The following is a 72,089-nucleotide window of genomic DNA, read 5'->3' on the forward strand; positions in this document are numbered from 1 at the left end:
ATAGAGATGTTATATGAGTACATTCAGTAACATTGAAGTACCTCAACAGTATTAAGTACCTATCCCAAATAAGCTTTAATTCCTGCTCTTGTATAACATCACTGCATTGCCATGGTCAAATCAGTAAGAATAACTGTTCAGTCTACAAAGGATGGTCAAAAAAGAAAACACTTTAAAATATGTATACACACACACATCTGGGTGTTTGTGTTGATGGCAAGTTGAATAGGAGTCAACAGTGTGCCCTGGCAGCCAAAAGGGCCAACCGTGTCCTGCAGTACACATTGCTAGAGTGTGTCCAGATGAGGAAGACCAAGATGGTGAAGGTTCTCAAGGGTTAGGCTTACGAGGGGTGGCTCCAATAACTTGGTTTGTTCAGCTTAGAGAACAGAATAATCCCTGCGAGGAGCAGGGATTTGGACTCAATGATCCTTATGGGTGCCTTCCGATATGCAATATATTCTATCACTTTATATATACAAGCCTAATGTTGAAAAAGTTTCATATAAATGAGTGGCAAAACTAATATTGAGTCTAGCCCCAACAGAAAACTCCATGACAGTAAATCTGTTTGAGATACACAGTAAAAGCAACAACAGACATTAAAGTTTTCTTGTGAAGAGAGATTAAATGTAACAACTAGATTGAAGAAAAAGGTATTTAAAGACAAAATGAAATAATGAATTAAAAAAAAAAGAGACAATGAGTTTAAGCATTCAGGTGGATCTGTCATAATATGAGAAGAAAGCAACATTCTCTGAAACTGAAATTGATAACTTGAGAATTCATTACCACGACATAGCAGAGAAACCAGTTTAGTGAGATTCAGAATAAACTAGGTGCTGATATAGTTAACAAAACCAACTCTATTACGTTAAAGAAGATAAAAAACAGTCTATAAACTCCTGTCCTAAAGGGTTAAAGGTTAGGAATGTCAAGGTTTTAGAAGCAGCTCCTACTTGGTTATTTTCATAATTACACATTACAGAGATCCTAATGCCATTTCTCTGAAAGTACGGCAATGGTGACACTAGGGCTAGTTGCAAAGGCTAAGGGATTAGAGAGCCAAGCCGAGAAGATGAGCAGAAGGAAGATGCAGGAGTTGGAAGGCAGCTGGGCAATGGGTAGAAGCATTGTGGTGTTCTCTGAATACTCAAGCATCTCCACTATCACTTTGATAATGCTATCGAAGGTACCAGAGTAAACGCAAAACAAGATTCACAAAGTGTATCACTCTCTTTTTTTAATTTCATCTTTTTTTGGTTGTAACAAAAGATGGTTATGGCAACTCTTCCAAGGAATTTGTGAATACAAAGAAAATTTGAAAAGCTACATTATTGCTATGTGAATTTGTACATAGACACAGCGGAATTATTTAATTTTAAACAAACGCAGAAGTTTTCAGTCTTGATCATCCATAAGCCCGCTCACATAAAATTTGTCCTTTTTCCAGCAAGAGACTCTCCCATAAGCTACTTAACTCAGGATGTCATGGATGCAAAAGCTTTCTAGAAGTCAAGGGAAGACTGGCCAAATTAATGGAAACCTCATCTACTAATAAACACGGAGTCAGAAGATCGCCAGAGCCTGGAATAGCCAGTAGGAAGCATTACCGTTTGCTGTACTGTCTTTTTCCAGTCCTATTGCTCCTCTCTACGTGTCCACTTTTGGACAAAAACTGAAGAGAGCAGAGGGAACACAGCTGGACCCAGCAGGGCTGTCTTAAAGAACATTTGCCTTACAGAACATTTTAGTTTTCTGTCAGATGCAGATAGAACAAGGAAACCAATGATATGACATGATCACAGAGTGAAATAAATGCCTTTGAAAAAAGTTGCAAGCCTTACATTGCAATACCCTCTACGGTGTCTTGATAAATTCTTTACTCTTTCCTTCAGATAGCACAGTAGGATACATTACGATACAAGGGGATGAAATATGATCAAGTAGGTTCCAGGTACAACAACGTTCTTGTCAGTTCCTAGATGTCCCATTCCAACCTTTCAGGTCCATTTGGTGACCTTTTTGCCTTCTTTTCCTCTTAATGTTTTCTATTCAAGCTCACAAGACTCTCTCTGGTGACTGTCTAAATTTCTGCCTTTATACCTATGGCAGCAGAAGAGTACATTGACTCACTTTATTCTTCCAGTCCTGCCCTTCAGCAAGGATGTGCCTTCATTTGTCAGCATTTTGCTTAGTAGCCCAACCAATTGTGACATTCCAGCAGAAAAGACAAGTTCCCATTTCCTCCTTTCTAGATTTTGTTTTACTTCTTGAACACTGAATAGCCCAGGCATATCATGTTCAGGTTCAACCCCAAATAGCAAGATATTTTTTTCATAAGCTAAGTGTTTTCAGGTCAGCTATAAAACAGAAGCAGACCACACTGAACAGGCCTTCTCTAATTTGAAGCAGCTCAGTTTTTCAGAGTTTCTTAGATGTTATAGTAAAAGAAAAGGAATTACTATACCTCCTTCCCAGTCAGGGCAGAAGTGTTTAAAGAACATCTTTACAACTTTACACATCAAGCTTAGCATAGAACTTCCACTACAAAGTAGTCTTTTATTATATTTTGTTTGTCAAAAACCATCAGTTTGTTGGGTCCCCTGTGAAGATCAAGTCACTGAGAAGAATGTCAGGGACTACATTTTGCCATAACGTTTTCAAAATTTATATGAAAAATCTGAAACATGGAAGCTGTTTCATTACGAATTCTGCTACAAGTAGACATACTGTAATATTACAGGGTAGAAATACTTCCATTTATACTAAAAAAGAAGGATATAAGATTTTAAAGTTGTAATATGGAGGCAAAAAGATAATATGGGTAATTTCTAGAGCTCTTGCAATTTCCAGGGCCAGTAGGTAAAAATGTTAATTATATTAAAGGTACTTGATTTATGTGGGTAATTTTCCAGAATAAACTCACTAATACATCTAAGACTTCCCCCTCCCCCCCATATTTTCTGACATTAGGTGCATCAATTGATTTGAGACAGTACAAAGATTTCATGATCGTTATCCCAAACTCATTTATATTGCTGTTGCCAATATATAAAGATGAATGTAAAGAAAAAAACTATAACTCATTGAGTGCATTTATGTGCAGTGTTCATCTCCCAAAGAGTTATCATAGATACTGCACAATCCCAATACTCAACATACCCAACACTGCTAAAATTATGGAGATTACATGTAGTCACCACCCTTGTCCTCATGCTATTCCCAAGTGCACCATGAAGGACAGAAGTAAACTAGGTTTTATATAAGTTTCTTCCTTACTCAAGTTGATTAAAAAGAATGGATTTCAATTACAAGAGCAGAAAATACTTTCAAGTATTGACTCCTTCAATTTTTAAACTGGAAGGATCTTTCATTTTGGTGCCTTCTTTGTTGACAGTTTAAGTTATCAAATAAAAAGTTAAGTCCAAGCAATGACATCACATATGCAAAGCAAGTTCAGGGAAAAAACACACAAGTATTTCAGAAGACATTAAAATACATTTAGGCTGTAATACTAAAATTCTTAACAGCAGGCACCTACTAAGAAATAATCGCCTCAGTGGTTAATGGTCCAAGATGCAACTAAGGGCCATTAACTCCTCCCAGCTGGTCATTAATTGGCAAAAGAACAAGGATCCAACTGTGATTAAGAATCATTCACTTAGCTCTTTAGATACCAAGTCTCCTTCTTCACACCCAAACATTAAACACAAGGAATTTAGCTTTTCTTTTACTTCAATTAAAGAAAGAAGAATCACCATCCGCAAAGAACCATCATCATTAAGCTGTCAACATTTGGAGCTCACCAAAACAAACTTTCTGCCTGATAGATCCGTGGCATATGTGCCTGCTCCAGAATATCCAACCAGGAACTATCAAAGAGGATTAAAGAGGAGGGAAAAAAAATTTCTAATGGTTAGGTTCAGATCATTTAGTAAAGAAAAATGGATAGACTGCATACAGACCGTCTCCCACTGAATTGTAAGACATGTTTTCTCCAGGAGATCAGGGGAAAAAAAACATCAAATTTTACCAGAGCCTTAATATATAATCACTTATATATCCCTTATTATAGGATCTTAGGCTTGAAAGGACTTCTGGAGGTCACCTAGTCCAAATTCCTATTCCAAAACCTAGTTCAAAACCTAGACTGATTTGCTAACAGCCTTGGCCAGTCAAGTTTTTAAAAACTTCAAGGGTTCACAGCCTCTCAAAACTAGCTGTTCAGAGTCATTGCCTTCTCTCATTATAAAGCTTTTTTTATTCCTGAGAATATGCATTTTAGTTGCCCCCTTATAGAACAGAAAAGCCACTTCCGTCCACTTTTATTCCTGTTTCAGCAGAAGTTTTTAAAATATAAATGAACAGTCATGAGTTAAATAAGAATAAGCAATGTTAAATGATATATGGACAAGTTTACATCTCAACTCGGTCAGATACAGCACTAACGCTCACCGGACTTCCCTCCCTCCACGACAGGGGGGCATCATTCCACTCGTGTAATGAGCAGACACTAACTCCATCAAATACAACCAGAAGGTCTTCCCTTCATCCCCACCACTCACCCCTCCACCCCACATTTTTTTGTCCCTGCAACAGACACTTCCTTTTGCCAGCATAACCTTTTGGTCAGGAAATCAAGCCAGGGAAGTGACCAGGTTAAAACTATTCATTCAAGACAGAGGTAAACTTTTGGGGAATGTGACGATTGAAGCTTAAAGTAACTGCAAAACTGCAGCTCTGCCCTATATGTCTTTCAATATTGGACTGAACCTCCTTGCACACAAAAGGTGCTTTAACCTTATCCATGGCCTTTCAGTACTATTGCAGTATAATAAAGATAATATTGTATCATGTTTTAAAAGTAGAATCAAGATTTACTTTATATATAACAATGACCACCATCCTTCTAAATATTCTCATTACTTCCAGGCACTGACTGGGAGGAGATACTAGGCTACATTTCTGAAATTTTGGTCATCCTCTGCACGATAAATTAAAAGTTTCAGTTTGATTTTGAACAGGGGTAGACCTAAAGTTAGGATAACCACTGAAAAGAGATTCTTATATACCATTTGCAAACCAATTTGTTCGGTTTTGCAGTTATGATCAAATGATTTTGAAGAACAGTAACCTTGTTGTTTGCACATATATTCTCCTTTTCTGCCTTCTGAGATATATCTGTTTACTTCAGTGTCCATATCAAGTTTATGGTAATGTATACTGCCAATGTCTTAGACCCAAAATAACCGAGGAAAAGATGTTTCATTTCCAAAATGCATCAACAGTGTTGCCAATGAAATTCTGACTCCTGACTGCTTACGTTAGTGATAATGTAGGAAGTGGGATGAACACAGCTTGAATTTCAGAAAAATCACTGGCTATACTGTGTGGGCTGTTAGAAAAATCTTGCTTTGACTTATTAACTGAGCATATCTGATCTGGAAGCTTCACCAGAAAATAAATATGAGGCACCAAGATGTCATTTTCACAGAAATATTTTTGAAACCATGGTTTACATGCTTGTTTTAGAGACATGTTGTTGTTTCTTCTCTTTGTTGTTTTATTTTATGTACTGTATTTTCTCCTAAAAGTAAAGTTGTTTCCCTATTCATGAAATACGAAGAGAAAAAAAAGAAAGAAAGAAAGTCTGCAGCAGATAGAGTATATTCATCCTTTCCTGTTCAGCATACTCCCCTATGTATGGAACCATTCAGTATTTGCTGCACAGAGAAACCGGAGATACCAGGACTGTAGACATATAAGATGCTCCATATGCATTAAGCCACATGGCTCGTGTTAGCACGGTGCTGAGCCTGAGCTACAATGTGTTTTCTTTCAGCAGAGCTTATTAACTTGAGTTTAGCATTACATTAATTAAAGTCATATGTCTTTTGGTCAAATCAGAACAGGAGCAGAACTAGTTTCCAGCTGTTTGCAACACACCATGACAATGTGTTCATTAAACCCTTTGTTAGAACAATTAGCTGGAAAGTAGAAGGCATGTATTCCAGCTCCAATTAGCACAGAAATATAATTAGCTGAAGTTATGAGACTTACCCAAAGGTGTGTCTTAAGCATACCTTAAGCATAGGGAGAAGCTTGCAAACAGAAACAGAGGTGCCTCAAGACTTCATGAATTTCCTGAGATAGACAGCAACCTCTTAAGGTTTTCAAGAATCTAAAATTTGGACTTCTGTCCCAAACACAAATTTCTTCCTGCAGGTCCTACCTCTGGCTCAGTGTTAACAGCCTTGCGCATACATTGCTCTCCTCTCAGAGTGAATGTGTGTGGCTGCTCACATGTACTGAGTGCCTTTCTGAAATGGGCAAGGGTTTTTCTGAATTACAGCAACAATTAAAGCCATTATGGCAACAAAAAAACTGCTTTCATGTTTTTATTGTTTTCTCTACAATAAAAAGGAAGTGAATACCTCCATCAGTGAACCTTCCTGTAGATGTGATATGTACAACTGGATGAAAGCATGAAAATTAAAACAGATCCATCACTGTGACCCAAGACAAAGACAGACCCATGGCTGCCCCCAGTGATGCTGAAAGCCCAGATTATATTTCCACAAGTATAGCATGAGATGAGTGGGTGAGTGGCACTGAAGAATGAAGGAAGTAATCCCCAAACAAAAACCACATATCTATTCTCTAACTTTGTCTTGTGGCATGGAAGCACAGTGTTATCTACTGTAAAATGCAGATACTATGAACTGGTCTGCATTTAAAGGTATAAAATTATCCCTCATGGGATGGCTTAAATCACCCATGAATTAAGATAGCCATTAATGAACTTGGTTAGGAGAGACATATTACAACCAAGACCACATTCTAGCTCGTTTCTCTAATCTAGTTCTGCAATCATGTTGTTTCCAACACCATAGTACCTAGAGGTTGTTGTAGCCATTTACTAGCCTGATTACATTTGCGGTATCCTGAAGATAAAATCAGGAGATTATAAAAGATATGAGGGAAGAACGAAGCAAGGGGCAAAAAACTCAACCTATGCACATAAAGGATGGAGTGGCTTACTGTTTTGAGCATGACAGGAACAGCTACAGATTTGTATTTTCTTGTCACCTTAAGGCCTATTATTTTGACCTCAGCAATCTTTGTAATGGGATACAACTCTGAAAACAAAAAGGTATAGTAACCTACAAAAGATGTTTGTAGCCTGTCACCAGCAGTCTTATTCTAACTTTTAGCATATATTTCCAGTGCTCAAAGTCACATTTTTTAAGAGCTACAATTTAGGAAAAGATAAGTTTTCTATCTGTTGTCCCAAGACCAGAAATAGGCTAACTAGGTACCTGGCATTCTGAAAGATTTACTATTTTCTCTAAAATTAATTTCAATATTATGTAAAAAATACAGTATAACATAGGGCTTGTGCTTGTAAAATTTCTATACCGACGGACCCTTAAATAATTCAACATCCCAGTTTCCACTGCTAATGCAGCAAACCAAACCTTTTCAATCACTGCCAAACATGCAGTGTCAGTGTGTGATGCCGTCCACAGCTTCTCAAGAGCTATCTGCACCCCCTACACACACTGTGCCCAGGAGAGGCTCACCTTCTTGCTCTGTGTGTGGGCACAAGTACTGCACGAAGCATCTGTCAAGATTTTTGGCACTGGGTCATTGCTGAACTGTACACAGTAACAATAATATTTTAATTTGTCGAGGAAACAAAGGCAGAAAATATTTCTAACGTGCTGCAGCTGACATGGCACATTTCAGATTTGACTCCTTTTTAGTCTGTGAAAAAAATCAAACCTAACCTTGTAAGAAGCTCGATAGGAATAGGGCACTCCATGAGAACTATCAGGAAAAGTTACACTCAAAAATCTGAGGCTAATACTGTAGAAGGGAAAGGGCATTTTGCACAGGTACATAATTCTTAAAAAAACAGGCTCTGAAACAGGGTTGAATTGGAAGTGTTAAAAATAGTCATCACCATCATCCCTTTCCCTCTGCAGAGAAACAATAAGATTTAATGGTTGCTGGTGTATTTCTCTGCACCAGATGCTGACAGTTACAGTTCTACTTTTATTTTAATTTTCTGCTACCAATATGCTGATCTCAGCAAATGAATTTGCTGCTTAAAGAAATAACCTCCCATTAGGATCATAATTTTAAAAGGGCAGAAACTGCTTATACTTGTGTTGTTAAATCACGTAGTCACTACAGTGTAGTTAATAAAATAATTTAGAAGCATATGGGATGGAGGGAAAGAAAGGGGCCTCAGTGCCCCATTTTATCTATGTGAATTACTCTTCCTCTCCTAACATCCTTTCTAAAAAGAAATTGCTCATTCAAGGACAACTAGACGTGGCTCCCTGTGAAAGCAACAAATGAACACTTAAAATGCCAGATAGGAGGATCATAGGTGTCTTTGCTTTTTAATGCAAATTGAAGTTTAGGATCCCCTAAGGATGTCTACATTGAAGACTTCTATTCACTTAAAGTTGCCTTATGAAGTGTAAAAGCTTAAATGTTGGACAAATTAGTCCATGCAGAAGCTTCTACCTTTAGTATTTAAAATGGAGCTCAGGTACCTTTAAATTTTACTGCAGCTGGACATATAGATAGCCCCTTCAGGTCTCTCATTAAGTGGCCTTATTTTTCAGAATGCTGAGGACACAAAACTTTCAGCAGAGCTTCCCCTGGACACTCTGAAGAGTCTCCACAATGAAACACACAGCTCCTTCTAGCAATGCTCATGTTAAAATAGGTAATACGCTGGCCTACTAATAATGTTCTCTTACCACCTACAAGTGATGTTATGGTGTATGCTAAAAGGACATTATTCTTCAGGCAAATAACAATAAACCTAACCAGCACATCTTTCTAATGGTTGTGCTTCATGCAGTGATCATAGCAGCTGCTTGTCAGGGACTAGAAGCTTGTCTCAATGTTGTTGGCAGGCAAGTTTCTCTACCAAAGCCTGATCACTACCCCAGCTGAGTGGAACTGTTTAATCACCAAGGTCAACCTGACGGGAATGTGCGCCCCGTTATCTCGGAGTACTCATCCTCCGCACATACGCCCGGGCCCAAGGCCAACTGGCAACATATGGTGGGGCTTGGACCCTCTAGAACTTTCAGGCACCCTCTAGTGACAGTACTGGGCATGTGCCCCGCCACCGAGTATGCCAAACAGTTACTGACTATGCAGTAGGACAACCCTATAAAGGGGAAAACTAGACAGGGAGTGTTCTGGAACTTCCACACACACACACTGGACTCAGTGATATATCGGACCACCCAGACCACAGGGACCGCAGTCTGTATCTATTTCTGGCCAAATAAAGTGACTTGACACTTGACTCCATCTTGAGTCTTAATTCTGTTTCCAAGAATGTAAAAGGAAGCTAATCATGATAACACACTGGAGTTAATCAGAAGTTAAGCCCGGCCACCCCCAACCTCCCAGAAATATCTGAGGCTGGTTGGAAAGCAAGGGGGTTTAACCTCTGCCAAACTGTTAACCCAACACTGGATCGTGACACTGCTTATTATGCAAGTTTTACAGAAATTTTTGTTAAAAGTCCCCATGATGTTCCAATAAGCTTCATGTTTGTTATTTTAATTAAAAGGGGGAGGGAAAAAAGGCAAAGTTTATTTCTCAGTTAATGCATGCAGTCTCCAGCAACAGCCATCTTAGCTGCTACGAGCAGTATTGCACACAAAAATAAAGAAAAAAAAAAAACCAAACCAGAAAAAAACCACCATGAAACTGTGCATAGCAAAGAAAACAAAGGAATTCAAAGCTCGGTCAGGTAAGTGGAACTGTTACTTAACAACATCGTGCATTCCACACATCTGTATCATCCGAAACGCATCCATTACAGCAATTCACTTAAAACAGCACAATTCCGAATTGATATACAAAAGCTTTAAAAATACTTTCAATCAGATATGTCTGTCACACAGCATGCATACCATACAAGTTCAAAGGGTAAAAAATAAAATCAAAGTACTTAGCATCTACTACTGATTGGCTGAATTCTTGCCGATCTTACCTGCTTAGTCTTCTGCTACTTGACAGTTGCACTCTGAAGTTTTTATACACGGCATGTTTGGATGGCATTTTTTTTTCTCCAGCACACCATTTAACACTAAGTTGTCTGAGTATAATGTAGGAAACTCCAGAAAACATGTATTGTTTGTTTTTCACATATAACCTCAACTTTTTTTTTTCAGTTTGCATGCCTTGAAATAAATAAATAAATAAATAAATAAATAATAGACTGGTACATCATACAGGAAAACTTTCATTGCATTAGTCAATATCCCTGCAGTTAGTCTGAGGACTGCTCACCAGCAACTGTGTAAAGCACTTCAAAGTTTGAATGGAGATAAAGTAACAACATACAAAAAAGCTACTCTTAAGTAGCTTCTTAGACTGATTGGACTAAGACATTTAGTCCTCTTCAATGTCTTAATGCCTCACTCTCCCTATTAAACAGGATGGAAACTTCATTAGGCTTGGGTAATTTTTAAACTTATCAAAACTGAGGCACTTGTTAGTTCTCTCTACATGCATAGCCTCAAATTTTTGAAAAATAAAGAAAAGGCTAAACAAAAATTCTATTTAACTTTTTCTGGACTGTAGCTTCAGTACTCAAAACACATCCAATATACTTCAGCTTATTAACACAGGAGGCAAGAAAACAGAGAGTGCTTTTTACAATATACTAATAAAAAAAATTTAACTCCAAAAGGCTCTGAGGTAGGCTTTCCATAACAGCGCAAGTATTTGAGAAAACAGACACTCCCCACAAGGTTGTAGTAAGTCGTACTCACAAATGCAGGAAGATACTTAAAGTAAGAAAGACTGACTTACACAGGAACCGAATTAATAACATCTAATTGCTTTTGCAATTGCTTTTAATAGCTTTGTTTTTCCTATGGGCTTTGTGCTTTAAATGAAAGCATACTTTTGTCTGAAGGTATGAACTTGATGGAAAAACCATTTCATGGTAGAAGCCACTGCCTCAGTATCTTGCAGAGTTGCTTTTATCACTTTCCCTACAAACATTTATGCATCTGTTCAGCTTGAAATCTGTGGATACTTTGAGGGAACTGACCACATGACTGAAGTTAAATATTTGCACACTGAGTGCAAGGATCAAAACTCTAGGCAAGACCCTTTCCACCTATTCCAGTGAACAGGGTGTGCAAGAAACAGTTCTTCAATAGTAAATGCTAAGTAATGCTAAAAATGGTACCTGTTTGAAGTCAGAGACCTCTCTGAATTAAAACTTAGTTAATCTGAAATTTGTGTTATATTGAAAATTTTTAAATATAAAAATAATGGCCAGAATTTCTCTCAGTATTAGTTACTGCACGTTTAAGCCAGAAAACTTATTTTGTTCTCCACTTCTGAGGGAACCATTTTGAAAGAATGAAGTTGCTTTCTACAGGGTCCTTAAAATTCTCTTTTTCTGGGGAAACAATCAGAGTAGGACAAGAACAGAGAGGTATATGGTCACACAAGAAAGTAAATTAAAACTATATCTAAGTGAAAGAAAAGCAAAGGAGTTTACAACTAGAAAGAAGCTTGGATCAACTAAGCCTGTTTTCCTGTGGACCTGTCCTACACCCTCAGCACACCTCCCGGTCTTCCCAATGCTGTCTCACTGGGCATCTATGAGCAGCAGTTACTCCTCCGGATTTACACGCAATCACCTGGCTGATCTCTAGCTGTAAAAAAAAGGCAGGTGGCCGAGTTATAACTTACTTTAGGTGATGGCACCCAGCTATCCCTTCTGATGAAGTTTGATGAACTTTTCTGGAAGTTTGACATATTTGTGTCTTCTGTGTCTGTCAAATTTGGTACAGATACACTCACAGCCAAAAAATTCTCAAGGAGGCCATGGAGGCCTTAAGCAAGAAGGTAACTGACACCCAAATAAAAGCAGAGCCATGCTCAAGAGAATGTTGTTAAAAATCAAACACAGCTAGCTGAAAAAGAAACGTTGGCATATTATCTGATAAGCAAAAATAATAAAAAATAGACTAGTGTATGCATATGAAGGACATAGCCTTACAAGAGGGTAAATAATTTTTACAGCATCAGAAAGTTTAACTTCTTTAAATTGCATATAATGTATCTTTCTTTCTTCTAGCTATCCTACCATATATTGTAATGTGCACACAGTACCAGACTTGTTTCCTGGAGGTCATGCCCCTATGAGATCAACCACTGTACATCCTTGTGTTGCCATAGGCACAAATAACTGATTTATAAAGCACTCCAAATGAAGATCATGCACTTCAACTAGAATTAAATACAATAGCAATGCAATCTTCTTTCATCTCCTGTATGAATTTCCTTCCATGTGTCACATTTTCAACCCTCATTTTTCTTGCCTTGTTTCATGTCTCCTGTTACAGCTGGTTTAGTATGTTTATTTCTCAACATCTTGCTGGAAGTGCTTCATTTCACTTACTGCAGGTAATTACTTGTGCGTTTTGGTTTGCCATTCAAAGAAACGGCAACAGATGCCTGAGAAAAGCAAAGCGCAAAGGTGGAGATGTGGATTTGTATTAATTGGTAGGCTTTTCCTAATCTATGAAACCAATCTCTACATCTAGCCAATCAAAACACAACAAGTGAGACATTCTTAAAAGATGACTAGGTAGGAAAAGAACTTCTGAAAAGTGCAAATTTTCTCTCTCCAGCTTGCATTTCTGTCATAGCTCAGCCATTTCTTTCAAGGCTTATAGGTTACCAAATCCTTTCAGTTTTGTGACATCAACTTCCTCCTGCTGAATATATAGGAAGTTCATCAAATATTAAACAATTTTCTTGCAATTTCTCTAAGTACCTTGATTGCCTTTAAATAAATAGCAAAACCCTCACTGTCTTCAGACCAACTGATCCTACTTTATAATTTTGTTTTTATTTCCAAACAAGTTAAATATTTCCTCACTTTGCTCCTTTAAAGACAATCTCAGAGCAGAATACTGGGGGCAAAACAGGTGTCAAATTAGCCCAGCCATTATTAGAAGTTCCAGAATAATTTGGAGGGAATGACAATCTCCATTCTCAGCTTGGATTTTATTTTCCTGGTTTATATTTCACCACTGCTCAGGAGCCCCAATTCATGCTAAAAATTCACATACTCAATATGAATCCTTAAAGATTAACAATGATCAGGAAAAACTTTGTATGTGCCCCTGGGACTTCCCTTTTGTGCATTTACTAAGGTATTCTGTAGACAGGAGAGGAGTGGGTGTTTTATAATCAGTTACCAGCACTCACGTTATACAGATTTTGAAATGCATACACAGGACTAGGCAGCCCAAATTCATAAGACTCCTCTGTATAGCAGACTCACTCTCCTGGGTATATTTACCATGGCAGCAGCACACAAATAATGTATTCCACCTGTTCTGCATCATTTATTACTGAGATATAAGATTCACTGGCTCTCTCTGTATTTTTGTAAAACTTCTTTAATCTAACGCTGACCCTTATTGCCTGGGCCTTTCTGTCTTTGGAAAAGGAACCATAAGAACCTATACAAAAATAGAGTTGCATAAAGTGCTGCACAGATGTGTCATATAACGAAATCATAAACAGGCATATTAATGTCCTTACCACAAGAAGTAGGTCACTGCCACTGAAAAAACAAATCAAGCAGACAAAAGACACTGGTCACATTTCCATTTACAGAATATTTTTGAAAAAGATGCATATTTTCTGCTCTGCACTTTAATGACGCATAAATTAAAAAAAAATCAACAAAACAAACAAAAAACCCCCAGTTACATGGTAAATCACAACTGTATATTCTGCTACTGTAACAAAAGATTACAGAGGTATTTCATGGTCATTCATTCCCAAACAGACATACTACTCAACCCAAAACCCTTTGAAGACTTTCAGACCTGAAAGATGTTTTTTCAGCAATTTCCTTACATTTGTTTACACCAGCTCTACTTTTAACATGTTTTAGACCAGGAAGCAGTGCAAGGCCCACTGTCACCACCTCAGTAATGGCCAGTGACTGAACTTCAGACATATAAAAACAGCTAGCAAGCTGCAGCATTCCTAAGGTTCCCATGTTCCTGTCCATAATATACCAGTAGACATACTTGGGTCTACACTGTTTACCAGCAACCCATTTCAGATCATTTTGTTCAGATACCTTGAATCATGTGCAAAGAGACTCTGCAAGCAAGGTATGTATATGAAATACTTCATACTTTTAAATAATTACATGTATGGTAGCCACATGCAAAATAAAATTCACGTTTTCCCCTTTCTCAGCATTCACGTAGCCAGGAAGAATGTTCTCTTGCCATCACAGTGAACTTTGGTTAAGCTATTCACTTTCTAGAAATGCTCAAATACAAAGAATTAGCTTATTTTAATACGGGCTCCAGCTTCCACTCTCCCAACAGAGCTCGAGATTACCTTATCATCATCCTTCCTCTGCAGAACAGAGAGAAATGCAGTCTTGATCTTGAGATAAAAGAACACACAACAAGAAGAAAGTTTAGATCAGAAATTTAGTGTCAACTGTAACAGCTAATTACTGTCACTCCCTTGTGTGTGTCATTCCCTTAACTCCTGGAATCCTACAGATTTACTGAGCAGAGACTCCAATAAAGTTTTGTGCCAACAATGAAGGGCAATATACTTAGGTTTAGAAGCTTACTTCTGGCTCACAGATGAATTAAAACTTCTACTCTATTACAATGTTTAGTTGGACAACCTCATCTGTAATAGGATTTCTTTCTATAAATAATCATGCTAGTTAGAAGATGCAACTTTTAACAAGTTTTAAATCATCTTTATTTTGGACAATACTTGGGATTCTTCTTAAACCCCAAATCTGTGGTAGTTAATACTGCCTCAAAGATACGAGTCCATGAAATTAGGAGTCCAAACACTCTAAACAGTAGTTCACAGAGCATGTACAAATCACAGAAGACTGTCAACTGCTGTTTGAAATGTTTTATCACTCTTAGCATGAAAAGAACTAATATCACCTATTGAGACATACACACAGTATTATCTGCTACATGTTGTTTTGTGTGAGATACAAGCTGATATTAAAAAAACCCAAACAAACAAACAAACAAACAAAAAAACCCCGAAGGACACTTCTCAAGAACAGATGGGTCTTCCCTTGCAAGAACCCATATAGAAGTTACACATCATATAGTGCATAGGACAACAGACACACTGAGGAGCGTCTCACAGAAGCGAACCATTTAGGCTGGAAGGGAATGCTTGAGATCATCTAGTCCAATCCTGCTCCTAAAGGAAGGTCAGACAGAAGAGATTAGTTAGGATCATGTCTAGTCAGGTTTTAAGCATCTCCAAGAATGGTGACTCCACAGCTTCTCAGACAACCTGTTCAAATGTTTGACCACCTTCACAGTTAAAAAAAAAAACTTTATTGTGTTCAGAGGGAACTTCATGTTTCAGTTTGTGCCCACTGCCTCTTGCCCACTCAGCTGAGCATTACTAAGAACAGTCTGACTTCCCCCTCTTCAAAGCTCAGATCCCCCTGAGCCTTCTCTTTTCCTGGCTGAATAGTGTTTCCTCAGCTCTCAGTATGAAAGATACTCCACTTTAACCACCTTTGTAGCCCTGTGCCACACTGCCTCCAGTAAGTCAGTAATACTCTTGTTCTGGAGAGCCCAGAACTGGACACAGCACTCTAGGTGTGAACTCACCAGTGCTGAGTAGGGGGGAAGGATCACCTTCTTCAGCCTGCTGGCAGTGCTTTGCCTAATGCAGCGCAGGATACCACTGGCCTTTTTTGAAGGAAGGGTGTTTCACTGCCTTGTGGTCAGCTTGTCCTCCATGAACCCAAGGGCCTTCTCTGAAGAGCTGCTTTCCAGCAGGGTGGTACCCTGCACGTTACTGGTGCATGGGGTTATTTGTCCCTAGGTGCACAGTCTTTGTATTTCCCCTTGTTGAACTTCATGAGGTTCCCATTTGCCCATTTCTCCATCTCGTCAGGGTCCCTCTGAATGGCACCACAACCATCTGTTCTATCAGTCACTCCTCCAGAGTACAATCTACCCCATCATTCAGGTCATTAATGGAGAGGCTGAACTGGATTGGCCCCAGTATTGATCTGGGCAGTACAGCACTAGTGACTTGAACTAGATTTTGTGCTTCAACCCTCTGGGTCCAGTCATTTGGGCAGTTTTAAATTCACCCTCCCTGTCCAATAACCTAACATACTCGCTTGTTCAGCTTGTCTGTGGTATTTACCTTCACTTAGTAAAACCTTTGACACAACATCTACTGCTGTTTGCTATCTGTTGCTGTACCTATTAATTTAACATTGCTATGACACAAGGTAAATGGCTAAACTTACCCAGTTCCAAATATTAGGTCTCCTAATCATTGTGCTGCTCTTCCCAAACTAGAGAGGGTAATATTTAACAAGTCATAGGCTAGATTATAAATTGCAACAGCCTTTAGCATTAACTGTAATTTTATACCATGGCAATACTTCCTTCCTTCTCCACCCAAATAACCACTTCAGTGCAACTAAGAATGCTGATAGCCTCTTCAGAAGAGGAAGCTGCTGTTGCTCTGCCCTACAAGTTTTGTAACCCACACAATCACATTAAGCAGCAGAAACTGTAAACTATGATCTCACAGCCTAATACAGAGCAAGTTTACCAGTTTAGCTACCATAATACATGTCTTTACTATGATTAAGTGATTTGCTATACCCCACAAAAACCACGTCAGGGCTCAAAACTTAATTCAGAGTTTTAGGCCATATTCCCAAAATTTATGGAAGATCAGTATTTAGTTCTTTCAAGAGAAATTACCCATCTTGCTATGAGCCCATTTATCAGAAAACTATAGACATTCAACTAAATAGAGCAAGCATAAATTCAGTTGTTGTATTCTGTCCCTTTCCCCCTCTGCTTCAAAAGCCATGAAGTCTTGTGCTTTCAGGAGGTGTAGTCTGTTTTGCTTTATCTCCTGAATAGTTCTTTCTGAATAGTTATAGAGGATCCTCTCCTTGAGTTGTGTAGTTAAACTACGTAGGTTAACTGCTGCATTTAAAGAATTAGGTGAAACATGATCCATATGCCAAAATTCTTTGCTGTAGCACTTGTTTAAAAATAGCAGTAGAGTCCATGTAACCAGATGAAAAGGGCATACACAGCTGCATAAGAGTGACACGCATAGCCAGTGCAACAGAAAGGAAGTTTACATTAACAAAGTAAAGCAAGTGCAGAGGATATTTTCCTCATTAAAAGTTTCCAGTCAGTATTGACAGGCTGTCCTCTTTACAGCTGGGATAGAATACATTTTCTTCACAATAGCTAGTATGGGGCTATGTTTTGGATTTGTTCTGAAAACTATGATAATTTGGAGATATATTAGTTGTTGCTAGGTAGTGCTCACACTGATCAAGGACTATTTCAGCTCCCCATGCTCTGCCAGGTGCACAGGGAAGCTGGGAGGGGGTGCAGCCAGGACAGCTGACCCCAACTGACCAGAGGGATATTCCATACGGCATCATGCTCAGTATATAAAGCTGGGGGAAGGAGTAAGGGGGGGACACTTGCACATGTTCCGAGTGATGGTGTTTGTCTTCCCAAGTAACCATTACACATGATGGAGCCCTGCTTTCCTGGAGATGGCTGAACACCTGCCTGCCAGTAGGAAGTAGTGAATGAATCCCTTGTTTTGCTTTGCTTGTACACATGGCTTTTGCTTTACCTAATTAAACTCAACCTTTAAACTCAAACTTTATCTCAACCCACAAGCTTTCTCACTTTTACTCTTCTGTCTCCCCCATCCCACCATGGGGGTAAGTGAGCCAGGGGCTGTGTGGGGCTGAGTTACTGGCTGGGGCTAAACCACAATACAAGCAATATAGTTTATATCTGGTAAGAGTGGCTAACTTGAATAGCACATCCATTGTGCTATACAAATACAGTTTTAATAGTATGCAGTGTATGAGTCAAAAGAAACAAGTACAGCTGTATTTTCCTACTTCTGAGGCTTGCATACATATTTTTGGCTAGCTTTCCACATTGCAATTCTTGGAGTTGAGAAGCCAGTCATTTAGAAATGACACAGCATACACAGAAGCAGTAAGAAAATAGGTTTTATTTTCACATTTTATAGAAGTGTTAACAATGCCTTAAGAAAGCAGCTAGACAGCAACTTTCCATATATGTTCCAGACAGAAACCCATGCACTTAAATTAACAAACATTTTACTGTTAGAAACCCAGCTATCCTATAACTATTTACATTTCTACAAATACTAAAAAGGATACTTATGCCAACAACATGTAAAGATATTTTTAAAACTTGTCCATACTTGCACATGCCCAAGTGCATCTACAGTTAAAATCCCCAACTAAGGCACTAGGCCAGATTATGTGCACATTAAAATAGGTCCATTTTAAACATCCACAGTTTCCTTTAATATACCAAGTTACTTGTTTTCTCCCACTACGGTCTCACTTAGGTATTATTTTATAAGCAGGAGGAAATGGGGCTCACAGACACCCCAGAGTTAACTCACTTTTCTGTTTTGTTTTGGGTTTTTTTGGTTGTGGTTTTTTTTGTTTGTTTGTTTTAATCAGAGTATTCCATCTTTTTTCATTGAAGTTATAAATCAGACATTCAAAATGAGACTGTAAATTTAAGTGTCACTTTTTTGGATACACACAATGGAATACTAAAAAGTATGTTTAGCAAGTTAGAGAACACTACACATTCACAAATATTTTAAGGTGTTCAAGAATTGAATAGGATCTTTTATATTTAGGTAATGGTGTACAAGAACTTCGGTACAAGTGGTGTAGCAGCGCTTATTCTTATTGGTGTCTTTCCAAAGCCCTGATTTCCTCATGATTTATGTGTGTACAGAAGATACCATTTCTGAATCCTTTTGTGCCAGGCCTGCACTTGCTGGTGGAGGCTTATACAAACATACTGCCATGACCACAAAGATGATCGTGATGATTTTGCAAGCAGCACCTGAATGCAAAGAATAGAACAGTCCTTGTTGCAGTCACCTTCAATAGTAGACAAGATTATTTCAGTCATCTATGAAGCTTCACATGGTGAGTTACACTGCAAGACTTTTAAATGGATGCTGTGAATTTCAATGTATTTTACATGAACTGCAAAGGGCAAATAAAGGCAGTCTTTTAACTGACTTCATACCCCTCACCTGCCTGCCAGTGCTTGCTTGCAGCAGCTATTGCCATTATTTCAGTTCTGTCTTTCTTCACCACATTGCAGCCTGACATGCAAGTCTCTCTTACTGCTTGTTTCAGTACTATTCTTCATTGCACCAATGTTCTCTTTGCCACAAACTAAAACTCCTCACATACAAGCCTGTGAAGTAGTCTCTCCTCAGCTACCTTAAAAACTTGTTCCATTTTGGTCCATCACTGGTACACAGTGGTGTTTGTGCAACTTAGGGGGGCAAGGAGAGGTGGGAAGAGGAGGCATTGGATTTTATCACAAATATGCCCGAGATACTGAAACCTGAATTTGTGACTCCTGCTTTTTCAGTTTCAAGATTAGATGTTAGCAGTTCAGTTTATGCACCATAAGTATCACAGTTGCTAGAAGACAGGACAACAGCAGTTATCACAGATGCAAGCTTAGCCTGCCTTCCCTCCCTCAGACATACCTCACACATTTGAAGGGAACAGATTGTTAAAGTTGGGAAAATTTTTTACTAGTGTTCAGAGAAATCTGAGATCTTGCTATTAATTTAGGGAAAAGAACTGAAATACGACAGGAGCAAAAAAGCTCTCAGACTTTAAGCTGCCAATAGACCAACCCAGATAAGACTGAAATGCATGCCAATACATTAAAATTCAGTAAATAAACCATAACAATGAAGAAAGAACAAAGACCAAAATTATTTTGTATTATTGCTATTAAAAAAGTTTTATAGGCCATTTTTAAGAGCCACTTAATGTGGTCTTGCTCTCTCCACTGTATTTTGCTTATTTATGAAAAGAGGTTTTTTTTAAAAAAAACACTGCTGCTAAAATAAAAGTTTAAGATTTTAAAATAATTCCCATCTAGCAGTCAAGGTCAGTATATCTATTACCTTGTACATGTACTTAATATGAAGAAGCCACTTACTTATACCCATCAGCAGATAAGCCATTCTTTCATTGTCATAAACCCAACAGGCTCCTTTCGTTTTACATTCATTAATATCCCATAGAGTACAACTGTTGTCTATAGCAACACCAAACAAAATTGGTCCAGGAATAGTACCTAAAAACCACAGTAACACATTAGAACATTTGAGTTGGAATAGTCTTACCTGGTCTTAATGCATGCCATGAAATGCCAAGCTGTGGGGAAGATAAGATGGGATAGCCACACACTAAACATAATATTTTAATCAACATCATAGGACTCATATTACATAGCAAATGTGCTTCTCTCATTGCTCTCATTAATAGGCAGGCTGCATAGAGTGTCAGTTAATTTGTTACACAGCTCTCATTATGAAGCAAGAAGTTTGTTCAAAGGCTTGAGCTTATTGTTACTTCCTCAGTTTTCATTGAAAAAAAGAAAAGTGTGATTAAATTTAGAGGGGAAACCAGCTAATTAAGGAAGCAGGATTTTAACTGAAGGAAGAGAAGTCCCTTTCCTCAGATCATATACACTAACGTGTTCCAAATGCAAAGAACTAAAATACTGGTAACATGCTCAATTATAAGTTTTTTCCATCCCTCAGATGTAGCCAGGCTTCTAGGAAACATCTCACATAAAATGAGCACTGTTTAAAATTATTCCTGTGTAGAATTTTAGATTTGTGTGATTTTTGTTACAACAGTGTGTTATAAAGAGTGTTTTGCATCCAGGTATAGCCAATTTTATATAACCACACTATGTACACCACTGCATGTTAGCCTAACCTCCTCAAGGCCTAAATTGTTCTTGAACCAACAAGCAGCTATGTCCTCACCACAGCTCTTCTGTCTAGGACCCCTGTGTGATTCCTCAAGTCTACAGCGTAAGTATCTTGTTATGCTGTGCTGTTAGTTGCTGCTTTCTTCAGCCACAGTCAGCACAGGCAGTGCAAAATGTTCTCATACCCTCTGCTCCACAATGAAGTGAAGGGGGAAGACACTACCATCGATATCTTAACTTTGAGTAAAATGAAACAGAGAAGCCCTCATACAACACTTCACACTACCACCCAGCCTTTTTCCACCTGTGAGAATGTTTACTCCTGTTATGCTTTACCAGTAGGACTTAGATTAATTGGAGTTTCAGTAGGTACAGCAAAGCAGAACCCACACTGCTAGATACTTGATATCAAATGAAGGGGTTGGCTGCAGTACTAAATATTGACATAAAGGTAACTGAGCCTTGACCCAGTCTTGAATTACACATATCATTTAAAAAGTGTCTAAGTCGAAAACAAGAGTTCAAAATATGCCTGAGAAAATTCACGAGTGGTTCCCAGAATACCTACATTTAGCTTTGTGTTTTATTTAAGGTGATTTACCTATCTTACTGAGATCCTGCAGATGCTTAGATTTAGAACTTCAGTAGATTTCCCATATAAAAACTCAGTAGTTACTTATGTACAACTGTCTACGTTTTCGATAAAGGCTAAAATTAGCCAAAGTAATTGAAAGGGAAGGGAGAAGAGGGAAGACTCCACTTATCCACTTTAAAATATATTGGCATGGCCAATAAGGATACAACTGGATGAGACTGTCACTTTGTTTTAACTTCTGCAACTTGAGATGTTAGCTACACAAAGCTGTTTTCTGTTGCATCACTTTTTCTTATCTCAACTTTCAGAACAGGCTGCCTTCTGGGGGAAGTGAAAGCAGGTGCCTTTTGCTGAATGACAGTTACCTGTATTTTCTTTGTGCCAATAAGAAAAGAAAGGCAAAAATGAGCACACATGCCCTATTTAAAGAGGAATTTGAATCTAGATGGCATCTGCCCTATTACAAGCATATTCTATAAGCCAATGACAGGTTGCTTTAAGCTGCTCTGAAGTCTTTTTGGTGCATTATTTTTTTAAGTCTAGAAAAACATCAAGTAAGTAGAATATTCAGCAAGTCTCTCAACAAGAAAGTCATACCCAACAGTCGTAGAAACACTGACTGTACTCCAAGAGCAAGTGAGCGCTGTTTATCTGGCACACACCTGTGAACAAGATTTGCGGTTTAAGACTTTGTAAACAAGCTTTAACTGTTCCATTTCTCTGCTTTGACCCTCAGTGAATATGATTTCTCTTAATACACTCTTTTAATCTGTTAATTGCAGAGAGGTTTAGAAATCCAGTGTGCAGAACAAGTAAACAAAGAACTTCAGGAGGCATTCAGACAAACTATAGAAGCAACTCCTATAAACCTAAAATTCCCTGATGAGCTAACTAGTTTAACAAAACAGTATAAATAAAAAGCTAGCTTATCAGCAGCACCCTGATACAATGTTGAATACTTTTTCCACAAAACCACCAAGGATTTAAGGGCAGTGCTAAAATGCAATCCCGAGCTACTATTCCTGAAGAAGTAATAAACAAATTGAGACTAGCCTTCAGCACAGCACAAGGTTTTGTATTTCCCATAACCTTTACATATAGTCATCCAACCTTACAATTAATCAGTTCTGGCATATGCTATACAAATCAATATACTGATTTAAGAACTAGCAGAATTTACCTCCTCACCTCCTAACCATTTCTTTCAAATAATTCTCCAGTGACATGCATTTTATCCTGACAGTGTCTTTAAGATACTACCATAAAGATTAAATACAACCCAAATCAATTTATAGAATTTAGTTTCAGCACCGTTTTTTTAAAAACTGTAGTATGAAGCATTGCAGTGACAAAAAAAGACAGTATTTAAATATTCAGGAATTATTCCCTCATTCTGGAGTATGCATGAGATTAGCCGTAGAAAAACATCCATGATGAGCAGTTATGAGCAGTCACTGTTATGATACCCCTGCCCATAAAGGCAAGTAGAGGAAGGAGAATGAGTTTTGCATAATGTGGGTCATTATTTCAGCACTAGAACACTGTCACAAACACGTGGGTTTTCACTTGAAATTGCACAAAATAAGCCCACTGAAAATATGTCAGAATACACTGTAGTAACTTACCTCACGCTTAGCAATTTAAGTTAGTTTTTGGACATTTAAACTGCTCTACAGTCTTCTTTTGCATAAACATCGTTTCACCATTTCAGTTGAAGCGTACAAGGATTCAAAGTTCCAGATGTTATTTGTTTAGAATTATCTAAATAAAACTATTAGCTCAGTTTTGAGGATAATTCAGCCCTTCACATTATTCTGCCCACCCACTAATATGACAAGCTGTTAATTCCAGATTTACAGCAACCCTGGACAGGAGGCTACCACAGAGCACTGTTGCAGTGTACCACCCCTCTCGCCAAACCCATGCCTAGGAAGTTCGAAAAGGAGCGTCTAACGACACCCTCCCAAAGCATCCTGTGTATAGTGGATGTATGCCTGTGCATCATGAACATTTTCTCTCCAGAAGTATTGAAAGTACAAGTCAGATTTCAACATGAAGTGAAACACCTCTACTTTCAGAATGAGGACTATGTATTTTTAAAAGAAAAATATCTAGCTTTCATTCATGTGAGTTTCAGCAATTTGAAAGACAGTCAAGCCACTGGTTAACAGACACATAGATGCTGTCATGTTTTATATTAATGACTACCATATATACATCAATATCATACGAAAGGTAGTCTACAATTCTTGACAGACTACAATTTTTGCAAGTCTGATTCCTGTCTCAGTTCAGAGTTCTAAGTATAAGACTGATTCCTATTTTGCTCTTTTTTGGTATAGTTTGAAATCCTGGCTATACAAGCTAGTCAAAGCAAGAAGGAATAAACGTGTCATGTGCTTGGATGAAGAAAATATTTGACTAAAGCAATCAGGAGTCCTCCCATAAAAGAGGGATTTTGCTACAAGTAGGAATTATTTTTAATAGATTCAGACAGCATCTGCTAATCAAATGCAATTACAGAGATAGTGAACAGTGGTATGACTGTCCTCTGCTTCAAGTACTGCCTATTTACTACACAAAGAACTATAATAGGAAATACCTTGCACATTTATTTTGGTCCACGTTGCAAAGCAAAACAAATTAGAGTATTTCACTGATCTGAGTTTTCATAGGAATGCTACCCACTGTTCAGTGCAAAAAACATACCTGAGAATGGCCACAGTTGTTGGAGTAACAGCCATAAATGTAAAAACAACAGCAAAAAAGAAGAAGGTCAGGAACAGAGGTAAAAATTTGCACTGTGTTGGACATTTCCCAGGGACAGCTTCATAGAGGAAGTCTTCCGAACCATTTTCTATTTTTGGACTCCCAATACAGGAACAGTTGTAGTACTTCTACAAATAATTTATAAAACAAAAGTTACCTCTAAGAATAAAAAAGTGATACCAATATGGTAGATGTTCATTTGATCTGCATCACACTGAATACAAGAATAAACCCTGACTTTACAGTGTGGGAAACAGTCCATTTCCTGATGATCATATGTTACTGTAACCCTAAGCAGGGTTACATGAGCAGGGACATCTTCAACTACATCACATTGCTCACAGTCTCCTCCAACCTGACCTTGAATGTCTCTAGGGGTGGGACATCCACCACCTCTCTGGGCAACCTGTGCCAGTGTGTCACCACCCTCACTGTAATTTTTTTTTTCTTATACCCAGTCTAAATCTACCCTCCTTTAGTTTAAAACCATTACCCCTTGTCCTGTAAATTTTCAAAAACTTTTGAAAATATTTTCAAATAAATCACCTCTTTGAAAATGTTAAACACCACGAGGGTGTCAAGGGTTGAAGGAAGGGAGGAAATGCCCCTTTTCACTTTCTCCACGAGATTGGTTTCGGTCACAAAGAGTAACTTCTGAACAAAGGATAAACAAAACCTTCAGCTCCCTTACAGCAGGTGACATGTCCCACAGTTCTCAAAAGTTGTTCTTCCAATACTGAAATAAGCTAATGTTAACTTACCTAGTTTATTAATCAAAACTGGTGATTTCTGTACAATTCAAAAGTTATACTCTAAAGAACTTTAACTGCCTTGACTACTAAAAACTCTTACTTGAACAGGGTTCATTCTTTAAATTCACATCTACTTGCACCACTATTTCCTCAAGCCTTATTCTTCAAGCTTAGATAATACCTATGGTTATTCTGCTACTGTTGTAACTGGATAACAGTTCACATTTTTCAGAGATGTTGGCAAGTCCCAGATCACCTAGCTTGACAGTCTTGGCTACGAACAGGCTGGTTTTTACACTGGTGTGTACTTGGCAGGAAGAGAGGTGAGCTCTACACTGAAGACTTAAGCAGGAAGCAGAAGCAATGTTAGACTGCTTTTGTAAGCAGGTGAAAAAAATAGAACTTTATTCTTCATTTAAGTTCACCCATGTTTGTCTTCAAAGAAAAAAAGATATATACCAGTGAAGTGTAAAGTTTTCACAGCAAGAACTAGGCAGTCTCCTACATTTTCTTCTGGATAATACCTCCTCTCTTTTATCATTGTCCTCTTCTGATACATCAAGTCCCCAGATGCACCCCCTGGTTCAGCTTGCCTACCTTTAAGATATTCCTACACTCCTCCCACATCTCTGCTCAAAAGTTTATTGTAGTAATAGAGACAAGCACAGAAAGGCTCTCTGTTCTGGGAAGGCTCAATAACAACCAGCCACTTCCACGGCCTAACATTCCTACATCAGGGACAACTGACATTCAGAGTTTGGAAACTCACAGAAGCAGGCTGCCATGCATCCAATAAACATTATATTATGCCTAAAGATCTAGTTAAGAACTGCAGTTTTATGTCAAGGCATTGCTGGTTTCTACTTTTCTGATTGTCAATTCTATAAGTACGTTCATGTTTAATGAATTTTCAGTATTAGAAAATTTAGTAGAAGTAACATTTGCAACATGACACTGCACAAGTGAGAAACATACTGTGACTGACCAATAAACCTCTACAATGGAAGAAGGCTCAGAGGAGATGGGAAGGGTGATGTGCCCATGAAGCTCATAGACAATGCAGGCTATGAGTGACCACAGCTGTTCCAAAGGAAGCTACACAGAAAAGAAACAGTTATATCAGCTGAGTGGATCAGCTTGTGGTGTAAATGTTTCTCCCCAAGTTCATTAAAAGAGTGTGAAAGTTAGCTAGACCAGCACGGGGAGCATGGCTCAGCCCAACATAGAGTATAAAAAGCCAGACAACTAGCAGAATTTCAAAAAGAGCAACAGGTGAGAGCTGGCTTCAACCCACATGTGTCCCAAAAACTGAGGAGGCCCAGCATTGTGATGGTGAGCATGTTATAGTGTTGTGACTAAACTGTGTATTGTAGTTGCTATATTTCACTAAGCATAACTTACATTTCTATTATGTTTTCAGTATATTTTGTATCACTCTGCTACATCAGAAATACTGTGTAACATCAACTGTAATCAAATAAGTAAATTTTAAATATGTACAATGTTTAATATCAAAGCACCTGGTCAGCGAGTACTCGACTCTGACGCATATCAACACTCATCCTACCTGGGTATGTGTTTCCAGTCCACAACAATTTTTCCCATAGTAACTACCACTATCAGAGAGTGCAATTTCCTGTCATACTAAGGGAAGAATGTTTTCAATCTAGAAGGCATTTTACAGGAAACCAGAACAGACCACGTCAGCTATCTTTATAGCATAAAGTACCTTTTCCATGTTGTTAAAAAGATGAGATGCACATCCTGCGAAACAGGGAGAAAAGTACTGGACTTCATCTCTGCCACAAACAGGGTAGTACATAGAGCGCAAACACCTGCAGTTAGCATTGCATGGTGCTGTTAAGTTATATAGCGTGCCGGTTCTAAAAGATAAAAGTTAATAGGCTTTTAATAAATTAATTTAAAAACAGCAGATATGCAAATAAGTAATGCAGTATTTATAGCATAATAAATCTCAAAATATTAAATTCCAGTGATTTATGCACTTAATTGTTTAAAAATATGACATGTTCCTAGTAGTTACAAATCTAGAGGGAATTCCCATTTATTCTGTACCTACTTATTTTTGTGCTATTATTACTTCCATAGATTATTCCTCCAACTTCCATTCACAAAACAGATGATGAAATTCTGTGTCCCAACTCAATTCTCATCTCCTCTTTCCCACACAATTATACACTTGAATTTGTTCAAGTCAGTTTTAAGAAAAACTGTAACAAGATTAAAAGAAGTGTTTGGTATTGTTTACTCTACTGATGGTATTGTAAGGTTTTTTCCTGTTTTGGATTCAAGTCAAGTTTGGAGTGCAAACCCACTGCATTTTTGTTATTTTTAACACTTTTCATTACCTAAAAGGCTAGTTTCTTCAAGAGAATTTAAGATGGTCACAAATACTAAGAGGAGAAATAATTAATATAGGAATTAAGCTGATTACTTACATAGAATTCAGACTGCACATGGAATATTAGGGACATCACAACTACCTATATACTTCATTTGGTTGCAGTACTGTTGAACCCTACTAAGTTATGTTAGTTCGTTCTTCATACATAGAAGAATCAAAGTTAGTTTGCTCTGGCTTAAAGCACTACAGTGCACCATAAGCAGATTCACTCATCACAGGTTTGTTCATACAGTGCCTTGTTAGCCTATGAGGCATGTCAAGCTTAGAAGTATTTAATCCATTCAATGGCAACATTTGTCCTATTTACATGTGCACAGAACGCCTCTCTTCCTCAACCTACAAAGCATGACTGAACCTTTAGTTATGCATGGTCAAAGAAATATTAGAATACAGAAGAAGTACAATTTAGTGTGCAAAGGTTCTTATGAAACTGAACAACTTATTCTAACATCACTTTTCCAAAGAAGTCTAGCAGATGAGACCATTAAATGGTTGTTAACAGCTCTATATGTTGGGTGTTTTTTCACAGGAAAACAAAACATGGAGTCCCAGAGACCTGAGGGAATCAACAGAACTAAAGAAAAAGTCACTGCATTTCTGCTCCTTCAAGTTTTCAAGGAAATACTGAGCAAAAGAATTGGGCAAAAACAATTCTTTGAAGTGTTTACTAGATGAAGTAAAGCATGTGAGTTCTGCTTATAGCCTAATACAGAGTTACTACAAACAACATACTTCATTCATTAACATATTAACTCAAAAGTGATCCTGTACTCATGTGGTTCTGGTACTAAACTTACAAAAGCTTCCCCTACCTCCAGGCTACTTTTCAGTATAAAGAGAATACTTGCTATGAAGTATTTCTTCAAAACCTCCACAAAAATGAAACTGCGTCAATTTCCAAGACAACCCTCAGAGCACTCTCACCATTTATTCTTTGAAAGCATTTGTTCAATCATATAAGCAGCAGTCAGACACTTAGCTATTCTTCCACAAGCTTATAAATTTTTTAAAGCTGCTACTACTACATATCTTAGTTGTTTATTCCTTCATGGAAAGTAGTGTCAGAACAGGCACTAAATTTGTGCCACTAACTATTCTGATGCAGGTCACATGTCCAACAAACTGTAGTCCACCATGTAACAGTGAATTAGACAAAACTGAACCATTTTCTTATAATGGATACTGAGAGGAGAAAGTTATTTCAGGATTGGTTAGCTACAAATTGCTGTAGATAAGAGGTCTTCAGCAACAGTTAAACTACATAACTGCCAAAGTTACACAAAACTATTAAATACAAGTTAACCACATTTAAATTAAGACAAAAATCAGTTCAGCTGTACCTTTTGCCAGCTGCTCATTATCACAGGACCTGGTATAGAAATATGGATAGTTTCACATGCTATTTTCTATGTAACACCTTCAGTATTCAATTGCTACATACAGATTCTTTTGCTCAATATGTAACTATAAACTTTTCGCAACCAAAGTCTGCATCCTAATTTTAATTTCTGAAGTGTCAACAGTAATATTACAGCTAGCATATTTTTCAGACACTGAAGAAGTGCCACGTTTTAAGTGTCAAATGCCAACACTGGCTTTTTAATATACTGTCAATTGATACAGCAAGTTGTAAAGATGGAATCAGAATGAGTGGTAACTTTGGTATTAAGGATTATTTTTTTTTCTAGCCACCAGTGCATGAGATTTGATTTATTCATTTTGTATGCCTTCTGGAAAACGAGATACAATGAATGGTTAAGCTATCATGGAATTAAATTTCTACTCTGTTAGAGAACAGGAAGCCTGAATGCCTTCAACACTACTACCTCCAAGCCCTCTGAATTTCTATCCCATTAACCTAAGGTTATCTATTTTAATGTTTTCACATTTACCTAAATGAGTGACCTGAAAAATATCTGGTTAGTCTTTCATGTCACTCTGCATTTTTGTGAATTTTTAAAAATATTTTTCAGTTACGTTTGTCAATGATTCCCTTAAAGGACTAGGAAAATTAGTGGCCTTCATATTCTGTAATACTTGCACACTTAGTTGCCTCCATGAGTAAGATGTGATTTTCCTCCATTCTTCTGTTTGTTATATGTTCATTTTAATTCAGCCAAAAAGCATGATAAATATCAAGTGAAAACAAACATAAGCCTAACTGTTGGTTAGATATTTATCTTTTTTTCCTAGAAGAATTACCAACTTGCGTGTGCATTAGAAGCTACAAAACCCATTTCCCCCCTCAACCTATCTTCTGCATTTTCATGGTGCTACTGTGTCAGTAAAGTGCAAATATCATCTTCCCCCTCTGATTTAGGTTCAAATGCCTTTTTATGCATTTGAGCATAAGTTACAGATACTGCTTTTGTACAAGCTTGTGGTTCCTAACCCTTTTTTAAAATAGGGGACTTGGGGAAACAACAACAAAAAAGAAAGCATTGGTAAGTTATTCACCCAGTTCCACAGCACACTGCTCATGCTTAGTATTTTTCCAAATGGCCGCTAGTAGTCCCTAGCTACCAGCCTACTACAGTTATTTTGCATGACAGCATCTGGCTTTTTGGCAGACCCTGAAACAGCTGGAGTTGCCTCTGGCTCTGTCAGTTCATGACAGAGTAACCTACCGCCTGGGAACACAGTTTTGGCACAGCTAGCGGCCTTACTCCTGCTTTTAAACACTGCTCGTACTATAGAAATGTGTACTATTTAAAAACTGTGAGAACTGAAACATTCTAATCTTAAAGTTAGCTCCTTAGGAAAGCATGATTGGGGATTTTATATAACATAGTGCCTGTGCTGTTGATGTGATCACATATATTCAGTGTTGAAGTTTTAAAAGTGGACCTACAAATCTATTCTCTAAAGAATGCTTATTCTTGCAGGCATTTATTTTTAATCTTATTTGATTTTTACTGTCAATTTTCTGACCTTTTTCCCCTCTGCCATACTGGTTTCCAGAGTAAGCTTTGTTCACAGCAACAGGACAAACATTCATCCTAGAAGTATTGCAGTTATTACAAATATCTAAAAAGTGTGATAAACTGCGTTCTCATTAGAAATGAGAATTATGTTGTTTAAATAAAAGTACATATTGTTTAGAGAAGTCTTTCCTGTACATGTTAGCCAAAGATATTTTGAATTATGTTTCAGTTAACCATATTACTTCACTCATTTTATTCCTCAGCCTGGGTCACTGAGCTATGGTCTCTTTGCATTAAATTTTTACCTCCATCAGCCATTTTACCAGGGAAAAAAAATAAAGCTTCCTTTGTAAATGGAGGCTAGATGTGCTAGAACATGATGCTAGAATAATGGCTTTATTTTTCTAGGGAAAAATTTGCAATCCATTTAAGTTGCAGTGCACCTCAGTGCGCTCTCATGAAATTGTTGCACATGGCAGACTCCTTCCAGGAACAAACTGCCCAGGAAGTTGGTTAATAAAGTCAAGAATGGTTTAATAAAACAAGATACAAAAGCCACACTACTTCTCCAGAGATACAAAGTTAACTGTAGTCAATACCATGGCTACTTCTCCTAGAATAGTTACAGAAGCCACAAACTTTTTTTGCCAAGCAGATTCAGTCTGTTTAAACATTTTGCAGCATTTTCTTAACTGTCTATTACATAAAGACTCCAAGAACAAGGTTTGAGTTCCATAAAACATTTCTATTTCATATACCATGGCAAAATACGACATTTTTAAAGGTTTTGTATTCTGTGATGTAGACTATTTATTTTAAACTTTAACATCAAACCCAAGAGTGCATTAAAAATATATTTACCCATTATATGTTTCAGAGACACCTGCAAAAGGTTCGTTCCCACATTTAGCAAATAAAAACACTGTGTTTAACAGTAGGGCCACTGTACAAGTGCCTGTCATGAACTTGATTATGCTTTTGCAATCCATTTTGCACTTGGAAACCAAGATGCCGCTTATGATTTGGCCTAGTGCTGCTGCTGGAATTAATACAAGCCCTAGAGGAAAACAAGACACCAGCAATTACACAAAAATGCAAGATATAATTAGTGAAGCAATTCAGAGTGCAATTTTATGTTAAGAAAAAAAAAATCTCAACAGTTACCTGAATCTTAGGATGCAGTCCATGGGATGTCATTTTCAAACAATCCTACCAGCAGCATCTGTTGGCTTGTGTAATTCATTCTACCCTTACGTTATCTTTAGCCTTTCCATAAGTTCAGCTTGACAGGGTAATTTACAGTTGTCCAAAACCCAAGTTCAACACAGCAAAACTACATTACTTAAGAGGACTACATACTGGGCAGGAATATCTGAACACCAGTAGGCTGCTTCATGAAAACAGAAAGTGTTGTTTCATTGCTTCAGTGTTTTTCCACATGTCCATGTTCTTTCTTACATATTTGTGTTATGAACAAGAGAACATAATCACTATGATACAGGAGACACCACAAGATACAATAAGGCTTCTACAGAAAGATTAAAAGAAGTCTAGTTTAATGGATGAGTTTTGCTGTCATAGTCCATATAGTCCATAATGATTTATCCTCTATGCACTATGAGGACTCCAGATACGTAACTGAGAATTCTTACATGGCTAATCTACAATACAACACAGAACTCAGTGTAACTTGCACGGACCTGAGATAGCTAATTTCAAAAACAGTTCAGGTACAGTGGCAGAACTGCACAGGCCACAGACACCCATAGTCAAAGGTAGTTTAAACAGTTAATGTGGTCGTTGGTAACACTTAGACTAGCTAGTTCATCATTAGTTCAGGTACAGCTAGCTTTCAACATTAGGCATTTCTTTAAAGCTGTAGGTTTGATTAACACTATAAATTTTTTCAACCCAAATTAAAAAGAAATGCAGACAAAGTCTATAGTTAAAAAAAGAACATTCAGTTTTCTACTTCGTTGCTGAATACTGTTTAACAATTGAGCATATATTCCAATGTATTTCTATGTAAAACTTGCAGTTACTTTGTTTTGAAGCAATGATGTCTGAATAGTGATAGTACTATCTAGCATTATCCAGGGGAGTAAGTAATTCAGAAAGTCTCTCCCAAATATATTTCTGTTGGAGAAAGAACTTCAACTAGCATACGCTTATATGGCGGCACTGTACAGCTGAAGTAATTTAGCGAGATATGTTCTAGAAATATTAAATCTGCTCATTTCAAGCTACCTGCAATTGGCCTACCTGCCTTAATCTGGTTGTTCTTCAGAAGTAATTGTGTCAAAGCTAGTCATGTGACCCTACCTAGTACAGCTCTTCCATCAGAGTTTTCTGTTTGTTTCTCCAATACTCAGCCTTTCATAGCCTTCCCGTTACACCTGTTACTTCAGCATATCGGATAATAGGAATAAGTGACAGTAAGCCAACTATAGAAGCAGTTACACAATAGTTTTATAATATACCCTGATTAGTCATTTTACTGTAAGCTACCTCACTGTAACATTAAAGTGGAATTGAAGAAGGGAAAGGCCAAGTCAACCCTTACTTCCAGCTGCCCTTCATCTTGCCTCCTTTAATAGGGACTAAGGCTTAATGTTCCTTCAGCTGATTTTAAATAAGGAAAATTAGATGTTTTTCACCAAGAGTAAGAAAGGAATAAATTACAGTTTCAGCAGCACACAAAATTCTCACTCTACTTTGAATATGAGCATCATGTCTTCTGAACATACAAGTAACTCTGCATCCTTGATGAATGAGGTACCAGGATTTTCACAGGGCAGGCAAGAATAATACAAATATACTGTTTCTAGTGTGAAAACTGCATTTCATATAAGTATATTCACAAATGTGTCAGATGCCTATATAAGCTTCCACCCGTACTGTTAATGAGCACAATATTTAAAAATAAAAAGCCACATTACCTCCAAGAGTTGCTGAAAAGCTTGATGTCCTTCCAAACTGATTTTCTATAAACTTTGGTAGAAATGTGGCAAAGCCAGTGGCAACTAAAGCTTCTGAAGAACTAGCTATTATTAGACTCATAAGCACTGGATTCTTCAACAGTATCTATGGGAGGAAATAAGCATAACACTGCGGAAATTATTTCATTGTAGTACGATGTAAAATAGAAGTCAATATATTTTAAAGGAGATACTCTAAAGTGAAACTTCACTAATACGCTTTTTTGCTTTACAAATCTTAAGCACCAACAAAATGAATATGCATTAGATTATCAACAGCACTGGAGATTTCCCTATCACAACATGATAAAGGAGCAATTACCTTTCTAAACACTTATGTATTACCTGAAAAAAAATTTCACTTCTCAAAATATATCAGTTTTAGTAAATTCAAGAATTCCTTACCAGGAGAGCCATGGGAAAGTCTTTAAAACTTTTTCCAATATTCTTAGTCTCAACAAGTGCCTCACTTCCATCATTATGAGTTTCAGAGATTTTTTCAGCCTGTATCTTTGCTGTTCCTACAAATGGGCATATTTATTGACAATGAAAACATTGAATACCTGTGCTTTTAGACTTATAAGTGTTTCCTTTCCTTGAGAAAACTAAGACATTTTAAGTCTTCTTCAATATCTTATTGGTACAGATCTATAAAAAGATCAATAATGTATTGCTGTGGAAAGAATTTACCTGAAAGTATCATGCTTCCATTGGAAGGCCTTGACTAAGAAGATATTATCAGGGATATCCTAAGAAATTCAGACTATCCTGAAGCCTGTTCAGTTTTTTTTTTTTAATCATCCTCATTCTCCCCAGTTCCCTACTTCATTGTTTCTTTTCCTCCATCATTTCTCATTCCAGATAAGCGTAGTAAGTTACTGTAGATGCTCTTCCAAGGGACTCCTAGATAATATCTGCCTGAACAGAAACTGTAGCTTAATTCTTAGTTCTTTCCCTGTGATTGGTTTATACTTTGGTTTATTTATAGAGAGCAATCATGTTTACTTTAGACTTTATGTTGCTAGGCTGAACAATCCAGGCTGTCTTTGTCTCGTTACGCACTGGGAAAATTTAGAGCTTGTTGGGTTCACCTTGGAGAAGAGAAAGCTGAGGGGTGGCCTCACCACAGTGTACAGCTTCCTCAAGGGGCGCAGCAGAGGGGGAGGTGCTGATCTCCTCTCTGGTGACCAGCGACAGGACATGAGGAAATGGAATGAAGCTGTGTCAGGGGAAGTTCAGATTGGACAATCAGAAAAAGGTTCTTCACTGAGAGGGAGGTCAGCCACTGGAACAGACTCCCCAGAGAAGTGGTCATGGCACCAGGCCTGTCAGAGTTCAAGGAGCATCTGCACGATGCTTTTAGTCATGTGTCTTAGTTTTAGGTAGTCCTGTGAGGAGGAGGGAGTTGGGCTCGATGATCCTTATGGGTTCCTTCCAATGCAAGATATTCTATGATTCTATATTAATATCCTTTTTAGAAGCCTGCTCCTGGATACTTTGATTCATGCTTTGTTGCTCCACCCAAAATAATAAGGCAGTCAAAGACAACAACGCATGTGTTAAGTCAATGGAATTTCCTTGTGATGCTTGGTGGACACACAGTAGCTTTAAATACAGTCCTGGGTGCTTTGCTGCAAGCATCTTCCAAACTTTGGCCATCGGCTTCCATTCTCTATCTGTTTCTGGGCCTACCATACATCATTACATAAACAAGATTCTTCTTCTAGCCCATTCACCTTATTTTAAAAGGCTGCATATTGGAAACAAGGTATTCATCATCAGGTTTTAGCTAGAGACAGTTAACTCAGAAACAGAATCAAAGTGTAACCAATCATTCAGTCCAGCAGTCTATAACCCACAAGTATAAACAAATCTCTCTTCCAAAGTATCCCATTATTGTTAAACATTTACCTGGTAGGTGTTTTGGAAAGCATGAAAAAGGTATTATAAGGAGCCAAATTGTAAAAAAGCATGCAAGAAATGCTATCCACCATGCTCCAAGCCAACGTGGGTCATCTGGATCCATATTTGTACTGGGAAAATAATTTGGAAAAAAGTAGGTTTACCATTTATGAATTCAAATCAGCAATTTTAGATATCAGTGAACTGGAATTTCTTTTAATACTGATTTAACAGAAAGCCTTTGAATATTGCCAATTTTCTTGTTTCTACATTTATTAATTTGTTTGCTTGTCTAAAGCACATTCATCAGCTCCAGTATAATATTGCATTCTATCATATACCATTTTTAACTCTGTCAAATTCATCCTAATTTAAATGCCACTGTTTGGCCCTGATTTCAAGATCCTGCAGCATTAAGATACTGAAAAAGCTGGTTTTAGAAAGAATCTTCATAATCAATGAGTTATGTGAAACCCAATATGGAAGTTCAGAATGCCATTTACAGCAATCCGAAGTCCCTAGAACACAGGAAATAAAGTGTAAATGAAGCTGTTTGGAGAGTAGTACAGTTTATAACATTATTTTTTGAATAGTGGATGATTACTCAACTGGTAAATTTTATAGCAAGCTCTTTCCCAGGACGTAAGTAGCAGTATCCTACCCCTCACATCCCACCTCAGAAAAACTTTTTCCACAAGAAATTAATAGTTATAATCTAACCCTAAACAAGCAACTAATCAAAATACAAAGCATTTTTTGTTAATCAGCTTTAAAGTAGCCAACATGTCAAAAAGCTAAAAGTATGTATTTGCACTTCAGAGAAATTTTCACACACTTGTTACCAAGTTAAAGCTCTTGAAAAATACTCACAATTTCTCCTCACTTGGAGAAAAGCTGAAGATTTAAATAAGAATTATTAGGAAAAGAAAATAGAAAGCAAAAGACTAAGCTGTATCTTGCCTTTCTGGGATCTGGATATCAATATAAATATTAAGTAGCTGCCCTCCTAAGACATAGCCAATAGCAGGACCCAGCAGTGACATGCCATAGCCAATTCCTAGAAGAGAAAATACATCAAGGTCATCATACATTTTTAAAGCAGTTGTTTGTTTGTTTATTTTAATCCTAAATCACCTTCAGACCAAATGGTTTCTGTAATTCCACCTGTTCTTTCACTGTCATTACCTCAACTATACTGTGTAAAAGACAAAATTTGTACTTGTCCCTCAACAAGAAAATTTGCTGCTCTCATTAAAAGCTGCAACTCAGAGGTTCAGCAAAAGACACTTCACAGACAGCATCATTATGCATTATTAGATTTACTTTTGCACACCTTCTGCCTACAATCACAAGCTAGCTCGTGAAAGTTTCTGAAGTGAGGTTGTTAAAAGCATCAGTTGTTAATGCTACATGGCCACAATCTTTACGAAGTTACATATTTCTTAATATGTTTAAGTTGATTTTTAGATCTGCCAAGACCAGAAGCCAGGGTTCCATTAAAACTTCTGACTGGAGTAATATCTGCCACCTGAGTTCATTGAAAACTCAATCATATGCACTTCCATTTACAGATATGAGCCTTAAAATACAAAAAACAGGGCTCCTGAGTGTTCAAAGGAAAACCGAACCCAAAAGTTGCTAGTGTAACCATAGTGCTCCCTAGTAGGATCTTAGGCCTATCCATTTTTTTTCTGGCCTAAGGACAAGATTTTCTCAATGTCTCCCTGGCCTACCAGCCAGACTTCTATGGCACTTTAGCACCGCTGGCAGGAGCGCTGTCTCTGCAGAAAAAGGCTTGCAACTAATAGTAACTATACCTGTCTAAATAATTGGCTCGACATGTACCCTTACTGCTGATCCTCTATGCTTCTCCCCAAGTAGAAGAATCTGGATTTCCCATTTGTTTACAAAGTGCCTGGAGCATGAGTATTTAGTATTCTTTAGTATTCTTTCACTCTTTAGACAGCAAGAAGGAATGATGGGCAGGACAGGGAGGGTGGGAGTTGGGAAGGGTACAAGAGGGGGAAGGGACATAGAAGGGGACACAAGTTAATAAATATTGACTGACATATCCCAGGTTTTCCTGTATTTTGGAAATAATGACATGCTCGCTGAGTTAACCCTACATTCATTCAACAGAACTTCAGACTTTGCTTAGGTGGTGCCTATTTCCTCCTACAGACTGTTCAGTTTAAATTACTATTTGGAATTGCTTAACTTTTTATTAGCTTTAGATGTAGATGCCTCAGTTCAGCAAAAGCACAACAATGAAAACAGACCCAGTTTCAGAAGAAAAAGAAATTACCAGCTTACAGGGTGCAAGCTTATAGTCTAAGATGCCAGCAGCTATTTACATGCACAAGCAGAAATCTTATCAGATTTGGGGGTTTTTTTGCTGCCTTGAACAAGCCTTCTTGCATTAGGCAAAGCAACAAAATATATTTTAAATCCACAATACACTGCATAAAAGCAAGAAAAAGAATTGAGGCTTAGTGTAGCTACCTGTCCACCCACTAGTCCTCTAGTTTTATTAGGCAGAATACACTATTATTCTGAACTCAGCCATTGTCTGAAGATTGCACAAGCATTAAATCATGGTATTAGTCTGTTATGTTTTAAGTACAAACGCTGACACCATTCTGAGTTTTCAGGCCACTTCTTGATCCCCCAGAGAGACAGCCCTAATTCTGCTCTTTTTATTTCACCGGCCTCAGAAAAAGTACAATAATCTCTCTCAATAAAAAGAAACAGCAAAATTAAAAGCTGTCTTTGTTATTTAACATATACATCTGTTCTATTTGTTGGCATCAACTGAAGTGTCTTGTCTGGAATGATTAAGCAAGAATTATACGCAAATGGATAATTATTTCAATTTTGCCCCTGAAATATTGATTTAGTGTGGAAAACAGTCCAGGGATCTAAGATGCTTTGAATTACTCCTGTGAGTTACCAGTATAGCTAACATACTTTTATCAGTTTGTACCTAAAAAAGAGAAAATATCTTCATAACCATAGAAGTCACCTACACTACAATGAATTTGGCAGTAAAAATGCACATAACCCAGAGAATGCTGACTGGAAAGATTGAAAATCACGACTAAGAATTAGTATTCCTTAGCTTTCAGACAGCCCCACAGTAAGACAAACACATTCTCTGTATTTCTAGGCAACTCCTTTACTTTCAGTTAAGGAAAGATGCTTCCAGTATTTCCTCCTGAAATGCCAAGTTTGTATGTGGCTAGAGAACTGCACTGATCACATGATACACAGGAGCTACCCTGCATTGAGGGGACAACCTACTGTTAGAAGGTAAATAAATTCAACTGTTAAAAGGTACAGTAAGGTGTAGATACTGACCTGAAATGCAGTAGTTTTCAATACATGTGACAGTAAAAAGCAAATTTCTCCCACAACTTACTCTGTTGTTAACAGGCAGGCTGTATTAAACACTTAATCACTTTCAGTTACTGACACCAAAAAGGTGCACAAAGTAGCCTTACTGTTTTGCTCTGTAAAGTAACTACTGAAAAGACTTGACACTTATAGCAGACTAATACCTAACTTGCATAGTAACTGATACAGATATTTTATGCACATAAGTAAACAATGAGAAGACTGATTTAATTAGAGGAATCCATAAAAGCATTTCTAAGGCATTGCAGTCTATAATCTCTCCAGACAATGTGTTATAAATAGTTTTAAAAGTTACCTATATAAAGGGAAGACTTGTGTTTTGGGACACTGTCATCAATAAAAGCTGTCCCCAAAGTATATAGTGGAGTTCCTCCAATTCCTAGCAGCAGTTGCCCCAGGATAAAGACGTACAGATAGTTGGGAAGTGAAGACTTCGTGCTGGCACTGCAAGTGAAGTTAGTAGGGCTTGTTCCTGGAATTTGACACGTGTCTGAAAGACAGAGACAACAACTTTAAAATTTTGTTACCCAGCTCATCACAGTCCAACTGAAAAAAAAACCTGTACTGAACGCTAAACTACATAGGAAGTGCTGTTAGTGCCAGGCTCCCATTTTAATTTTCAGGCCTACATATATATCCTATATGACAGTGTGATAACCTATGATATCATATACCCCAAAAGAAATACCGTCATGGCTTGGTTTTTACTTCCTTACCAGGAAGGAAAGATGGATGAAATAGCCTTATTAAAACAGTTTTGATTGTTGAAAGCATTATTGACCAGATGGATGCAAAAACTGTCAAATGGTCATTCAACAGGTGAGTGAATACTCCTAGGTAACAGAAACTTCATTTTGTTTTTGTATCTCATAATGATTCTGAGAAGCACTAACAACAACTTCCTTTCTTAAGTGACAGAGGAGCCTGAACAACCTGAAAGCTGGACTGCTGAAGAGGAAAGTGCAGTCATCAAGAGTCACAAGCAAAGAGAATCCTCCCTTCATACACCGTTTTGAAAAGTGTTTCCCTAAAAAAATAAATCAATCTTAAAAACCCCACACTACTATCTCTCATAGAGCACAGACTGCCGTCTCTCGAGAATGAGGAGTTAATGTAAAACCTCTCTACTTGTCCACACACACACAGCGGAAAGCAGAGGTAGGGCAGCCTAAGGTTGCACCTGCTCCTGTAATGTTTGGTACTATGAGGAGGGAAAAGAGGAAGTGAAGACTGAGTATGTTTTCTCTTCTCCTTCCTCTTGCTATCATTGCACTTTCAGTAGCAGACAGTCCCAAGCAACAAGATCAAAAAAAAGAGCGTGATTCTTTCCAGGTATTTCCAGAAAAGCATACAACCCTAAGGAAGAGGACGGACCCATCAGTTTAGTGGAGCAACTCGTACTGAGCAAATATATTAAAACACCCTACAGATCAGATTAATTCTTGACACTTTGCTACAAAATTATTACATCATTTTCTTCTCAGATGTTCTTACGTTTGAGGACACTTTTTACTTTAGCAAACAAAGGGAAAGCTTGTCCACACTTTGGGCTCACAGGACACAAGACACAAGGAAGCGCTTGCCACTCAGCAGACACTTAAAGAGAACTGTGTACACTGATGTAATCATAAATGCATCCATGGGTTATATCGTGCCTTTTTCCAGAAGGAACAGCACCATAGTGGTGGTGGAGTCATGTAGCACACAACAGGTGATTTGGTGCTCTTGCACAGAAACTGGCCAGAGAGTGATGGGAAAGCTTCTCTTCAAGAGAAGTCATTAAAATAGTCTTTCCTTTCACTTCTGAACAATCCTTATTTTAGTGCTATACTGAAGCCACATGGGGAACATATTATTAATGGCTACTCTAAAAATTAAAGTTTTTAGAGTATATTTTCCTTTTGTTGTCAACCTGCTTTCTTTAGGAATATTTCTTTTTTCTGCAGGAAATTAAGTCCTAAATCAGGTTAACTTTGTACTATTTACATGCACAGCATCTAACACTAACTATAGAGGACACCATGTCCTATAATATCTTCTTAACACACCCATATTCATGTACAGCACGTACATAGAATATACCTGCAGTTGTAAGTTAGCTTCTAATATCTATTGGGCAAGTCTAAAACAGTATTTAGCTAGTTATTTTATTGCAGTACACAAATAATAGTATCTTCTTAAAGTACACACATCAGAAAACAAGAAACACAGATCAAGAAAATGCCACGAACAATATTAAATTACAAAAATGTAGCCTAATTTGAGATCCAGAAATAGCTTAATGAAATAAGATTACATATGGTAATGGCAATCAAACTCTGACAGACTGTGGTTCTTCATGAATCCCCATCGCCACTCCCAGTGTCTCAGTTCATGTCAATCTAAAAGCCTGTGCCATTGTATAACCAAACAATTGTAGCCTCTCCCCTTCAGTTTTCTAGCTCTTCAATTTATATGCCCTAGGATATTTATTCTGACATTGAGATGAGAAGCTTACCACACTAGTTTGCTTTCAGAACCATGTTATCAGGTCTAACTACAAAATTACGACAGCCACCAACATGCACTTTAATACAAGTATAATCCTTTTATTTGTATCAGCTATCAGACTGGGTTTTTTTTTCCAAGTCAGCAAGTACACATGCACTTGCTCAGTGGAGTCGTGGACCATATCTCATGTTTCCACGAAATACTTTAAAAGCCGAGAAAATTTATCACAAAACTATTAGACTAGATTAAACCAGCATAAATCAAAATTGCTATCAACCAACAGTTTAATATGTCTACCTCAGCCTTGCATGTCATCTGCTTCTTGTACCAATCCAAGGTTTAAGCAGATTGGTAAAGTGACGCAAGTTAAATCTAACCTGGAGTAGATCCACAGCCTATTTCCTGCTCTCATAAGAATGGTGGAGAGAAAAGGCACTAACTTTTACATGATCAATAAAGTCTAAAAGCCAAGCCCTGGGTGAAGTTTAAAATGGGTGGCTGACCATTTTTAAGTATCTTTTCTCATTAAACTTCTTTTGCCTTCTAAAAGTCAGTGGATGAGACAGAGGATTTTAAAGAGCAGAACTGTATTAAAGGCAACACCATCCAGAGTTAGTCATTATAATCCTTGCATGCTTTAATCTAACATATCTACCTGAATTCAAGTTGTGTAAAGGCCAAAATATTCCCAAATATCTAATGCAACATACTAGCCAAGAAGGTGGAACCAACTGTGAGATGCTTTAGCAATTACATTAATTGGAAGACAGACAAGTCAAGACTAGTTTTACACACATCTTAAAATGCAGCCAGTAGGTGTGGGGTTTCTTTCATCTTTTGGAGGACAGGGAATAGTTTAAACAGTTTTGTTGAGTGAGAAAAAGAACAGCTTCGTTTCTACTCCTTTTTAAACTTAAGTCTGTCTCCCCTATATGTCTTGAATGGGGAAGTCACTCAAAGCTTCAATGAACATGCTGAATGAAAATTAAGTTCTCAGTTTCTAAAGGCAGATATTACAGTATTGCAGAACATCTAAGTGGTATAGAGAAACAGACCAAGCAGTGTAGAGACCCACAGCACTATTCATTATTTGAGTAATCAGTAAAAGCAACAGAAAAACCACAGGCATACTAATGGTGCAAGACAAAACAGTCAAATTAGAGGCTGGCATCACACATATTCTGTCAACACTAGTACCCAAATACCACAGCCTTCTTCAGTCTCTAACTGCCCTTACCATGTTCTGGGAAGGAAGATCAATTAATACTCTTCTGAGAAGATTCACTAACTCTCAGACCCTAAATGACTTATCACCTTGGGCTTCCAGTAAAAGAGAGAACTGAGGAAAGGTGTTCAAGTCATTCTCCCTCTTCTCAAGTTACACCACACACATTTCAACTCCAATGGCTAAGACCTGTTATTAAAAAATATATTTATTTTTCCAAAGACATCACTCACATCCTGATACTGAAGAAACTCACAGAATAATTCAGGTTGGTAGAGGCACCAGGGAGTCATGTAGTGCAACCTCCTAATCCAAACATTGTCAAAACCAAATGCAGACCAAGTTGCTCAGGTCTTTACTCAGATGGGTCTTGAAAAGCCCCAGAGATTCAGACTGCACAGTCTTTCTGGGTAATGTTCCAATACTTGACTGACCTCACAATAAAGTTATCTTCCTTGTGTCAAGTGAAAAATCCGTATTTCATATTTGCTGTGACAGGCATCATTCACAAATTTAAATGCTTCCATAAGATCTGAGGCAGAACTTGAAAAGTATGTTGCTTATAGCATCTGCATTTTTTACAGTCCTCTGTACTTTTTATATATAATCGAATACAGAACAGATTCATTACAGACAAACCACTAGATGGAGTTCCTGACTACAAATACCAGAGCCAGATGAGACAGTGAAGCCCCTGTGTAACCTAAAGAAGTTAACAAATACCTCATTACATCTATGTTACAAATTTGAGTCTGAAGCCTTTCTGGAGATTAAACAAGACATGTTTGCTGTGGCTAAAAGTTTTTGTAAATAGGTAGACTATTGGCCAGCTACTTTTTCAATATGAAATGGGTTAAACTTTTTCTAAAGAGTGTTATGATAAATAATTCCATCCTATTTTGTAGGGTAGGATGTGTATATACTCAGAATAAAAGTAAGTTAATATCTCAAGGTAAAACGGTAACTTCCAGCAAGCCTCTAAGCCTTATACTGGAGGCTAGATGTATTTTGTATTCCAGGCTAGACCTGTTAATTAACCTGGCAGCCATATTAAATATTGCACTGAACTATACTTTGAAGTTGTCCTGCAGGTAAAACTCACTGTACTTATATATAGCAGATGAACATAAACAATCAAGCAACCAACTAGGAACGGTTCAAAAGTAAATTAGGTGGTAAATTTTAATACAGAGCATCAAATAAGAGTTTACCATCAATACATTAAAATCTCTATAAACTACTCATCCAAATAAGCAATAAGGAAGGTTTTTTGGGGGTGTGGTGCTGTAAATTCTGCAACTAAATGTATAGTCAAGATGCTTCATCAACATCAGCACTAGCTAAATCAGACATCCTATAAAATCATGTACTGTGGTTAACTGTTAAAGGATGCCGTTACACAACACCTGCAGGTTTACATTGAGTCTGTCATGGTGCAGATATTCCATGCACTCTGTAGTCATTTACCTTTGGTATTGTTTTGTTTAAGTCAGCTTAAGTCCTTAAATCTGTTCACCGCAGTCAAAGTATAGGTACCTGTATTACAGCAGTTAAAACTGCTCGAGCAAGTCTGAGGGAGGATTTCACCAATATCTATAAATAATACCTATAAATATCTAAAGGGTCCAGTCCAATTGTCAGGACAATGGGACTGGACTTTTTTCAGTGGTGCCCAATGACAGGACAAGGGGCAATGGGCACAAGCTGGAACACAGGGAGTTCCACTTAAACATGAGAAAATCTTCTTTCCTGTGAGGGTGCCAGAGCAGTGGCACAGGCTGTCCAGGGAGGTTGTGGAGTCTCCTTCCCTGGAGACATTCAAAACCTGCCTGGGTGTGTTCCTGTACCCCTGCTCTAGGTGTGCCTGCTCAAGCAGGGGTGTTGGACAAGATGACCTCCAGAGGTCCTTTCCAACCCCTACCATTCTGTGGTTCTGTGAAAATAGCATGAATTCAATCAGCTTACAGTGCCATGGAGAAGAAAGCACACATTCTGCTTAAAATTTTCCCTACAGCTTTGAGATTTCAGAATTCCATGTAGAACAAGAGCCTTAATAAGGTAACAACACCTACAGCATCTTTAATGGCAGATGAAGTGGCAGATGTTTGATGAAACAGAAGCAGATTCTTTGAAATTTCAACCAAATTTGGTAAGAGGGGGAGAGATCATTTGCAATAGTTGACCATCTCCCTTCACACTCCCACCCTGTCAGTATCTTGTTTCATTAAAAAAAGAAACTACAACCATGTTGGAACATTCTTTGTATTAAATTCAGCTTCCCTTTCATACTAGTGAAGTAGGGAAGGTAATACTGAAACTGAAATTGTAGAGAAATGTGACTGTAATAGAGCCGGGAGCAAATAAACTGTTGCCCCTCTGCTAAGCGGTAACAAGTAATCATCTGCTCATAACCTCCAAACACTGAAGAGTTTTTTCTTTTGGCCTTGTTCAGTAAAAAGTTCAGTTAACTTCTGCCTCATATCCTCATTTATTAGATAGCAAACAATATACCAAAGGTATTTAACTAATGGTCAATGTCTGGACAGCTCATGGAAGTGTCTGACTTGACTAACACTTAAAAACTAATTTGAGAATAAACAACCAGAAGACTGAGAACCTTCCATCAGACTGCTTAATAGCTACAAATTTTTCCTGTAAGCCCTAATATACTTAGTCACTGAAGGCATAAATCTGATTAAACACTGCAATAACAATTAAGGCAATCCTAAAAAATTAAGTCACCCTGCTTTAGAGATATTTGGATGTACTTAAAAGTCTTGTTTTATGAAAAAAAGATATGGAAGATCTGAGAGCTGGCTACTCCTGCGATTTCAGTACTGCTTTTTCCCCTCTTTATTTCAAAGAAACCCACAAGTTCTAATCAACATTTTAGAAGGACTTAGTGAAACTTGTTAATGAATTACTCAAGATGACATTAATAGTTCAAAGGCCAAAAGAACTGCAACATGCAGTCACCTTTCAAAAAGACAATAAGTCTAAAAGCTTTCCTTTAACATTTATACTACATCACTGACCTGACTTTCGTTCCTATTCACAAAGAAATGCCAGACCATTTTGCTGAATTTTAATTGCATTCATCAATTCAAGTCAAAAAGCATGTTATTCAAATGTTGCTTATGAGCAAGAATTGTTACTGACACCCAGTGTTTTCTGAAAAAAAGTTCACTGTGTAGAGAGACAGCTCTTGAACTTACAGATTTCACAGAATCATTTTATTTTCAATGTTAGAGATAATACTCTATTTTTACGGCCTTGACAGATATTAACTATGTTGTACCGAATTAAGAGTTGCAGCACATCACTACAGAGATTTTTTAAAAAAAAAAACACAAAGCTTTCAAACATAAGTATAAGCTTACCCTCAAGTTTAGCTCCATAGTGGTATTTTCCACTACTGAAGTGTGGTAAGGAAAATACAAGTGAGCCCAATCCTAGCATAAAGGCTGAGAAAGCAAGCCATCGTGGTTTGTGTCCTCTTTCTCCAAAGAAAGATACGAACAGTGACAATATACAAAAAGCGATGTCATAGCTTGCAGAGATTAAGCCAGTGAGGGAACTGTTCAACTCATAACGCTTCTCAATTGTTGAAATACTAATGTTAATCAGGCCATTTACCACAATACCTACAAAACAAAACAAAAAAAGAGATAATCAGTCAAAGATCCGTTAATTTGATAGAGTCATAAGGGTAAACTTACCATTCTGTGATGGAAGGGTTAAAATGAATATATTTACCACACTACATTTTAAGGTATTTATTAGCTTAAAATCCAGGTATACAGTGGATTGACACGGTGTCAACTTAAGCCAGCCAAACTGAAGAGGACCCATTCAATTTTGTTCTCTACCGTGTAAAGATTCAACACTCTAAGCAGTAAGCCAGCAAAATACCATGCCTTAAACACTGCTCATGTATTAAGGTTCCAGGTTCCATTTGAAGCACAGATTTCAAACACAATGCCTTACCGTCTCATAAGATACTGTACAAATCAAAAGGAAATTTGTCAAGGTAATGACTTGCATTGGAATACAAGCTACAACTGAATCAGTTTCAGGACATAGCTTTTAAATTATGGTTGTCAAAAAGGCATCACTTCCTCCCTGCCATCACAAAGGGAATATACAAGCAGACTTTTGAACAGCCATCCTTCCCTATAACATAAAGGAGTGTAAAACTATTTAAAAATACTTTGCAACTGTTTCAGAGCAACTGATGCTATTTACTTTAACGAGAAAAAAGTTTGCCCTCTGAACCTTGAAGTTCCCTGAAGCAGAAGTATCAGACAACCTGGAGAAAAGGCCTTGCATGAGCTGCCCTACTTAGGCACAAGCAAACTTCAAAAAACTGATCCAAAAGTAGATGCAAGTCAGCTGCAATTACCAGTGCATGCTTATACATGCTGTCCATTTTTACAAAGTGTTTTTTCTAGATACTAACTTGAATCTCCCGTCCTGCCTCGCATTCTGTTTGTATGAGAAACACCAAGTAAACTTATAGGACTTTACTTTTAACAGTCCCAAAATAGATTCTGTTACAAGTGACATCATAGCTGCACTTCATCACAGTGTCAGATAACTTCATGGTAGTCTAATTAAACTGTACCCATAGTAAAATATATACCCAGGAGAAAAGTTAGGAAGTCTTGGAGTCACACGCAGTTGTAAATAAGACAGTTTTGTAACCTCACAGATGACTGATGAGTATCTCATGACACGGGCCCTACAGTTATCCTTCCTCTTTCTCAAATTCAAACATGATTCTCTGCTGTCATTCCAAGAACAGAACAGAAGAACAGATGGCTGGGGAAAGCAAAGGATTTAAGTTAGTTTTCAACAAGCATTGCACCATCCACAAATGCAACTACACAGGTTGAACTTACTGGATCTGCCTGGAGTGCTGTGATCAAACAGCTGCTTTCTTATCAGTGCAATCTCCACCATAACTAAACACTTCAGCTTTCTATAAGGAGGCAGCTCTTGGCATAGCCTTAATTTTCTAATATCCTACTATGGCCTCTTTATTAAGGAAGACAATTTCACCTGTCAGTCTGACCACCATACTTAAATTCATATGGGAATAACAGTAGTATTCAGGTGTTACTCCCTGCTATTATTTATACATTTGGCAGCTTTCTTCTTTTCTTCTTAAGGAACATTGACCAAAGAACAATACCAGCATGAAGGAATGAGCAAACAAGTTTTTCCCATTTGCCAGCACTTCAAACATTTACTAAGGCCTTAAAATATTCACCTGAAGTAGGTGTGCTATGTGGCAAATTGGTTACAGAACTAGAAGACGTCATGTTTTACCTGTAGTTTAAGTTGCCACCTTTAATTTACACCCTAGAAGTTGTAAAACCTTGCAGTTAATTTTATTGTATAATTAGATTCCATCTGTAAAAGTGTAGATGTGATGAATGGCAGCATAACTTCTCCAATACCATCATCTAGGGATTAATCGCTAAAGTCTTTTCAGGAAAGACAGAACCTGGCTGATACTAACTCAATCTGAAAAACAAATTCTAAAGGACTTCTCGACACTTAAATACTAGTATAAAAGGTTTTTTTTAACTATTTTAATCCAACACCTTATTATCCTGCCATGTTCTGTTAGAAGTTTAGGTACAGTGTGTACTGACCCACAAAATCCAGATTAATCATAAGCCAACTTCATTTGCTCTAACAAAATGCAAGTATTTTTTCTTCATCCATTTAACAAAAATGGTGCTCTATAGTTGTTCTAAGTATGGTTGCTTTAAAGCTGTAGATTGCAGACACACAAATTAAAAAAAAAAAAACAAACCAAACAAAAATACTTAAAACTCCTTCCAGTAACAAACCTAATCAGGGTATAAAATATTAGTGCTATCCAAAGCTTCCACACAGATTAGGCTGGGCCAGTCTCAAACAGTGCTTCTGGTGTTTTGCTTAACAAAATTATTACTGAGTATAATACTCATTGTATTGTGTCATACGCAATGACACACTTATCATTATAGTCACTATACTCAAAATAGTGGGATAACTTCTACCTTGTTTACTACTATAGCTATGAACTGCAGCATATCCGGTTATTGTATTACAAGATGCAATCATACATTTATGCAACTCTAAGTGCCATACACAGAGCAGATATTAGTCATGTAACTGTGTTCTACGCAAAGAAGTCTTTTCTGTTCTGGAAATACAGGTTTCACATGGACTTGAAATAGAAACAGCCAGAAATGAAGAGTTAAGTTTCACCTGGAATTGTCTGAAAAGCAGAAATACAGAAAATCAGGTGCTAATGATAACAATAACCTCTTTTCTAGGGCAGCTAGAAAATAACCTAATAGACATATGCCTTCAGTTAGATACACACATACAGGAACCTACACATATGTACCAGGTCACTGCAGGTAACTACCTACTATGTTCACTCATTGTGTGAAAAGTCTAACACAACAACTTACATACATCAAAAGTGCATTAAGGATTACTTCATTATTCTTCAGTGCATTAGGAAATAAACTCTCCTAGAAGGACATTAGCATTATCAAGCTTTATAGATATATTTTATCTTCCTCAGTGATGGTTTCTGTAATTCAGAGGTTAAATAAATAATTAGACCCAAAGCTAGAGTACAGTAGTAGCTCATACAACTCCAAAATCCCAGTTGCATCTACAGCTGCAAGACCCAAATATTTTTGCAAGGTTTCACATACAGCACTGAATTCCTTCTCTGAAAATGATTTTTGTTTCTTCTGCTTCTCAAAAAACAGTTACAACTTGAGTCTTCAGTACCCAATTTCCTTTCTACGATCTAGCCAAAGGAAAGGTCCTTGTTCAGAAAACCTAGATAACACATCATTAAGAATGCCACAAGGTTAATAGCCATCCCTACATCAGCTTTCAAAACAAAGCATCAGAAGTTTCCTTATATTAATGCCCTAAATCTGAATTAGATTAGATAGGTACCTCTCTAAGGTCTGCCATACAGTCAGATAACAGGACCAAGACCTGGATAAGTGGCACAATCAACACCCATAGCATAATTAACACCTGTAGCGTCCTAAGGGGACCTCTGTCTTATTCTTACAAGACTTTTTTATGATTAAGAACCTCTCCATACTGCTAAAAAGAGATAAAATTTAAATTATACTGAATTCATTATTCAGCTGAGCAGACGATCAGATCAGCACAGCAAACTGGATTTTAATAAATATTCCTATAGCAAATTTAGAAGTGGTGGAAATATTCAAGGCACTTTCTCTAGTGTAATATAATCTGAAGCCTTTCAGTGTCACCTTCAGGGCATTTTTGATTGCCTATCCATATTCTTAAGCTACGGAAATATATATGCATGATCCAAAAGTCTTCTACTGCTCAGCTGCAATTGAAATCTGCTATGTAAGAAGTTCTTCTACCCCTCCATTTATTTTACTATGTTTGCGAAAAATAAATTTCAGCTAACCGCAGGACAACTGCAACAGTAATCACCTCCTGGTCCTACCAGCTGGAACATGGCCTTTCAAATAACACAGAACAGGCTCTGCCCAAAACGCTCTAGAAAACTTTTGTAACACAACACATGTATGCCAGATCCTAAACACATTGAAATCAAAAGAGTTCAAGGAAACACATACTAAGAGACATTATTTCTAAGGATTTTCTAAGCAACACAAAAAGCAGTCAGATCCTTCTAGGTTTTAAGCAGAACTTCCTTCTCAGTTCTCCTCAGACCAGCCCCATTACCTGAGTGTGGTGCCAGGCAGGAATGCAGCCATCCATATCCCACATGTCTTTGGCACAGGCTGCCTGCTCCTCTAGCACTGCATCTCTTCTTCTACATCTCCCCCACCCCTCTGCAGCAGTCTCATTCTTTATGAGCAACAAGGATGAGCTTTAAGGCCTCATAATTTTTCAGGAAACACAGTTTTCTTTTCTAGCTAGTCCAATAAAGTTGAAAGGTTCTGAACATTAATTCCATAGGTCCATCTGACAGACAAATATCTGAGCTTTACAAACCTCAGGTTTGTAAATTTGGCACATTAATGCTTCCCCTCCCCCTCAGCTATTATTACTACCTTCTAAGCCTAAGGCTTGCCAAGGCCCCAACAAATCTTGTTACAGAAAACCAAAAACGTGGACAAGAAGCTGAATAACAGAAATCAAGAGCAAGCAGACTACCCCCAAGGTTAAGCATTACAATGATAGCTGTACTGCAATCCACAGAAAAAAAAAAAAAAAAAAACACCAGATTTTTTTAAAGCCATCTTAATAACCCAAAGCCCGACCCAACCATGCCAATGCACATTTTTAATTGGCAGGCAGGTAACAAAGTACATGCTAGAGCACTACTGTTTTGTCTATTGGTTTATACCATGTGCTCCATTCCATGGATCATATGCCTCAACCTGTGAGGCACATATGAAGCACCACTTCCTTGTGAGCAAAGGGGACACAGCACAGACAACAGCATGAAGCACAGAGCTGATGGGACAATGGACTCATCAATGGTCAGAAAGGTAGGCAGGTAAAGAAGAAAAGGAGGAAGAGGGTGAAACACAGAGCTGTACGAGCAACTTCCCTATCCAGGGCAACAAGGTACCTTCTTTCAGTAGCGAAACCGCTACTGTAACTCTTCAGCAACGGAACCCTGCCTCCCCTCACTCACCACCCAAACCACCGCAACTCTTCTCCCGCCTTCGCCAGCCCAGGCTCCCACCTGGCTGCCCCCGCCACCCCAAGATGGGGAGCAGGATGTGCCCAGGGCAGGGGGAGGCCTGCAGGGGCCGGGTCCCGCAGGGACAGCGGAGAGGGGGGCTGCAGGCCTGCGGTTCACGGCGAGGTGGTGGGGACAGGTTACCTTGGAAGATAGCCAGGAGGCTGTAGGCAGCCAGGTAGCCCTCGGGGTTGTTGCAGAGCTGCAGAGCCTTAGGGGTGCAGCGGCCCCACCCGCAGGGCCCCTCCTCAAGCTCAAGCTCAGGCTCAGGCTCAGGCTCAGGCTCAGGCACCGCCGGGACGCCGGCACCTGCCCCGGCGGGGCTTGCTTGGCGCTGCCGGCCGAGGTCGGGACTGGGTGGCTCAAACACCGGGTTCTCGATGCCGCCACCCCTCATGGCGCTGAAAGGCTGCCACCACTGCCCAGCCCCGACTGCCAGCGGCGCCCGGGCGCGACGCTCCCGTAAGTACCCCCAGGGCGGGCGGCCCGGCCCCGACGGGGGCAGGTGGCGGCGCTTTCCCCCTCCTCCCGAGGAGGGCGGCTCGCCTCTCCCCGCCCCGCCCCGCCGCGCCCCGCCCGGGCCGCTGGGGCCGTGTCCCGCCGTCCCCGCCGCCCGGCGAGAACTCCGCGCCGGTGATGTCGCCTGCTAGCCCGCCGGGCGAAGGAGCTGCCGCCGCCCGCACCTGCCCCTCGGCCGCTCGGTGAAGCGGCCTCCCGCCCCGCCGGGCCGCTGCCGGGGGCAGGTCCCCCGCGCCGGGAGCCGCGTAACGTTAATAGCAGCCATTAACGTTAACGCCGGGCGGGTGAGCCCGGGGCGCGGCGCGGGCTGGGTTGCGCGCTGTCGCAAGCTCGTGCGTCCGCATCGAGTTCTGCTTTAAACTTCCAGTTAGCGAGCGGTGGGAGCCCGCCGCCCACGGGGCCGAGCCGCGCGTGGGAGGCCAGCCAGCGCCGGCGGCGCGCACCCGGCGGCCGCGGCCGCGCACGTGGCACGTCCATCTCGCCTAGCAACGCTGGCTCGGGAGCAAATAATAAAAAAATCAAGCACCTGACAAAAAGTCCTCATAAGCGTTTCTTACGAGAAACTGCGAAGTTCAAAAGGTTCTTTACAAGTGCTGGAAAAAGTGAAAGGGATGTTTTTCCAGATACGGTACTTTCCCACTTTAGGCAAGTGAGTTGGCACATGACTCGCTTGGGTGTGGAAACCCATTTCCAACCAAAAAAAAAAAAAAAAAAACCAAAAACCAACCACCTTCACATTTGCAAAAGTCATCCTTTGGAAATACTATTCCCCTACTGTACCACAAGAAATTTCCACCTACAGGAGCTTCCAGTCATTGAACAAGTTACTCAGTTGCAGGCATCAACCATGAAAATTTGTCAAGTGTACAAGGAAGTACCCACTTTGTTTGCACATAGTGGGAATTATTTTACTCATCTGGACAAGAGCAGCTGGGACGGAGTCCAGGGATCAACTCACCATCATCACTAGTGTTAATCTCTGGGCAGTAATGGTTTGGCCTGAAAAGTCCTTCCCCTTTCAAGAGCCAAAAGTGTTTTAGAGACAAGTGAAATAAGACTGAAACTGGAGACGTCAGCAGCGGCTTTCGGTTCACAGTGAAAGCCAGGGCATCCTCCTGAATTCCTAACCATCCTCTCATCCCTTGGTGTCACAGGTCTTCTGAAAGAGGTCCACATTTTGAGTATTCAGCAGCAGCACAGAAACTACATAGAGATGACCTCCTGGAAAGAAAAAAAAAAAAAAAAAAAAAAGGAGGAGTATGTGTCTGTATATTTGTATAGATAAATTGCAAATCTGAAATCGGCTGCTCCTGCTGCTGCTGCAGCTTGCAGAGCCAGTGGGTGATGGCTGGAGCTAGAGGGCCATGGGCTTCCCTGCAGTTGGCCCTTCCCCACCCCCGACCTCAGCCACCTCGGAGTCCAGGTGCTGCCCCAGCCCCACACCCAGCAGTGACAGTCCTGCGCCTGCAGGTGCCCAGATAGCTGCTCCCTGGTGAAGCATTCCTCTGCTGGTTATGGACAGCACCCAGACCCTGAAATTAGCTTACTATTATTCTTTCAGGCTATAGTCTGGAATGGTTTTTCCTCAACCAGTTATCAAGATATATCGGGCCAACTGGCACACTAACCTGTTTCAGGAATAGCATATTAATAAAGTCTTCTTTTGCCTGTGTTTGTCTGAATTTTATTGATTTTTTTCCTTTCCCCTAATTAAAATAAAGTAGGACATGTCGTTTGAAATAATACACTGATCTCAGCTAAAGTGCTCACATGCTAGAGTAGTAACAATAATCCATGAACTTGCTATATTATTATACTGCTGAGACATAAAAACCTCCCTTAATCTGCCAGGTCAGCTAAGTTTGTTATCTTCATTTAGTTGTTACCCTCCCAACCGATGGTTTTGGTTTTATCATCACAGGAAGGTGACAGAAGGGAAGGGAAAAAGAGAAGTGAGTGGAGCTCGCTATGAAAAATAGTGTATTCAACTGTTGTTCAACAACAGTTTTTTAGAAAATTGGGGAGGGTAGCATTGTGATGTCTGGTCTAAGCCTAGTCTTGGAATTAAACAGAGAATTGAATAATCCAGAGAATTAAGTAGAAGTGAACTCTCAAGGGTATGTACCATGCTAGCAGAATACAGAATTTAGGAGAAAGCTACAGGGACAGGGAGAGAAAGGGAATAAAATATGGTATATTTTTGCACTAGTTATGTCCCCTGAGTGACACCGTTTTTCTTCAACAAGCAATTTACTGGGAAATGCAGTAGGTCCGACCAGCTTTTATAAACTGCATCAATATGCGACGTTACTTAAAGTTATTAAAGGAGTTTAAAATCCTGACATTCAAGACTGGATACACAACCTACCTGAAAATGGCAAAATACAGCTGGAAAGTATTTACAGTGCTCAGATAAAAATGGTAATAGACTGTGAGGCGAGTAATCTGTTGGACTAGATGGAAGTTGCTCAAGGAGAAGGCAAAAGTGACCTACAGTTTATGTGTGTATTGCTGTTAGAGCTAATGGACACATACTGAAGTTGTTCTACAAGCTGTTATCTGCCATACTCTGTACCACTTGGATCCTCAACTTTCCAGAAATCACTTTTAAGGGGGGAAATGTGCAGAAAGATTGCTAGAGAAGCTTATTTTCCAACAGAGAATTGAAAGAAACAGACTTGTTCAATCTAGCAAAGTGAAGCGCTCCATGAAATAGTAAGCAACCACAAGAAGCACAATAGGCAACAGAAAATCTGAGAACAAATGAGCCAACTGACCATAATTAATTTTCTCTTAGAAGTTGGAAGGCTTTTAATCTTCAGTAGAGGAGAGTTTTGGAACAAACTTCTAATGGATTTAGTGAATTCTAAAACTTTAGATGGATCTTATATGAATTATGACTAGGATAAGGGCATGAGGACTGATGAACTAGGAGTTCTTTTTCTGATCCAGAGTTCCTGTAAAGTGGGAACAGGAAACTATATTGTAGGAAAAAACCTGATGGTTAACTGAGAAGAATATCATAAAATTCATACTGGAATACCTTGCAGAGAGACAAACAAGTATTTTTTAAAAACTGCTAAATTTGTGGAAGCATTATAAAATGTAACCCTCTTCTAACTTCACAGTGTTGTATTTGATCAGCTACAGCTGCAGTCTCAGAAGTCGTAGGAGTTCTCCTGTTGCATGGTGTCATGGTGTGTCGCATTTTTGATCAGACATAAACCTACTGTAGGAATGCTAGATAAGACCTGTGGATTCCTTAAGAAATAGAGTTGTATTTTAAAATGTTTGAGAACCGCCATTCTCTGAATTTCGAAAGTGAATGAGGTTTTGCCATCAGATAAGGCAGATAAGGCAAAAAATATGTATATTTAAAATATTTTTTTAAAGCATCTCAAAGCCATCCCCTCTCATTTAAAGGCCAAGTGGTGCACAGACCCACTCTCACTTTGTAAAAAGATTATCTCTCAGAAACATGGCACAATATTTTGTCAGTACAATACTCCCTTTGACTTTCCAAGGTGTAAAATAAAATGGAGAGATTACCTGGGATCCTTACAACACATTTTTCCAGACAGCTTTTCAGCGTTTGCTGAAAGTTTTAGATGTCAGATTCTTCTACAGCTTCATTTCTGATACTTTGGCACTCTGAATAAAATCGTTCTCCTCTGTGGATTATTTTATCTCTACTATGGTAGCTCTCTCCACATAATTTTCTGTTATTTGGCCTAGATCAGAATTCACTCAAAGGAAGTTGTGAAAAAACTTTTTAATGAAGAATCTTCCTTTGTGTCTGCTTTTTTTTCAGTGAAGAAAAGTCTTAGGCCTTGAAATTTTGTCTACTTTATGGAATTTAAAGATGCAGTGAACAACTCTGCCAAGTATATTTCCCTGTTTTGAAGAGGCATGTGGACTGGGACATGTTAGCAGCCAGAGGGAGTCATAACAGAGTAGAAATTAGCCTGCCTGCTTGGCTTCCAGAACCAGGTTACATTAGTTATCTTTTTTCTTTACTGTCTTCATTGTTTCATATTTCTATTAAAAACTTATTTCCATTTAAGTCCTGATGATATGTTTGTTTTGGAAACAATGTAAAAAAGCATTTTGATTGTCTGTGTGTAGTTTTCTAGTTATTTATGCATAGTGATTTGGTTTTGTTTCTTTTTGAACATATTTATTCTTTTGAAAATGAACAAAGCAAACCTACAGCTGTGTACTCTTCTGCTGTAGGATCTGAAATACCTCAAGGTGTCTCTAAACTACGTTGTACCTCATGTAGTCATGTGCTTCTGCCAACACAGAATTAACCTCTCTGCTTGTTTAGAGTCTTTATCTCTGTTAAGGTAAGGTAGTTCTTATCTGCCCTGTGCCTAATTCTGCCACCAGTGTAAGCAGCAACATCAACTTTTTTCCTGTTTTGAATATATGACAAAGGAGACATTTTCTTGAATTATTATCTTTATTAAGACTTTAGTAATGGATCTTCTATTCTTACTTTTGTGCCATTGGAAGTCTAACCAACTTATCCTGCAGTGAAATATATTTAAGAGTATGCAGGTTTGTTTACTTGGTTAGTGGTAGCTAGTGGGTTAAACTGGATACCCTACAGTTAATTCCTATAGTTATTCCCATGATTTGTTAAACTGTCTAATGAATACGCCTCAGTGTGAAAACTCAAGGCATCGCCTGTTTTTATTTCAATGCCATAATCTTTTATTTCTAACCAAACCTTGGCCTGTTTTCTGTAATCTTCATGTTCTTTGACCTGTACATATTCAGTGCTAATGTGACAAAACCCTTACCACAGTCATTGATTTTTCACCTGGTAAATTCCACGGATTGTTTTCTACTCTTGGAATCTAATGAATAGATGAATAGAGAAGAGCTGATTATTTAGTATTTTTTCAGAAACACTAGTTTCAGTGTTTTCTAGAACTGGACAGTCTCTTCTCTTTTCTTTCTGCCTGTTTCCCAGTCTGCACAAAAACAAAAGAAGTTTGAGCCACCTCATACTTTCTTTCAATAGCAAATACATGACCTCTAGTGGCGGGCAGTTAGTAATGATTTATGATATCAAGTAGATTCTGCATATACAGAGCAGGAATAGGTAAATCCACAAAATTTCTCTCTTAAATGCTATGCTTACCATGATGGCAACTCCTTTTTTTTAGCAATGAATTTAATCTATTTATAGCATTCATATGGCAGGTGAAAATGCTCACCCCCTCTGTGTTCATTCTGCTTCACTGGCTTCATCCTCAGATCCCTTCTACTCAGCACTGGGGAGGCCACACCTGGAGAAGTGGTCCAGTTCTTCTGAGAACAAGAGAGAAATGGAGCTAATGGAGTGTCCAGCGAAAGACCAGTACAATGATGAAGGGACTGGAGTATCTCTTTTACAAGCAAAGGCTGAGAGAGCTGGGACTGTTCAACCTGGAGAAGAGCAGGCTCTGGGGGCAGGGCAGGGGGATCTTATCAATGTCTGTAGATACCTGAAGGAAGGGTGCAAAGAAGACAGAGCCAGGCTCTCTCCAGTGGTGCCCAGTGACAGGATCAAAGGCAATGTGTACAAACTGAAACACAGGAGGTGCTGTCAGAACATCAGGAAACACTTTTTCGGTTTGAAGGTGTCAGAGCACTGGCACAGGTTGCCCAGATAGGCTGTGGCGTCTCCATCCTTGGACATATTCAAAAGCTGCCTGGGTATCATCTTGGGCACCTGGCTGTAGGTGGTGCTTGAGCAAGCAATTAGACCAGATGACTTCCAGAGGTCCCTGACAGCATCGACCACTCTGTGATTCTGTGATCTGTCACAAAAAAGATTTGCCTTTTTTGGGGTGGGATGATATAATTCTCTTGTGTCACAGTTTTAGTTACTATTGACTTTACCTGTTTACTAACAGTGAACACTGCTATGAATATGCATCTAGAAAGACTCAGGTGTCTCCATTTATGCTTTTTAAAACATCCCTGAAAGAAATGTGTATAGAAAGAAACTAGTATGTTAGAGACACCACTGCAAAAGAAGCCCAATTAATATTAAAGCTGTACAGTCTGTATAGTTAAAGTTTAAAAAATAGATGGCAATTATGAGATTGTTAGATTTGGGCAGTTTTACTGCAATACTTGATGCCTCCTGTCTTAAAAACTGACAGAACAGATACCTGAATTTTCTCAGGAATCTCAGATTTTTCTGAGAAAAGGATGTATTCAGTTTTGGAAAATCTGTTGTGTTTTAAGGGATGGATTGATTTGTATGACATTCTTTGTAATTCAAGGGATCAAGGTCATATGGGGTTTGTAGCAAGTTTGCAACTTAGAGCCACATAGTGCATGAATAAGGCTCTTTATCAGCTAGGTATTTCTGTATAGATATCAGCTATATATGCAGGTAAATATATAAATTCTGAACTTGTTGCTTTGATTTTCAGAAGTGTCTTAATGTCAAATGTGTCAAAATGTCCTAGGCTTTTACAGGAAATTTTTACCATGAAGTGTAATAAAGCTGAAATGACACAATTCTGCTCCATGTTTTTACTGGTGCAGCATAAACTTGCCCAGAGTTTTTCAAGGATTTTCCCTCTTTCTAAACATATAAAACTTCTGTTTATTTTGGAGACTTAAGTCTGATTTCATTCACTAACTGTTATCCTCCTGGCCAAAAATAATGTTTCTGTGAATCAATCTTTTCTAACTGATGTGCTTAGTCATTATAATTATATATGTGGAATATAAAAGCTAGAAAGTACTAATATATATTACAAAACAGAGAATTTGTACATGAAAATTGTTAGGCTCCCTGGAATACCTCTATCAAAAAATATTCTATTAACAAATTAAGCTTTAAAAAATTGCCTTGAACAGAAAAAACTCTAAAAATAAAGCTTTCCAGTTGATCCAGTTGATGATCACCTTTTATATTTCTTTTAACCTAGAAAAACAACAAAATACTGATATTAACTTTTAAAAGCAAATATAAAATTTAAAAGCTGTAATTGCAAAAAAGAAAAATCAGAATTTCAGAGTCAACTGTACCAGAGTTTAAAATATTGTTAGCTTTAAATAAAGCAATTTTCCTGCTCAGCAGTCCACTGAATATCAGGTTGATCAAGCAGATTTAATTCACAGGGTATAGAAAAGTACATGTAGAAAAAAAACCCAAACCCTTTGTATGTTAACTCTCGCCAAATATGGTAGCCAAATTATGAAGCTAAGCCATAACAGGATTTTTTTGGCAAAGATTCTCTGGTCATTAAGTGATTTATTTGACTGGAAAAGAAATACTGATCTTCATTAAATGGTTTATTTTTAAGGAAAACTAACAGAGGAAAATGATCATTTTAGGGGTCTATAACACAATAAATTACATTTTAGTTTATACACAGAATCGTAAAATAGAATTTGCTCAGGAGAAACTTTAATAATACATTTCCATTTCTTAATTTCTGATTGAGAGATTCTATCTACCAGTTTTAAAAAGTTGCTTCATATACAGTTTAGTTTTGTACTAGATTTTTGTTTAGACTTCTGTAATGAGTGATGTAATGGAACAAGAAGATTTCTGTTTTGGGGCACATAACTAAAATATCCCAGTCATTACCTGTTTTACTGAAGATGACCTAGTAGGGAAGCTGAAGCTCTGAGAAAACAAAGTAAGTCAAACTGATGGCCTTCCATCAACTAAATCACATTCATATTTTCACAGTATACTCTAAGTTACTAATGTAGGTGATGTTAAAGAAGCCTTGCAGAAAGAAAGGGCTGCCTTCAGTGTAAGATTGAAAAAAATCCCTTACACTAAATCTATTTAACAGCCAAACCACAATGACAGAAGAGCAATAGGGTGAAAAAGGATCAGAGGATTTCCAGCCATTAATAAATCACTAAATACAACAGCAGAGGGTATAACATATCCATCAGAAGTGGCAGGAGACATACCACCAACAGCAGTGCAAGGCAAGATTTTCACAGATCTAGGGGCACTTTATGCTGTCACCAGTTTATGGGATCCAAGTTAGAGTAACTTGCTTGAATTCCCAATAGTTTGTTAAGCTCAATCTTGTTCTGGGCAAAACAAACACACTGTCTTTACAATTTATTCAAGGAATTTTTGTTAGTCCAATTACCATGGTTTTAACATTTATCAGGCGTTTACAGTTAAAATGACATGCACTAAGTTCTAGTGTCCATCCCTTTCTTTGGTGTTAAATTCACACTTCCACCAGCCCTCTGGGTCTCAAGGTTGATGGCTTCAGTTTGGATTGTGGGGGAGACTGTAGCAAGCCATTAGCATCCTGAGTCTCCAGGCAGGCCAAGGGATGTCTCTACAAAGCCTGACAGCTCCTGAGGCCTGTCTTATCACCTACACACAAAGCCTGTAACTTGTCACAAGCAACAGCAGCCATATTTACTGGGCTACAAGCCTGCTATGCTCTTTTCACCTATGCCACTCAGAAAAGGATATTGTAAAGGGAGGCCCAGGAGAACAAGACAGCCTATGAACCTATTTACTACTAGTCAGGACCTCTCAACAAGTGAAGATCAGCTGAGGAATGAGCTAGGAGTATGTTTCTGGCGTACTCAGATTTCCACATAGCAAGCCTGAATTCTACAGGTGGAGACATCAGCCCTGACACATTGAGGCTGTGAAACATCAGGAGGCCTGGGGAAGCAAAAATCATATCCAGACTAACAGAAAGTCTTGAGGGAGTCAGTGGTACTAGATCAGACTGTTAAGGGTTAACAGTTGTTTGAGGGACTAGGTAGCATAACTCTTAACCTGAGGTCAGAGAGCAGAAGGAGCCAGTGGCTGCATAAGGGACAGGGAGCCTGGAGTAAAGGGCAACAACACGGCCAGCAGGGCAGGGGCATCATCAGCCCTGGCATGGCCCCAGGCCCATGGGCAGGGGTGTGAGAGGAGACCCCACAAGAGGGTGGTCAGGGCCCCGCAGTGCCCCGCCAGCCCTCAGTCCTGAGGTGCTGTAGGATGCATCACCAAAAGGAAGTCAAAACTCTCAGGAGTAACTGGGGATGCCTTAAAACTCTGAGAGAATATGACTAGTGCTTTCTGTCTGGAATCAGAAATGCATGATGGACCTCTGTTACCTGGCTGAGGGACTACCATAAGAAGAATAGAAAAGATACTAGAGGCTGTTACAGAGGGAAAGAAAGTGAGCAGTGGCTGAAGCTTGGAGACAATATATCACTGTTAGTCTCGGGGCCATGATAGAAGTACACTCATGATTGGTCTTGTCAGGGAGCAGGAGTACTTGCAAGCACTCCTTTGTGCAAGGGCTGGGGAGCCAGGCGCTGAGGGAAGCAGCAAAGCAGGCAAGGAGATCTGAGCTTCAAGCACCTCCCACAGGAAGCAGGGACGGTCTCCCATGAAGCTTCTCCCAGCTTCTGCTCACAAAGCCCTGCTCCCCAAGGCCTGATCCAGGGCAGCACATCAGTGCCATGTCAGAGCTGCATGAGCACAGGCAGGCAATCTCAGAGGAGACATCACAGAATCACAGGTTGGAAAGGACATCAGGGATCATCTGGTCCAACCTTTCTAGGATAAGCACAGTCTAGACAAGATGGCCCAGCACCCTGTCCAGACGAATCTTAAAAGTGTCCAATGTGGCCGAGTCAACCGCTTCCCTGGGGAGATTATTCCAATGGTCGACTCTCCTCACTCTGAAAAATTTCCCACTCATGCCCAGTCGGAATCTCCCCAAGAGCAACTTGTGTCCATTCCCCCTTGTCCTCTCCATGTGACTCCTTGTAAAAAGGGGTCTCCATCTTCCTTCTAACTACCCCTTAAGTACTGGTACATGGTGATGAGATCCCCTCTAAGCCTCCTTTTCTCAAGGCTGAACAAACCCCATTCTCCCAGCCTATCCTCGTATGGCAGGCTTCCCAGTCCTTTGATCATCTTGGTGGCGCTTCTCTGGACCCCTTCCAGCCTGTCCACATCCTTTTTGTAGAGCGGGGACCAGAACTGTACACAGGACTCTAGGTGTGGCCTGACAAGTGCTGAGTAGAGCGGGATGATGACTTCTTTCTCTCTGCTGGTGATGCCCTTTTTGATGCAACCCAGCATCCTGTTGGCCTTCTTGGCCACAGCAGCAGCAGCACACTGTTCGCTCATGTTGAGTTTTCTGTCCACCAGGACCCCCAGGTCCCTTTCCACAGAGCTGCTCTCCAGCCAGGTGCATCCCAGCCTGTGCTGCACTCCCGGATTATGTTTTTCCAGGTGCAAGACCTTACACTTGTCCTTGTTGAACTTCATAAGGTTCCTGTTGGCCCACACTTCCAGCCTATCCAGATCTCCCTGCAGAGCAGCTCTACCTTCTGGAGTGTCTACTTCCCCACTCAGTTTGGTGTTATCTGCAAACTTCATCAGGCTACACTTGATGCCGTTATCCAGATCACTTATAAAGATGTTGAATAACATTGGGCCCAATATCGATCCCTGGGGGACCCCACGTGCGACAGGTTGCCACAGATGGATGAGATAAAAGTGCAGTGGAAACCCTGACTGATCTGATTAAGAAATAACTCATGTTATGAGTATTTGTTCAAATTTTCTTGGACTATGTCATATTAAAGAGCATCGTATGTGCATCTCTCCCACCTGTTATTTCTTTAGTTATTGTTATGTGCTTTTCGTCTTTTGTTTTACACCATTGCATAGATGGACAGGACACAGCTATGTGGGCACATTTTTTTAACTGTGTCTATTTCAATGTCCTATTATTTTACTTCCAACTATAAGCTATCAGCAATCTTAACTGAACCTTAACAGTCTTTTAGTTGTCCAAGTATACAGCTCACACCCATGCAGATGCAGAAGGTTTAAATAGTTGTTAAAATTCTTTCTGACTTTTAAAATATTTCAGAATACTAGATTACTACCAAGAAGAAACAAACTGATTCCACTTAGAGCATATTCTCTTTGGAAGAGTGCTAGTCATCCAAGGGAAACTTTGAGGAGGAATTAAACAAAATTGAAATAATTTTAAATAAATGAAGACTAGCAAGTAATCCAAGAAATAGATGTCACAACCTGGGTGGAAGGGAAAGAAATCAAAGTGGTCTTGTTTAAATATAGCAGTTCAAGCTACTTTACACAGACAACACATCAGGAAATTTCTGGCAAATCTGGTACCATCTTAACTTGTCCTCGCTGTGATTCCGTTATTTTTGCTACTGATGTTAGCTGTTGCAATTACAACAAGTTCTGGTAACACATGCCCCAGCTGACATTTGGAACTGGTGTGACACGAAACATTTTTCACTAAACGATTACCTAACTTTTCAGAAGCAAAGAATTTTAAATCAACTCCTGCTGAGAGATATGTTCCCTTGGGGAATGATGCATATAGCTTAATGCATCACTTTCTGGGAAGAGTATTTGAAAGCATACTAAAACCAGAGTATAACTATGATGTAACTTCATTTGAAATACATGTTTAAATGTGTAAGTCCCAAAAGAGGAGTTTAAATTGTCCAGAGAAGGGAAAAGGAAGATATCAAGAAGGTTTTTAGGGTAAAATTACAAACACTGATCTCAATTCAAGTGTGCCAGAAGTAGGTATCCCACTGACTGGAGTGGGATTCTAAAAGCCAGATATAAGAATATATTCAGAATAAAAACCTGGCAGTATTGAAGCTGAAGGTTTTCCTGACATTTACATCATCGAGCAAGGATTTTCTTCCTTTGACTACACCCATTTCATACACTATATCCACTCTAATAATCACCTTGACATCAATTGGCTATCTGTGTGAGTGGGAACACTACGATGTGTATTCACCATCAAGAATGTACAAACTCTCAGTGACTGCAATATTCCATAAATGTAGGTGAAACTCCTTAGGAAATACTTTTCAGAGGATGTAAAAATGTAAAAAAATTTATATTAATAGAACACCCGTGTGCCTCTAGTAGCAGATCATGTACGTGATGAATAAATTAATTATGTGGAAACAGGGAAGTAATATAGTCCTAAAAATTTGGTAATTTTCAGGATTTCTTAGTTTAAGCCAGGTAAAATACATTAAAAATTAATGTAAAATAAAATATAGATATCAATCATTATGATATATATTACAAAATATTAAATAACATACAAATATTAAAAATCAATATTAAATTTATATACGTTAAACCAGTTTTATTAGCTAAATGTTTTTATGGTATAAAACAAGAAAAGGTGCTGGATATTTTTATTAAACTCTTTATGACATTTCTTTTACAGGGGCAGCATTACTGTAAGCTGCACTACATAGCAAATCTTTTAAAATTCAGTTCATAAATACAGTCTGCCCAGATTCTAAGTTAAGTGGCAATATGTAAATTGTAATCTTACATCACATTTAATTGATTTAGCCATAAACATAATGCTAAATCTACAGCAATAAACCCAGCAATGCAGTCAATATTTGAAAAGTGCATGAGAAAGTAAGAACTAAGTACAGTAGTAGTTACGAAAAATTAAATTCTACCCAATCAGTCACCCCATGGAGTTATTACTAACATCTAGTCTGAATAAAATTTGAAGGCAGTGTTCACCCATGCATCACCTTGCATGTCAATATTATTCCACAGAGACTCAGGGACTTTTTCAGAACCATATTAAGCATTCAAAAATTCTGGCTTTGACCTTCAGAAATAATCTGATCAGTCAAATCTGTAGCACACATGACTGCTGCAAATAGCGAACACATATGTGGAGAGGATGAGGAAGAAGGGGAGAGAAAAAAAGCAGCTTTAAAGGAAGGGGTTATTCTTATCCCATCCCATACTTGTACTACTATTAACTTTCTCAATTCATCCTTTATGTTGAGAGGGTTGTGAAGACAGGTTCAGCCACCTTTACCTGTTAAAACTTCAATTTTTTTATAAATATATACTATTGACATAATTCACATAACATTTTCCTGTGTAATCTTTCAAATTCACTTTAATTCACTTTCTTTTCTCCTTTGAGAAAGGAAAAATTACAAAAGTAGCTTTATTTCAAATCTATATAACTGGATGAGAACTTTTCCGAAAATTTTTTTTGGACTCCATGTTTTAAGTAATAAATTCAATTAAAATGTTGAAGAAATAAGCTATACCTTTAATTAATTTAATACATGGCTAACACTTCACAATTATGATATTTAAAAATCATTTAGAAATGTGAGAAAAACAGTCTGCACTTTTTCCATATTCCCGTTTTAATACAAAAAATAAAATTAGATTCAAGTTAATATTAACAGCATAACATTTTAGGAAATATAAATTAGTAACACGTCTCAAGCTGCCATTCTTCTGTCTTTCTGAAGTAGATAATAGCTGGAGAATTTTCTAAGTTCCTGTTGGAAGTAATACAACTGTTTTAAGTCTGGCTATTTGAAATAGAAGAACTGGTATAAAAATGCGACTCCGATAAAGTAAAAGAACAAAAGAAACACACCGATTCCAAGAGATTACAGTGGCCATATGAGGTCTCAAGTGTACAAAGTTAACTGAAATTTCATTTCGCCTTCCTCATTCTTGGAAGTTCAAGGAGAGGGAATTGGACTGCTAAGATAAGAAAAAGAAAAGAAAACCCAACTTTTTACAGGGGTTTATTATGCTTTCCACATTCTGTGTGATAGGATGAATCCAGATTTTGAAATAATTGGTTTATTTTGATACTATATTGTTTAGCTTTATATTCACAGACATCGTTACACTCTGGAAGTACCTAACTTGCTGCTACTGCTTTGGTCTTCATCTGCTTGCAAGCTAGCACTTAATCATCCAGTTTAGTTGATTTAGACCACAAAATTTTTCTTAATCTTGTATTAGGCAATGTTTACTTATCTCATAAAACAAATGCTTTAGAATCTGTTTATCTTTTTCCTGTCTTGTTTATTTAACAGTATTTTTCTTCAATAACAAAAGCAAAAGTGCAAGTTTGTCTTACAAAAGGGAGAATGGAATTCAATGCCTAAAATATGTTTCAGTTATCTATTATTTGAATTTAATTTCTAGCTTTTAAAGGCCTAAGAACACCTTATGGCTAAAGGTGAATAATGCATTCAGTCATAGTAGTGGTCATTACCCCACAATTTCAACATAAATTGAAAGCACAGGCAACAGGTCTAGTCCGTGCTATGAGTCAGTAGGGCTTAGATCGGTATCTGTGTTTCAGCCAGCTGCAAAGCAATTGCCCTGTTAAACTTGCAGCAGTGTGTTAAAAACTTGCCTGTGCCCCAGAAATCTGAGTGCTGTGATCAACAGGAGAAACTGGCCTTTTCAGTGCATGCCTCTAGAGAAGGCACCTTCACCACAATTTCATAAAACATACAACAACGAGAAGGGATAGCAAGCAATGGTATGTTGTCTAGCACCTGCCAGTGACAGCAGTTTGGAAGGGTCAGTTCTAAGGCACAGGCCAAAAAGAAGCATGAGCATGTTGCCGTATCAAGTCACCGGGGAGGACAAAGAGTTTGCTTGTTGGTCAGTCAGGGGTTTGGTATTGGAACTTAGGTTAAAAAAGATCAAAACTTTGCTGTTAATGGTATTAAGGCATAGATTTAGTCCTTGATAATGAATGTAACTAGCAATGGATGTGAGCAAAGTTATATACCTGTGGTCATATAAGTGAAGAGAGAAATGCATACTGTATTCTTATCCACATAATAAATGTAATTTTTCCTGGACATAAAGGAATGAATTTTTTTTCTTTCTCAGATTTGACATTTATGTTTTTAGAATAATATAGTTAAGAATTGGGTAAACTATCAAAATACTTAAAATTTAAAGTGATCTGCAGAATGGCTAGATGTTCTAACAACGTTTGTGGCTCCAGCTTCAGCAGGTATGGCAGCTCCATTTTGGAACATTGGAGTCTGTGGGACACTGTGACCGTCCGTATTACGGTAATTCCTCTATAAGAACAGTTTAATAATTAAAATAAACAGTAATAGTGATATTAGTAAGAGTAATAATAGTAATAATATTATAGTAACAATGATATAGTAATAAAAGTGTCATAATAATAGTAATAATAATAATAACAACAATAAAAATAAAATGAAAAGGGAAATAAAAACAGAGAAAGAGCCAAAGCCATGACATTGCTATGTTTCACACTTGGTGCCTACAATAAAATCAGTCATATATTTTCCTGTCCTAATGGTATCTTACCTTAATGCTAACGGTTGGGGGTTTTTTTTGCAGGAAGCAGGGGAGAAGGGTTATATTTTAACTGACAGCAAGAATGCCATATTTACAGATATTATTTCTGGAATTTTGTTGCACTGTGAAATCAATAGTGTGACTGAAACCTCTTGCATAACAGAACACCTGTAAAATTCCTAAATTCATATTGTTCAGCAGAAGCTAGCACGTACCTAGTCCTCAGCTGCATTTTGGGAGAACACAGAGGAACTCATTAACAAGAAACACAAGGAACACTTTGGCAAGAATTTTTGTTTCCAACTATGACTTTCTAGCCTTGCCTCTTTCTGGCAACATTTCATTCTTAGGGCTAACTGTGCCTTTATGACAGAACTCATGCTGGAACAAAAAAGTGGTGCCCAGTTCCAGTGATAGTTCTGGAAGAGGACCATTTCCTGATTTGCTATTGGAAACACAGAAAGCAAGCTATGACACTCTGACTCAACCCTGCTGCAGTTTATTTTACAGTCATTTATACACACTAAACTAGCCTATTTGTTTGCCCAGGCATGGACCATTACCAGAAATAATCTATTGCACTGGCTGTATGAGCACTGCATGAATATTTCAAAAGCTGTGTTTGCGCTAGCAGGTGTGGAGAAGCAGAGACTTTGGCTGTCATTGCATGCCCCTCTAAGAAAAGCTTAGACCAGTGATAAATCAGCCAGGTACAGCTGGGGAGGTAGGCTATCAGGGAAGCTCCCTATACCTCTTCCATTTCTCTCTAGCCTCTCCTACCTCCCATTTATTCTTTTAAAGTTTGGTGGAATCTTTATCTCTGAAAATACAATAAACACACAAAGCTTTCTATATTAATGAATGCAACTGTAGACACAGAAAAAGAAGAGTTAATCAGCAAACTGCCCATGACTACCTTATCAATGCAAAGCCCTCAAAACACAGGCTGGCTGCATTTCTTTCTGCCTAAAGAACAGCTGAAGTGTCAGAGATATCAATTATTGCAGAAGCACCAAATCCTTCCATCATCAGCACACACGCCACCATGTCCTGCACCTTCCTAGTGACCTGACTCTTCAAGGCTTTCCATCTCTGCTCAGCCAGTTTCGTGGCTTTGTACTCTTCAGATTTTTGATGCAGAAAAGTTTTCAGCTGGGTCTTGTTAATGCTTGCTAACACTAACAGGAACATCAATTGTATTGTTTTTATTGAATTCTCTTTTTAAGTGAGTACAAGCAATAAGGTCCGTAAAACATTGTAGAAAATATACATGCTGTTGTTATTTGAATAAAGATTACTTTTTACACCAATACTAAAACCAAGTCATTACACATTCTATGTAATCTTCAGCACTGGTTTTTTAAATGCTGTTCATGCTTATTCATGCCAATGCCTTTGAATTTCCCAAATTATAAATAGTGCTGCATTCAACTTAATTTCTTCCTTTATACCAGACTTGGCTTAGCCAAATTTTTTAGCCACAAGGAAGTAATTTTCTCCAGTTTCAACATTCCATGCCTGTTCTCAGAAATCTCTTCGGGTTTCACTTGGCCCGAAACTGGAGGTAAGGATGAGTAGTGTTGTTCCAACCTAGCTAGGGCAATTTCACAAGAGCTGCTTGGGTAGCAGCCAGAAGTAGAGAATGTAAATACAAAAAGATCAATACCACTGCTTGGGAAACTGTTTTAGAAGTCAGTTATTATGTTGGTGTCTAGTTAAAACAATTACCTGAAGATTTAAAGGCAGTAAACCATAGTAAGCTAGGGTAAATAGAGTATCTCGATGGCACTATCTTCATTTGTATCCTCTGACACTCTGGCCAATGGCATTGTCAAGTCAGACAATAAGTTGACTCAAAGTCAAGACAGAGGAAACTTAGTATAGGTGTATAATTTATATATTTAATTTATTACTTTTGAATGAAATTGTGTTGATGGACTGGATGATAGTCATTTGTTAGTGAGTCTAAGGTATTAATACTCTGAATTAAAAAAAAAGAGGCAGACTTAATATTTGTATTACCAAGATCTCACCATCATTAGCAAAGATAAGATTTTAAAGAAACAGACATGGAAGTCTGAATTTGGCCAAGTTTCTGAAAAAATTTCTCCTTGGATCCTAACGCACAGCAATTAGAGCTCATGTACTGGTTTCCCAGAGTGCTTTAGGCATTACCTTTACTTAACAGAATCTAACTAGCAGAAATGCCACCTTTAAGGAAGGTTCCTGTTCAGCTTGGAAGTTCCCATGACAGGCATTATAGTGAGACCGGCAATAATTTTCTTCTCAGTCCCTAGGCAACACATTTATTAAAATACATTACTTTCTCTCACTGCATGCAAATGAAACTTCTAGAAGGTTTTGTTTAGGAGTTTGATATACACTGTACAGCCATAACAAATATTTTATATTTATTATTGCCATTGTTTCATTTGACATTTTGTTGTATTTCACATTTATTATTGTCGTTGTTTAAATTGACAGGTGCTACTTTGCTACCATTGTATATTTTGCCAGGGTACACAAAAAGTGATTAATTAACTGGCAGTTTCTAATAAGCGTGTGTTTTAAAAACCACAAAGAACAACTGTGCAACATGTAATAATGCCGTAATTAAAAGTAAACAAAAGGGCACGAGAACTTTGGACATGACCCCAAATTTATTAAAACAAAGCACAGCAGCTTAACAAAAGCACTTTCTCTTCTACTACTGCTTTCTGCTGCTTTTTTTCCTTTCCTGCTGCTGCTGAAATTTAGGAATTAATTTCCCAATGGAAACTCTCCCAGGGAGAGGACAGGGCAGTATAGGACAGATGGAACAGCCATGGGAAGAAAAGATCTGGCAAGGCTCTGCCATCAGCAGAGGGTAACTTGTCCACATCATCTGGGCTTACCTGCAACCTCTTCTTCCTCCCTTCTCCTACAGTTCTTCCTCCATGCCAGGGCCCAGTGAGGGCCAGCAGTTCCCATGGGACAGGAGTTGGGGGCAATACCAGGAAGGGCCTGACAGCCAGCCCACCATCCCAGGCTGGAGTAGGGGGCACCATAGGCAGCCTCAGATCTGGATATTGGGCACCTCCCTGGGGATGGGGACAGCTGCAGTGGGGCCCAGCTTGGCGGGGACCATGGCTGGGCAGGGCAGGGCTGTGGGGAGCTGGAGAAGGTCCCTACTGTAGCATTACTGGGTCTGGGGCTGATGGGCCCAGGGGGTTGAGATGGGGTCCTGGGCCATGGGCAGGTGAGGGGAGCCCCAAAGAGGCCAGTTAGGGAGAGTCAGGGCTGGCAGTGCCCTCAGGACACTGGCAGCTGGTATAGAGAGGAATAATACATAGCTGTTTTCAATAAAAGTCACTTATGATTACTTAAGGCTTTTTGAAGAACATCGTTATGGGAAAGGAAAAATTCAAGTGCTGTGTCCAATCTTTGCTGTGTCTGTCTTGGATCTTTACTGATTTGTGGAAGCATGAGCTCCTTCACTGAACTGAATTGGAGTTAAATTCAAGTTTCTATGTGGGCCTCTCTATTTTCTGTTTTCAGAAATCCGTAATTGCACAAGAACTAGAAAGTTAACATAGCAGTGAGACCAGATGGCTGACTTCAGATGGCCTAGTAGAAAGGGAAACCTTACTTTTTTATGATGGCATTTGCATGGATGGAAACTTATTTTGTGAGCATAATGGAGTTTCCATTCACACACGGAATTTCTATCCTCAGTGATTTCAGTGGCATCTGAGGAAAAAGATTAAAACGACACACTAAATACTAGACGTTATAAAAGTTTGCCAAATTTCACAATCTGAAGTCATCCACCCAGCTGTTACTTTTTCTTACAAATCTTTTAGCAAAATATTAATGTTTTGTTAAGCAATGATTCATCAAGGAAGCTTTGTCGATGTCATAAACTGCTCCTTGTTGCTAGCAGGATTTGAACCGTAGGCATTTAATTTACTGTAGGACAAGTTACTTTTTGGATAAAAGGAAACTGTAAAAGATGTATTGCTAAACTGGTTGCACTTAAAACAGGATTTCACTCCAGAACTAAGCAACTACATTCCTGCACTTTGATTTGCCTATCCAACATGCCCTCCTATAGGTCCACATAGTGTGGAAAAAAGCAAACTCCCAATCTTTTCTCTAAAATCCTTTCTGCTCCCATTCCAAGTTACACTGTCATTCTCACTTTCATCCAAAACTGTGAGGAAAGGGTTGTTAATCTATCTCCTATGCCTTCTTACTTTCTTGGGTCCATTGACTGTAGTCCTTAGGAAATGCTGACAAGATCATTTTCTGGCCTGTCAGTTAGACTGTCACCTTTAACTGAATAGCTCTACTTGCTTCTTCTCCTCTTCCCCATCAAACTGGAGGTCTGCTTTTATTTTTTTTCTTTTCCTTTTATTTGTTCTGATCTATATTATACCCCAGTTCTTCTTCTTTGTGTCCTTATACTTCAAGCCATCTACAAATTTAATTAAGAATATTTGGCACTATTCTTCTACAAAAAAGAGGTTGCTTACTGTATAGTCAAATTTTTTGCATGTTGATTTGAACAAATGGCTACATTAATGGTAAATTCATGTTTTGGCCTTGGCTATTCCTCTGGGAACCCAGCTGCTGTAAAATGGAAAGAACATATTTTTATATATATACAAAAATCATATTCTTTAAGTAGATAAATGGGATATATTGCTTCTAACTTAAGAAAAGTAGGACATGAGTAAATTTTGTAATTAGTATGTGAAGACTGTAAGACAATCCCTGACCTTTTTGCTTCATCCTCACATGACTAAATGTATACAGAATTTGGCAACATGCTAAAAACAAAATGCTGGAATAGTCTAGATAAAGAGATAGAGAGATGCCTGCTTGTGTCCCATACCTTTGTATTTGGGATCTCAGAAGTTAGCAAATATCATTGTTGAAATATTGGTGAGCCAGTGTAGAGAAGGTACCAACGAAAACACATTGTAAATACAAGGTTTATATTTAATAGATTATTTCTGATTCTTAAGAAACAATGAAAATGGAATTGTTGGAAATAATAGTTGTTGGATGCATAAAGTAATGTCTGTTGTTACCATGGCTTTCATAATTTTAGAGCTGAAGTGAGCAATACAGAATGCAATATATTTACATATATACTCAGATTAATTCTGCTCTTCCTTTTATATTAATTAATTCCTGCAAATAGAAGTAGAAAGAGACAAGTGTCCCACAGTTAGCACTTATCTACCATTTGCTATCTGAAAGTCTGAACCAAAACCAAGGTCATTTTTAAAAGAATACTAAG

The 72,089-nt window shown here is 38.5% G+C and overlaps 1 protein-coding gene across 1 annotated transcript; it reads right to left on the bottom strand.

The window, feature by feature from the left end:
• Positions 1-18,155: 18,155 nt before the first annotated feature.
• LOC104053322 (solute carrier organic anion transporter family member 4C1) lies at positions 18,156-51,517 on the bottom strand. Its single transcript, XM_009514751.2, has 13 exons — positions 51,265-51,517; positions 45,776-46,039; positions 38,976-39,170; positions 36,227-36,323; positions 35,276-35,397; positions 33,770-33,885; positions 33,326-33,470; positions 31,248-31,443; positions 26,767-26,920; positions 24,226-24,413; positions 22,114-22,178; positions 20,139-20,276; positions 18,156-19,010 (listed from the first exon to the last, which is right to left on the bottom strand). The coding sequence occupies exons 1-13, from the start codon at positions 51,515-51,517 to the stop codon at positions 18,886-18,888; spliced, it is 2,058 nt and encodes a 685-aa protein (XP_009513046.2). The 3' UTR covers positions 18,156-18,885.
• Between the last annotated feature and the right edge of the window lie 20,572 nt (positions 51,518-72,089).

Source organism: Phalacrocorax carbo, chromosome Z (assembly GCF_963921805.1).
Source record: "Phalacrocorax carbo chromosome Z, bPhaCar2.1, whole genome shotgun sequence".
NCBI classification, from domain to species: domain Eukaryota; kingdom Metazoa; phylum Chordata; class Aves; order Suliformes; family Phalacrocoracidae; genus Phalacrocorax; species Phalacrocorax carbo.

Coding starts and splice junctions, on each gene's coding strand:
- LOC104053322 (XM_009514751.2), bottom strand. CDS start 51,517: ATGAGGGGTGGCGGCATCGAGAACCCGGTGTTTGAGCCACCCAGTCCC. Junction 31,444..33,325: donor CTTTTCAGCAACTCTTGGAG/GTAATGTGGCTT, acceptor GTTTTCCTCTAG/GGCTTGTATTAATTCCAGCA. Junction 26,921..31,247: donor GTCTCTGAAACATATAATGG/GTAAATATATTT, acceptor TTTATCTTTTAG/AACCGGCACGCTATATAACT.